This window comes from Vulpes lagopus, chromosome 9 (assembly GCF_018345385.1).
Source record: "Vulpes lagopus strain Blue_001 chromosome 9, ASM1834538v1, whole genome shotgun sequence".
In the NCBI taxonomy this organism is placed as follows: domain Eukaryota; kingdom Metazoa; phylum Chordata; class Mammalia; order Carnivora; family Canidae; genus Vulpes; species Vulpes lagopus.
Window position 1 is genome coordinate 34,169,357 of NC_054832.1, and position 71,716 is coordinate 34,241,072.

At 45.7% G+C, this 71,716-nt stretch overlaps 1 protein-coding gene and 1 long non-coding RNA gene across 2 annotated transcripts; both read left to right on the forward strand.

Moving 5' to 3' along the window:
- Positions 1 to 21,201: 21,201 nt before the first annotated feature.
- Positions 21,202 to 28,001, forward strand: KLF10 (Kruppel like factor 10). Its single transcript, XM_041769533.1, has 4 exons — positions 21,202 to 21,512; positions 24,633 to 24,866; positions 25,011 to 25,923; positions 26,404 to 28,001. Exons 1-4 carry the CDS (start codon positions 21,342 to 21,344, stop codon positions 26,661 to 26,663), a joined length of 1,578 nt encoding a protein of 525 aa, XP_041625467.1. The 5' UTR covers positions 21,202 to 21,341; the 3' UTR covers positions 26,664 to 28,001.
- Positions 28,002 to 65,743: 37,742 nt separating this feature from the next.
- Positions 65,744 to 68,441, forward strand: LOC121499085. Its single transcript, XR_005990004.1, has 3 exons — positions 65,744 to 65,844; positions 67,208 to 67,394; positions 68,187 to 68,441. It is a non-coding gene; the product is annotated as an uncharacterized LOC121499085 (long non-coding RNA).
- Positions 68,442 to 71,716: the final 3,275 nt, after the last annotated feature.

Consider the following 71,716-nt stretch of genomic DNA (forward strand, 5'->3'; position numbering starts at 1 on the left):
AAAACAGAAGGAAGGGAAAGGTAACTTTTACTAATTCTGCCCAAAGAGGTCACCTTTTTCTGACTTGCTCAAGGTACTATATTTGCCAGCAGAGAACCTAGGGGTATTATATTTTTCAATTGCCCCAAAATCGTGGACAGGACTGATTGGATTACCTTTTAGCTGCTTTCATGGTGTCTATGCATCTTAATATCCTTTGGATCTAAATGGACATTTACACACTTCTTTGGATCTACATGGAAGGCTAATTCCCAAGTGTTTCTTGCCTGGTCAGTCAGGGTTTATTCAAAGAAGCAGAAGCTGTGGGTTCTGGTATAAAGGATTGATTACAGGAATTTGCCTAACTCAACTGAAGGAGAAGCTGGAGAAGTGAAGGCTCAGGAGGGCCTGAGGGTCAGAAAAGGAGCTAGAGCTACCAAGCAACCAATCAGACAAACTGAGTAGATGCACCACTATGGAGGGACCACAAAGAGAAGCCTGTGGGAGGTCTTTTGGGGACTGTGCCCTGCATGGGTCCCTCCTCTGTGGATCTGTCACTGAGCATCGGAGGAAGTGCCTGAGGCCACTCTCAGTTCTACAGCCAGCAATAAGAGAAGCTGGATGTGGAGTGGAGGAGAGTAAGGACAAGCAGGAACCTGGCACCTTGGTATCTGGCTGTCACCACATCTATCACTGACAACCTTCCAAGAGTAATGGCTACTGCTTTGGTTTCACCTTCCAGATCCTGTACAAATGCCTCCATCAGCCAACTCCAACTCAGAACCATATGGGAAAGGTGGTTCCATTTTAGCCAAGTTGCCAGAGTGTAAATCATTACACTTGAAGAAAAGGCAGCAGGTGAGGGCAGCTCCCACCCTGCTTTCGTAAAGAAACAATTTAATACATGTAGTGAAGATGCTGGCTTTCGTAAAGAAACCAACACTGCAGAAGTTCCTACTTTACAGCATGAGAGGTTCTGAGATCCATGTGTGTAGCTGAGTTGCTTGGGGAGTTGCTAAGGAGACCAATCCCCAAGCCTTATCACTCCCAATACCAGGTGCAGCTGGATGCCTGTCCCAACAAGCTCTATCGGTGATCCTGATGGGCATGAAAGCTTGAAAACCACTTTCTTCAACCTTACAAGCAAATTGGTTATTAATCAATTCAACTCAGAGGGCCTGCTGTGGGAAGCCCTCGATCAATAACCTGATATTTACGGATCTTGGGATGGTGACTCAGATGTCAACACTACCCCCAAATTCCCTCCTGAACTGGACTTGATGGGTCCTCCATTTCCCTGCCTGAACCCTTTCAAAATCAGAGTCAAGATTCACTCCTGAACTCTTCTCTGAGGAAGCTGGGTGTGGACAGACAGCGAGAGGAATCTTATGCTGATACTGCCAAGGGGCTATTGGATTGGGAAAGCCATAGGTACGCCCTGCCCTACAAACTGGGTTTACTGGTAATCACACAATTGTTTATGTCATTCAGGTGATGGCCATTAAACAGCATGCATCTGACACCTTGAAGTGCTCCGGCATCCATGCAGGGTACTACATGAAGCAAGTAAAAGTGATAGGTATCTGCCTTGGAAGTCAGGGATGATCAGACTTATGGACCCTCTCACTTGCCTTGTGAGCCCTGGGGCTCTCAGATCCTCACCTAGGCACACACCTCCCCAACTTGTTCCTACCCAGCACCAAGAAACTTTTGACCCAGCTTCCAAAGCTATTGGCAGTTCCTCCTTGGGGAAGTAAGGGAGGCAACTCGAGAATCTCAAAGGAGGATGGGGCAGAGCCTGGACTGGGGCAGCTAAGGTGCAAGACAGGAGCTGAGAGATCTTCCTGCAGGGTTCCACAAGGTCAGAGTCAAAGCCAGCACGCAGCTCTCCAATGGCCTCCTTCTCATGCCTGCCTTCCTGCCTTTGCAAACAGAATCCCAGAGGAACTGAAGCCCATGAGAATTCCCTTCTCCACCATCTTCTCTTACTATTGGTCAGTTTTAGCACTGCTGACTGAACCAATTGGTGAGGGGGCACAGATCCTCACCTAGGAAAGTGCCTTGTCAGTGATGCAGATTCCTGAGTTCCACCCTCCAAGAGCCTGACTCAGTAGGTGAGACTGGGAAGCTGCGTTTGAAATTGGTGTCACAGGGAGTCCTGCTCAGGTGGTCAGGGACAAGATTCTGGAGAACATTGTCCTGGGCAGAGTGCCTGGGGAGGTGGGGTGAGCAGAGGAGGACAGGGCTGACTACAACTTCAGTCCAGGTGGGAAGGCAGGTGGCACACAATTGAAAATGACTTAAGGATGGGCAACACGTATGGTGTCACTAAGAGCCTGGGAAGTGAGAGTTCGCCTGGATCCATTTATCTCGGTCTGCTTTGCTCATGGCTAGTCTCCAGCATCTAGGAAGATCCGGATAAGGGGGAGGCAAGCGAGGCACCCAGGGCACAAGATTTAAGGAGGCTTTCACTCCCAGTTTCCAGCCCTACACTTGGGCAGCCCTAGAGAGGGTACCTGCTATGTGTGGCACCCATCATAGCCCGTCATAGCCCTGGCACCTGCAACCATGCCTGGCACCCAGTAGACACTCTGTAAATATTTGTTGAATGAGTGAACGAATCTATTTAACAAACATTTACTGAGAGTAAGCCTTTACACAGGGGTGGGCAATTGGGTGTGGGTGTGGGGCCAAGAAAAAAATAACAGCCTCAAAATGAACTGGACACAGATCTAGCTCTGAAAGAGGTGTATGATCTGGTAAGTTCGGCAGGCTTGGAAATAAAAGATGCAAGGGAACAAAAGCTGGTGGAAATGGAAGGCTGGGGGCTGCAGAGAGGGGATCTCATATGTCTCTGCCAGCCAACATGCTCCACGGGAGCAGGGGCCGTGCCTCTTCTGACGTTCCCTGTTCCTGGCACAGCACAGGCACGTAATGGACACAATAGACATTTGTCAGGTGGCTGAATGGTAAGTATCAGCCTCAGAGTTTGGAGATACAAATTGGTGTGCTATGCAGCTTTATAACTGAATCTAAGACCAGAAAAGCAGGTGCCTGGAATTAGGTGAGGCTAATAACAAAGGCCCCACTGACAATCCAGCCTAGTGGTTGCCACACTTGATTGATTATCCAAAACACCTGAGGAGTGTTTGGAAAATAATGATTCCCAGGCCCCACCCCAGAACTACCAAATCAGGATCTTTAGGGACAGAATTCAGGAATCTATATTTGAACTCCTTAGGTGCAGTTAGTTCATGAGCACCCAGGTTTGGGAACTACACCTGTAATCAGGACTAGAAACTCCAGCTTTTAGAGAACGCTGGCCCCCCAGCCTCCAGGAGGGGCCACAGCCCTCACATGGCCCCAGGCCAGGTGGGGAACCAGAGGCAGGCAGGGCACGGAAAGCAGCCTGCCTGGGCTCAAACCCCCTGACTGGCTGGATAACTCATTTTGGTCTTAAAATTATTTATTTAATAGAAATTAGATCATAGTATTAGTGTTAGATTATTAATAATTATTTAGCATTAACATAGTAACTATTAATATATAACAGTAGATGATTAATACTATTAGATTAGATTAGTATGGATCATATTAGTTATTAATCTATACTTATTGGTTATTAATGTATTAATTGTTATTGATGTGTAAATATTAGATAATGTAATTAGATTTTTTTTTTTTAAGATTTTGTTTATTTCTTCATGAAAGACCCAGAGAGAGGGGCAGAGACATAGGCAGAGGGAGAAGCAGGCTCCCTGGGGGGGCGGGGGGGCTGAGGCGGGACTCAATCCCAGGACCCCAGAATCCTGAGCTGAGCCAAAGTTATTAGATTATTAATATGCTGGAATGTATTTAATGGTATGCTTTTTTCCCTTTTTTTTAACCCAATCTTTTACTGTGATAAAATACACATAAAAATAGCCATCTTAATCATTTATAAGCATACAGTCAGTGGCATTAAGGACATTCACATTTTTGTGCAGCCATCACCACCGTCCATCTCCAGAACTCTTTTTATCTTGCAAAACTGAAACTCTCCAACCATTAAACAATGATTCCTCATGCCTCCCTTTCCCCAGCCCCTGGCAACCACCATTCTACTTTCTATCTCTGAGTTTGACTCCTCTAGGTACCTCATTGTCTCAGTCTGTTTGGGTTGCTATAACAAAATACCATAGATTGAGTGGCTTAAATAACAAATATTTAATTTTTCACAATTCTGGAGACTGGAAAGTCCAAAACCAAGAAGCTGATACATTAGGCGTCTGGTGTACACCTGCTTTTGGTTCATAGATGGCCATCTTCTCACTCTGTCCTCACTGGGTAGAAGGGGTAAGATAGCCCTTTCTCTTGTAAGGGCACTAATCCCATTCATGAAGCCTCCACCCTCATGACCTAATCACCTCCTAAAGATTCTACCTCCAAATACCATCACCTTGGGGGGTAGGTTTCCAAATATATGGACTTTGGAGGGGCATATTCAGTCCATACCATCCATATATTTGAATACAGTATTTGTCTTCAAGTTTCATCCATGATGTAGCATGTATCAGAATTTTTCTTTTTAAGACTGAATAATATTCCTTTGTGTGTATAAACATTTTGCTTATCAATTCACCTGTTGATGGATACTTGGATTGCTACAAGTGGACATTTTAGCTACTATGAATATGCTGCTATGAACACAGGTGTATAAATATCTCTTAGAGATCCCACTTTTGATTCTTTTGGGTATATCCTCAGAAGTGGAATTGCTAGATCATTCGGTGAATCTTTTTAGTTTTTTGAGGACCCACCATACTGTTTTCCATAGGAGCTGGGCAATTGGGTGTGGGTGTGGTGTGCATTTCACTTTCCCACCAATGGTGTGCAAGTGTTCCCATTTCTCCACCTCTCCACTTACTTTCTGTTTTTGTTTTGTTTTAATTATAGCCATCATAATGGATATGAGGTGGTATCTCATTGTGATTTTGATTTGTATTTCCCTAGTGATTAGTGCTATAGAGCATCTTTTCATGTGCTAACTGGCCTTTTATAGATCCTCATTAGAGAAATGTTTGGTTGAGTACTTTGTCTATTTTTTAATCAGGGTTTTTTGTTGTTGCTGAGATTTAGGATCTCGCTATATATTCTGGGCATCAATCCCTTATCAGATATATAACTTGCAAATATTTTCTTCCATTCTGTGGGTTGCCTTTTCACTCTGTTAAGAGTGTCCTTTGATGCACAAAAGTTTTCAATTATCCATGAAGCCCAATTTGTTTATTTTTGTTGTTTATTTTCCTTGCCTTTGGCTTCATATCCAAGAGATCATTGCAAATTCAGTGTGCATGAATTGCTTTTAAACTTCTTTCCATGTGTCTCAGTCCCTCTGTACAAAGAGAGGACACAGGTAGCTTGAATGGAGCTAAGGGAGATAATCTTCATAAAGATTTAGCCTAGGGTCCAGTGCAAGTAGCACATGGTCATTGTCACATGTACCTTTCTAGCAACACACCCAGCCTCTCAGTTTCCTTCTCTTTTCTCTACCAAAGCCAGAAGTAGCATCAAAGATGCCTATGGTAGAACTTCAATAATGCTCAGTAGCCTTTGTGGGAGTTCCATCTGGGATCCAACAAGTGGGGTCAGGAACCTGGTTTTAGAGCAGTACCTGTCTTACTGAAGTCTTTTTTCAAATGCAGCTGCACCCGTGCACAAAGTTCTCCCCTCTGGCTCCTTTCTGAGTCCTCTTCCAGCATCCCTGCTCTTCCTGCCCTGCACCCACAGCTGGGGCACCTGGGTATAGATGGGACAGACATGTGCCTTTAGGAATATCCAAAGCTGTGGGCCCATGGGGCAACCTCAGCCAGCCTTGGTTCCCCTCACAAGGAGAGGAAGGAGTCATCCTTCATGTTGCTTTCTGGGGCCAGTTTCTTCCCCCAGGCAAATGATAAGGCAACAGTAGGGCATGGAAAGGCCCTGCACTCCCAAACCTGGAAGCATCCTTCAACTTCAAAAACATAGGAAAACCAAAAAGGTGGCCTTCTCTTCTACATGCTGTCCACCAGCCTCTCCCATCTTTGTCCAGGGAAATAGAATTGCCAAGAGGCTACTTCTTCCACTGTATCAAGCTCCTCCTATTTCTACAAGGGCAGAGTCAGCCAGATGGTAGCTACTGAAACCCAAGTGCCGTCTCTTAGAGAACCTATGCTTTAAAAAGAGGTCAGTTGTCAAAACAAACTAATTCAGAAGCACAGCCCTTGGGAGGATCTCAAGCTGTAGGCAGTGTAGGAAGGATGCCTGGGTCAGGCCCTGGAAGTGGATCAGGCCCTGTGACCTTTCTTTGCTTCACTCCTATTAATAGTTTTAGACCTTTTACATAGTTGTCTGAGGTGTGGGGTGGGGGACATCCTTTGTTTTGGAGGATTATGGGAATACTTTTACAAGTGATTTATTGCCCTGTGTTTAACCTTTACTTAATTGGTCCTAATTCACCTCACTAATTGATGCCCAATGCCAGGAAAAGCTCTGTGCTAAGTTTACAGCCTACTGAAAAAGTGATGAAGATGTATAAACACAGCAGGAAGATTCTTACCACAGTTCAGATGATAAGGAACGTCAAATATATGGAGGGCATCCCCATCAAAGAGGGATTTTGTTTGGGGGAGGAAGCCCACAATGGCAGAACTGGGATTAGTGGGGATGGGAGCTACAGGAAGGAAGATATCCACTTGGTACAAGGAAAAAATTTTGAACAATTATAATTATTTTAAAATAAAACTAAGAACAAAGTGCTGTGGGAGGTGGTGAGCATCTGAGCCCTGAAGTATTGAATCAGGGGGTGGAAAGATCATCTGGCAGGATGCTGGGAGGGTTTTGAGCTGAAGTTGGAGGAGGTCCAGCCCAGGTCTAGGATTCTGTGAGGAAGGTGTTGGCTAGAAAGCTATATATCTGGACAGAGTTATCTTCTGTCTAGAGCCAGGGAAATGCTTTTCAGACCAGACTAAGGAGAAAGGATTTCTACCTCTGATGACCTGTTACAGAACATTCCCAGTTATTTCAGCAGGTAGTCACCAAAACCGAGCATGCATGTGAACTTCTTTACAAACTGGACATGGTATGCAGCTCAGTGCATGAGAAAATGAGAAAATACAGGGTTGTGCTTGGAAGGGAGCCTTGGCTCAGTAAGTGTTAGAGATTATTCTTAGGGTTATTACAATGCATAAAAACTAGCTGGTCAGTTTCTTTCTCAGGCCACAGTTATTAGACAGCTAGAGAAATTACTGGAAAGAGGGAATGCCTGGCTGGTTCACTTGGTAGAGCATGAAACTTTTGATCTTAGTGGAGGGGTGTAAATTCAAGCCCCATATTGGGTGTAGAGCCTATTTAGGAAAAAACAAAATAAATTCTAGTAATCTATGAAAATGGCCAGTGGTAGAGTCAGGGGAGGTAGATTTTTGAGTTTAGAAACTAAAACAAGAACTTGTTACATAGCCTATACTTTACAGTGTTCATTTACCTCTCTTGTGTATATATGGGGACATATGGGATAAGTATTTGTATGTATATTCATAATTACTCAAGTATTCTTTAATTCCTTGAAGTTAGGAAGTTCAGTAGTGAAAATATTTTTTAATAAACAAATCACTTATAAAATTGGTCCCTAGTACAACATTTCTCAGCTAACACTCCTATCCTACCAAGAAGGTGTATATGTGAGTCAATCTCTGCTATTTAAAACATTTAGCAAATACAGTACAACTGTCAAACTTGCAAAAGATTCAGGATTTAATGAAGTTGACAAAAATAAAATTGGAGAATTGCTTGCATCTCAGCAAAGACATTGGTAAATAAGGATTGGCATGTTTAAGCTAGTCTACAACTGAAAAACAGAACTCTGAGAAAGGCATGTCATATAAGCCCTTTAGAAAAAAATGATTTAAATATCAAGAGATAGGGCAGCCCAGGTGGCTCAGCGGTTTAGCGCAGCCTTCAGCCCAGGGCGTGATCCTGGGCTCCCGGGATCGAGTCCCATGTCAGGCTCCATGCATGGAGCCTGCTTCTCCCTCTGCCTGTGTCTCTCTCTCTCTCTCTCTTTGTGTCTCTTATGAATAAATAAAATCTTAAAATACTAAGATTAAAAAATAAATATCAAGAGATAAAGAGAAGCTTTAGGAAAAATTGATAAATTTTTAAATATTTTGCAAAAGCAACAAACAAAACCCCCACACCCGACCTCTTCTATGAAAGGGCTTTAAAAGTCAAAGTGAAAGTTGCTATATTATATGATTTTTTCAGAAAATACATGCTGAGAAAAGTAACTAATACTTCATTCTTTAGAATCAGTGCAACAAACTGAGGGGGAGAGGAGTGGGGGGATGGGGTAATTGGGTGATATATATTAAGGAGAGCACGTGATGTAATGAGCACTGGGTATTATATAAGATTGATGTAGCACTGAACTCTACCTCTGAAACTAATAATACACTATATGTTAATTGAATAAAAATTAAAAATTTAAAAAAAATTTAAAGATGCATAAAAAAGAATCAGTGCACATTTTGAATTATAACCTAGATTTGTTAAGCTTAAGAAAACATGTTTTAATGTCATTTAGTATCATTTTTTTTATTTTAAAATATTTTATTTATTTACTTATGAGAGACACAGAGAGAGAGACAGGCAGAGGGAGAAGCAGGCTCCACGCAGGGAGCCCGACATGGGACTCGATCCCAGGACTCCAGGATCACGCCCTGGGCCAAAGGCAGGCGCCAAACCACTGAGCTACCCAGGGATCCCTAGTATTATTTTTCAGTATGAATTTTCAATCAAGCTTCCCCCAGCCCGTTACCAAACTGTAATTCTCTTTTTAAGTGGATTCAAATTAAATGTCCTTGGCTGGCAGCAATTATCCCCAGATGTGGGAAGAGAAAGGGAGGGAGTGTGAGCAAGCACCAGCGACCTTTCTCAATGGTTGCCTATTTCTTCAGCTAAGTAGCAATGTGAGACAAACAGACCCACTGCCCTTCCTTTAAAGTCTTGTGAAATGGAGGGAGAAAAACATTTCCTCTTACTAAAGAAAGCCCTAGAAAGTTACCTGGGTTCTTTCACCAGACTTTTGCTGAAAGAGTTTGTAGGGTGAGTCTGAAGTTGATAGCAACATTCAAATCAGATACTTCAAGGCACTTCAGAGTTTGAACCTCAACTTGACTATCAATTGCTATTTGGTTGTATTCTTCAAATCTAGAAAACTATTTTACAAAATGGTCCCTGAGGGTCAAAATTGTGTTGCTTTTGGTCAAATACATTTGGAAGCAATTCGTTCATTTCATCCATAAGAAAACTAAAGAGAAAGCAAATATTGACAGACCACACTGGCTATTAATGGCTTGATTAGAACCAAGCCTCCTGAATCTAGAGCTATGGTTCTCAACATTGGTTGCACACTGGAATCACCTGACAGCTTTTAAAACTACTGATCTCCAGATCTCATCCCCAGAGATGCTGATTTAATTGGTCTTGAGTACAGCTGAACTGGGGATTTTTTAAGAACTCCCAGGTGACTCTAACATGGAACCAAAGTTGAGATCCTGATCTTAACTTTTGCTACTGCAAAAAGACCTATATCACCTTCTACTACAATCCTTCATATCCTTCCACTTTCCCTCCTAATCCTATTCCTTCTCTGGTGTCGTCATAACCTAATAATTCTAAAGCCCAATGCTCGAAAAGGAGAGCTGTGGGACTACAGAGCAGCAGGCACCCAGTCGCCTCAACTGCTTACACTGGACAGATGGCGAATCTCAAAGCCTAATGTAGCACAGAACCAATGCCACTCTAGCGGCAGCCGTATACCCAAATTTAAGTTAAAATATTCTGTATATGCTCAGGTTTTGGATTCTCTCCTGGAGCTGCAGGCGGCAGAAGCTAACCACCCAAGTCCTAGCAAATAGCAATGACTTGGAGCTGAAAACTGCAGCCTGCTGTGGCAATGGGGTCATGAAGCCAGGCCCTGGACCAATAGCTTTCACCACTTAATTGCTCTTCCCTCAGCTGCAAGATGGTCTTTTCATTCCGCTTAGTTGGGGGGTGTGTAAAAATGAGCGTTGGATCCCTGCACAAGAAGAGCGGTGGTGGAAAAGCAAACTTAAAAATTAATCTCTCTTTTTGAGAAAAGTAATCAGTACAAGGAGACAAGCCCATCGCAGAAGTCCAGGCCCTTGCTGTGCTGGGCTTTGAGGCCACGTTGTTCATAAGGGGAACCTGCCCGGCCGCCCAGCTCGGGAGGCTCTGACCCGCCTCCGGGAGGATGAGCCGGTCAGGTCGGGTGGGCGGCCGCCGCCAGGCGCTAGGCTGGCAGGTGCCCCTGCTGCCCTATCAGTGACCTGGTCTTCCCGGGATGGGTTCCCCGGGCTGCTTCCAGTTCCCGCCACTCCGAAAGCAGAAGTGCAGGCTTTCCAGTGACCAGACAAACATTTGATCTGCTGGCCCTGTGCACCCCAGATCTGACTGTACAGAAGGCAGCCTCCATTTTTCTGAAAGACACGAGGGCCCACCGGTGAATACCCAGGCCCTCCCTGGGGCTTTCACCTGCTGTTTGAAGGGATTCAGATTTCCCTCCCAAACCATGAGACTCCAAGAGTTCACCTTAACGGTATTCAAACTCTCTTTTTAGTTTTTTTCAGTCATTTCTGGAGCATTCATTCCACAGTTTCTTGAAGGATGTGGAAATGGAGATGGTACCTTAATGTCTCAGGACATAAGAACTTGAGCAACACTCTCCTTATCATATATTAATTTGGGGGTGTATTTTAGGACCATAATACAAAGCATAATACAAACTACTACCAATTATAGTTTTGAATTAGATATGTAGGCTAATTAGAGGCCAGATTGTTCCACTTTTTGATTTAGGGGTCCAGGGAAGCCATTTATCAAAGCTTATTAGAGAGGTGCCCCTTATGTGATTAATTCCGGGCAGTGGACACAGACAAAGTTCTGACCCTCCCTGATGGAAACCAGCCTTGAATTATGGATAACTGTGCTGTGTGGTATGTACTGAAGAAGAAAGATGCACAATTAAATGACTTCCAAAGTTTCTCTGTCAAATCAGTGGTGTCACCCAGAGCTCAGGAAAGCAAACCCCTTGACTTGACCTATCCTAACACATCTTTGGCTAAAGTTGGCCATATTGCGTTGGGGCCCAGCCCCTGTCTGTTACGAACCAATTGAATGTGAGTGTTGCAAGAAGCCACGATGAAAGGAAGTTGACTGCAGCCAAAATAATGCCAAAGAGGGGCTGTTATGATATTGTGATCTGTTGTGAGGTAACTGTGAAGAACATAGCACCTAAAATGGGGAGTTAATTTTGGGTTAGGTCATGTAGGGCTGGTTTATACATGTGGTAGAAGAGAGTTTTAGGGGGTTTGTTTACTTTCATCTTTTTGTTTTTTACCCCAAGTGAAGAAATTTTAGTTAACAAACTCGGTTTTTGAGCAGTTCTTCATTAACGTATGCAAGATTCTTCTCTTACTTTTTCTTTTTACTTCCAAACCCTGATTTTATTTTCCTTTGCCCCCCTAGTACCTACTCTAATGTCTATATAATAATAATGCTTATATAATGTACATATAATTTTTATATGTACATTCTTGCAAAAGGTATATTATTTTTATGCCAATGTAACTTTACAGAAATTATATTGTGCTCTAAATCCCATTGTTTCCTATATTTTTTCCCTTAATGCTAGGTTTTTAAGATCCATCAATGTTGCTGTGTACATCTGATTGACACTTTTGTTACTTAGTTTTCAACAGTTCGTATCCACCATATTTTACTCCTCCTTTTCTCCAGTGATAAGCATCTCAACTGCTTCCAACATTCAGCTACCCTAAGAAATCCCACAATAAACATCCTTACGGGCCTATGGGAGAATTTCCTATGAATATATTTTGCAGAGTTTTCCCACAGATCCTAAGGCTTGTGCATGCTTAATCTCAACAACTGCCAGATTACCTTCCTGAGTGGTGGTACCAGTTGGCACTCCCTCCAGCAGTGCCCCAGAGTTCCATCATCTACATTCTCAGTTGCACAATAATCTCCGACAGTGACCATTCTTAAACATTCAAAGGCACAGCTCAGAGTAGAAGCAACAGCTCATAGGGAACTATCTATAGCTCTTCACCTGTGAGTGCCACTAGAAAGGGGATACTTTAGAAAAATTGTGTGGGAATGATCTGACTTGTAAAACCAAGAGATGCAACATACATGTATTCTCTGGGAAGTCGGGAGATATTTAGCATTACAAATAAAAAATATTTTCTGCATATGCTTCTTTTTTGGTACAAATATCCTATTCAGTCTTTGCTCCTACTTCCCATGTATGGTTAATTTGGGCGACTTGGTTTGAAACGTGATTTGACGTGGCCCTGGCCAGTCTTCACAGTGGATAGTAGTGGGAGGCAGGGAAGGGGAGGCGGAGCTAGGAGGCCAGAGTGTCCAGCTGATCAGAGACTGGCCTCACTTGATGAGCTGTACCTCCCTATCTTTAGTTGTCATTCCCTTGTGTCAGAGGGTTGGGTGGAATAATACACTGACAATAGTAACAATGAGCATTTGTAGAGGACTTGCTACTCAAAATGTGGTCTTCAGACTGGCACCTTAGGCATCACCTGGGACATGATTAGAAATGCAGAATCTGGGCATCCCCGGTGGCGCAGCGGTTTAGCGCCGCCTGCAGCCCGGGGTCTGATCCTGGAGAGCCAGGATCGAGTCCCGCGTCAGGCTCCCTGCATGGAGCCCGCTTCTCCCTCTGCCTGTGTCTCTGCCTCTCAGTCTCTCTCTCTCTCTCTCTGAATAAATAGATTAAAAAAAAAAAAAAAAAGAAATGCAGAACCTTGGGGTCTACCCCAGGCCCACTGAATCAGAATCTGCCTTTTGCAAGACCCCCAAGGGATTCTATACACATTAGTACTGCTTCAGTCTTTACCAAAACTTTTCACATAGATTGCCTTCTTTAAGGTCTTCCCAACACCCCTGATTTCCTTGGTATAGTTATTATGTATTTCCCATGTTATAGTTGAAGAAACTGAGGCTTGGCAGGTTAAAGTGACTAGTCCAAGAGTACCAGAAGAGCCCAGGGCAAACAGATTTTCAAACTCTGCAACTGCACTCAAGGTCATACTTGGTTTATATTCCCCTTTCCCAAGTCCATTTTCCCTAGTTCCAAAAGGAAAACACCCAGGAAGCACTCATTTCAGAGCTAAGCAAACGTGGAGTGGCAGTGAAACCTCCCAGTCTCCTCAGGGATGTAACCTGCCACTGAGACAAGAAGCAATTACTGTTATTTGCCTTAATCCTTCTCCTGCTGCATTGCAACTTTGGGTTAAGAGGGGCAGCCAGATCTTCATGGAGTGTGAAGTAGGTGGAGATATGAGTGGGTCCCTCCCTTGAGTGAAACGTACCAGGTTCCATTTTTCCTTCTTAAAAGCAAGCTAAGCAGAGGTACTTACTCTGGGGTTCCCCAGATTCCCAAGGCGTTTGTGGGTAGACTGAGGAATCTGGGAACTTAGCCTTTTCTGCACCATAACTAAAAGAAACAAACCCATAGCAGCATCAGCAGGACCTGTGACTCTGTAACTAATAGAAATCACAGATATTTCCATATTGAGCTGCAACTGTCACGTATCTCTAAATCTCCTTTATGCTCATAGTGACGTCAGTACTCTGGGTATTAGACCCATACTAGATCCTATTATTGAATGTATTCAGGAAAGGGCACTATATTGCTAAATGACAACTCTATTTTGGTTCTTTGATGATAGTGTATCAATATAATGGTTTTCTCTGTAATCTTATGAATTTCATCTGTGAGCTTAAAAACATTATTTGAGAAGGAGCTCATCAGCTTCATTAAACTGTAAAAGGACCATGTCAGATTTTGGAAACTATCACATCCCCCAGTCTGTTTTTGGTTGGTTTGGGTTATCCACCTATTTTATGTCTTTTTTTTGGTAGCACCATAGCACCTAAAGCCAAAAGGGCCTATATACTTGTTGGTGGGAGTGAGGGCTGAAGAACTCCAAGGGAGAACATTTACAACTATTCTTTTATTCTAGATGATCTTCTCAACATTCAGCAGATTTCAATAAAAAATGCATACCACTTGCTGGACAGAGGGACCATTAACCATAGCTTTCTTTGGTCACTTACCCTTCGGCAGGTATGTATTATGATCTTGATTAGAATTCAGAAAGAAGCTGGAAGATGTTTGAAAAGGAACACCCCTCCCTTCATACCCATGACATTAACCAAGATTACCAGGATTCTGATGTCTGAAAAAGTAAGTTAGTAACTGGCACTATCCAGAGTTTGGCAAGCTCAGACTTTTAACTAAGCTAAAAGAATTCTACCCTGATAATTATCAATCTGCAGAGAGATGTCCATGATAGAGTAGCCTTTTTTTTTTTTTTTAAAGCAGGTTACAAAATAGCACATTTTATTCTATAGAGAGAGGGGGAAGTGAGAGGGCAGGAGAGAGAAAAAGAGTCTGAAAAAACAAATAATCAAAATATTATTAATTCTGGATAGTGGAATTATAGGAGATTTTCATCTTTTATTCCTTTTTGTATTTCTTTTTTATGATCAGCGTGTATTACTTTTGTTAAAAAAAAAAAGGCAGTGAGGCTATTTTCACTTTGTAAAAGTCAAAATGTTTAACAACTATATTTTAATGCTACTTGGAACCTTGCAGAGCCACTTAACCACTTAACTAGCTTCACACCTCTTGGGGAGATAAAAAAGAGCAGAATGGGAAGTGGAAAAACTTTAATTCTGTACAAAAAAAAATTCTAACATGAAGTGCTGTAATATACCCTAAACTTTGTAGAGCAGGTCAGATTAGGTCCCCCATATTGTTAATGTGCCAGGCAGCCACTGGTACATAGCAGGCCCTCCATCAAAGTAAGCGCCCTTCCTTTTTCCTATTATACATTTACTTCCATTGCAAAGGGCTCAGTAGAGTGCTTGGAGGTGGGGGGAGTGGTGGTATATATTTCTTCCAGATCTACATATTTCCCATTTTTCCAAGTTATTTCTTATTCCAATTGCTCTTCCTACTTCACCAGTTTTTCTAGTCTTCCTTCCTGGGGCTTTCTCCCAGCTGTTTCAGATTTTTTAAAAGTATTTTTATAAGATGAATATTTTGAAAACTGTGGCTGCCACTCCAGAGCTGATACAATCACGTACCCACTGTTTCAGTTATTTCTTGTGGCACAGCAAACCACCCCAAAACCCAGGAACACTCCTACAGCCAGAAGCTGGGGGCGGGGGCAGGGAGTAGTGCCTCCCCGCTAGAGGGGAGGCAGGCAATGCTGCGTGGGGTTGCTGTTCCATATATCATTCACAATTCTGGGGGTCAGGAATTCAAGTAGAGCTCATTTCTGCTTCAGGCTGTGTCAGCTGGGCCTGCTTGGCTGGTGCTGGAGGGTCCCAGGTGGGCCTGCTCATGCACTTGGAGTCCTGGGCCTGGCTGTCAGTTGGGGTGCCCTCGTCTCCAAGTGGCCATTCTCCATTCAAATGTTCTTATTCAGTAGTTCAGCTTCTGCCTCTGTCCAAGAGGGTTAAAATGGAAACTCCAAAGGCTTCCAAATAAGACCTAGGCACAAAGTCCCACACACAGCACCACCCCCGGTTCTGTTAGCCAAAGCAAGACACGGGGCCAGCCCCCATTCAGGGGTTGGCGAAACAGACTTCACCTCTTCATGCAGGAATGGCAAAGTCACCTCGGAGAAGGTTATGCAGAATGAAAGGGGTTGTTGTGGCCATCTTTAGAAACAACAATCTACTGGACACAGAGTTCAAGATTTTACCATTTTTTATCTATTTTTTATTTCTTTAAATTAAGCTGTATGCCCAATGTGGGGCTTGAACTCACAGCCCTGAGATCAAGAGTTGCATGCTCTATCTACTGAGCCTACCAGGCACCCCTAAGAGTTCAAGATCTTAAAAAAATAAATTTTAATGAGCTTAAAAACCACAGTAATTAGTATAATGAAAATAACAAATAATGTTCACTAGTCACAGAGCATATTTTTCCTAATCGGTGTGACACTTTCACTTTCTGAATCAACCCTTGCTTGCCTCTCATCTCTATGTAATAGTAGGCTAAGCAATCCTAAATCCTGAGCATGTAAGAGAAGTTCTCGGCTGTCACCCTTTGCCAACATTTCGCCACATGGCTACTCCCTCTCAGCCTTCATTCTGAGCCTGGTAGTTCTCCAGAGACCCACCCTCAGTTCACTTATCTCTTGTTTACTCTTCCTAGGGGATTCCAGCTACTCATCTGCCTTCAGTGGCTACCTATACCCTGATTACTCCCAGATTTTAATCTCTGGCCCAGATCTTTCTCTCCTGGGCTCCAGAACTGAAATTCCAACTGCCTCCTGGGCATCTCTATTTGGAAGTCCCACAAGTAATTTTATCGTTATATGTCCCAAATCAAATTAGGCATTTTATGCCTCTCCACCAAAACCTTCTACTTCCCTATGGCCTGTTTGTTGGGCAATACGGTCCTGTTTCATCCAGTGAATCAAGCCAGAACCAGGCAATCCTCCTCCACATCTCCCTCTCTCTCATGCCCCCTTCCAGTGAATTGCCAAATTCTATTGTTTCTTGCTATTTCTATTCTGTTCTTTCCATGCCTGCCACTGTTGCCTTCGTTTAAGCTAGCATCATCTTTGTTGCCTACATTACTGAAAAAGCCTTCTCACTGGTGTTAGACCTCCACCCCTCTGGTCTATGCTCCACAACTGAGCCAAACTGGGCTTTCTATACCATCGCTCCTTGCTAAATCTGTCGGTAGGTCCCCATTGTCCTTAGGATAAAGTTCTACTTCCACATTCCTTAGTATGTCATGCAAAGGCCCTTTGTGTTTGAGGCTGCTTCCCTTAACACCCTAAGCTCCTCATCCTACCTCTCAAATCTGTTATCTAGACACTTCGGAGCATCCTGAATCCCCAACAGTCTCTTTACTCTCCACCTCCACCCCTCTTCTCCTCTCTCTTAGGGATCAGCTGAGGGAAGCCTTCCCTTATCCCTTCCTTGCCCTCCTAGGACACTCTGTGCACACCCCTCTCCTAGTATTTACCACACTCTATAGTCACAGCGGCCTCACTTACCTACTTCTCCTGCTATAATGGAAGTTCCTTCCACCTTTTATGGTTATTCCTGTGTTCAGCTAGTGCCTGGTATTATGGTGGGGCAATGGATGAATGGTGATGATACCCACTGACTTGAAGGAGCAATAAGAATATGGCTGTCAGTTACAGTATGCTTTCATTCCAGTTCACTAAACTGAACTGAGGGATCTTTACATGTTGGTCCCACTGCCACTTCCTTCATTGTTCTGATGGAAGGAGAAGCCAGCACCATCAGCAGGAAGGGCCAGCATCTATCTGAGCTCCTGCTTCCTACTGCCCAGGACTTTTTTAGTCATACACAAGATGACAGTTTCCCATGTGTGGTCCTACAATGATGCAAGTTAGGGGTAAGGTAGAGAAGGATCTAGAACTCCTGCCCCTAGCTGTTTGTCCACATTCTTTCTGTAACTCCTTGGAGTGTTCAGAAACGGCCCACAATTTTATTTCTTCCATTAAAAAAAATCTTGAGTGCCTAATATAGAACAGACTGGACTAGAAAGATTATGACATGGCCACCACCTTGAAGGAGCTCAGATCTGGGTGTAGTATGGGCAGGAATCAATATTGTAAAATACTTCCTGCCATAAGATGTGATACGTGCTCTGCACTCAGCAAGGAGTGTGGACAAAGTGCTGTGGAAACAGAGAACAGTGGATTAATCTTGAAGTTATCAAGGAAGGCCTTCAGCAAGATGGCAATAGAGCAAAGGGAGCCAAAGGAGCCCTTCAAAGATGAAAATATATATTTCTTAAAAGACACTTTGGCTCCTGTTATACTTTAAAGAAAATCTGTATTTCACACAGTGGCCTATAAATTCCTTAGTAGTCTGGCTCCTCCTGCCTCACTCTCGAACCCTGCCCTCCCCCTACTTCCCCCAGCACTCTCTAAACCTCCAGCCACACTGCACCACCAAGCAAGCTCCTTCCTGGTAGGAAGCTTTCATAGCTGTTCCCTCCACTCAAGCACATTATCCCTGAATCTGCCTATCCTTTCATTAGATTTTCAACTTAAAAGTCTCTTTCTCAAAGCAAGATTCTTATCTCTCTCTTTTTTTTTAAGGTTCTCTTATCTCTTAAACCAAACCACAATTATAGGCACAATCATATTATCATATCACCCCATTGCAGTTCTATGCATTGCAGTTAACTTCACTTTCATAAGTAATTTTATTATATATATATATTATATATAGAGAGAGACACGGAGAGACTTGTCTTAATCTTCCCATCTAAGCTTTTTGAGAGCAGGGACTGGACTGTTTTGTTCCTTGCAGTTGTCCGGATACCTAGAACACATAGTAGGTGTTCAGCAAATACTGGATAAATGAGCAGCAACACAATGTTTATTGAATGAGGACATGGCTTAGAGATATGGAATTGTACCATATGTTTGAGAAACAGCAAGTCATTTGTTATGGCTGTGGGCAAGGGTACATCTAGGTGGGAGAGGAGCTTAGAAAGATGGGGAGAGTATTTGGGGCCAGACTATACAACTCTGAATGGAATAGCCTCTTATCTCCTAGGCAACAGAAGCCAAGGATCCTCTTTAACTAGGGAGTGTCATGATTGGATGGTGATTTTTTTTTTTTTAAGATTTTGCTTATTTTTCATGAGAGAGAGACAGAGACAGAGACAGAGACACAGGCAGAGGGAGAAGCAGGCTCTGTGCCAGGAGCCTGATGTGGGACTCGAACACAGGAATCCGGGATCACGCCCTGAGCCAGGGGCAGATGCTCAATCACTGAGCCACTCAGGCATCCCAGATTGTGACTTTCAAAACACCACTCTAATGGCAGTATGGAGACTTTGGACACTATGAATCAACTGGGGTGGGGTTGGAGTTTGGATTGCAGATTATTTCATCCAAGGGACAGTTGCTACAGACTGACCTGATATAACAATTGAAGGACAGAAATGAAAAGTGAGAAAAGAGATATTTTCAAGGCAAAACTGTTGGGATCTGAGGACCACTGGATCCAGGACTCGAGGGAGAAGGTGAAGGCTAGATGGGAGATGATGGACCCATACAGGAAGGAGCAGGAATGATTTTAGTTTTGGTAATGTTGAGTCTGAGGTGCCTGAGGAACATCTTTCTCTGAATCTCTAGGAATTGTGCCACCGCCACACTGTTCCTCCTACCCCTTTTTTCTTTTCTTTCCTGTTTTGAATCACTCCCACAAGCCATGAATGCTCCCTGCTTCTCAGCGTGCTGAGGCATCATGCCAGCAGGCCCCACATTCCTGAAGAAGGGACTGGGTCCAGACCTGGAGGACTGGCTGGCTGTAGCCACCCGAGGGGGCGGCTCCCTAACAGGAAGGAAGGCTGGCCTGTGGAGGGGGCGGCTCCCTGACAGGAAGGAAGGCTTGCCGGCTGGTTGGGACAGAGGGGAGCTTCCACTGCTGCAGCAGGTGCCCAGGGCCAGCTGCTCCAACCCCTCAGGCTCAGATCAACAGGATGAGACAGCCCAGGCGGAAGGAAGCCTACAGGAAGGGACACCCTTGCAGACAGAGGGGGGAAGCATGGGGTGGAGGGGAGATAGGAAGAGCTGCCTGGGCTGCTGAGCTGGCACCCCTCCAGCTGATTCAGGAGAGGCAGTGACTGGAGGCCATTCAATCCACAGCCCTGGTCAGCTGTATTATTACTACTGTTGTTGGCTACCCTGGGCTTTAGATATAGCAGAAGGAATCACTGGAAGATGTTCACGGACTTGCCAATTTCTAAAATAATTAATTCCCTTTCTCTGCTCATTCTGTGGTGATTGGGGGGAAAAAAAGGTCACTTGCCTTAGCCTTTCAGTTACACTGGGAGGTAAGACAGCTTGAGGGAGGGGCAATGATTTCTGCCACGTGTTCAGTCTGTCCAAAGGAGATAAAATCTCTAGTTTGCGCTAAGCTGGGTTATCACTGCCCAACTCTCCCAACAGCTGTTGTGAACGGGCACCAAAAGGCACAAAGAGGGAAAATTGGTAACAAAAGCAGAGTCACGGGCTCCCAATCTGGAGGCCCCAGCTCTCCAAGGAGCCGCCCAGGGGTCGGAGGTGGGACTGTGGGGGAGCGGAGGGCGGGCGGCCCTTTAGAGGGCGCCGTGTGTCTTTGAGCAGGCGGGCCTCCCCGCAGCAACCCCACCACCGTGGGGGGCCCGCGCGGGCTCCGGGCGACCCTAGGAGACCCCTCCCCACAAGCAGTTTCCAGGCAGGGTGTTTCTGGAGGCCTTGGCCGGGCGGGGGTGGGGGGTCTACCTTTGAAACAGCTTGCAGACTGCAATTTAAACTTTACATCGAGCTCAAAACTCGATTCCGCAACCAAGCGTCGTCAGAGAAGGATAAATACCCGGGTCTGCAGCCCCTCATCACTCCATTGGTCCGGTTCTCAGGGTTTCCCGCAGTCCTCGCGCCGTCCTCCCGGCAGCCTGGAGGAAGGATGGGCGGGGAGGGCAGAGGCGGGCACTGCTGCCCGCGCTGCTGCAGGGTAGGGCGACCCGCGCCGGAGGTCGGGGCGTGGGCGGGGGGCGCAGGAGCAGGTGTCGGCTCAGTGACAGGGTTCCCTGCCCTGCCCTCCCCGCCCCGGGGCTCCCCACAGCTCAGCGAGGCAAAACCCAGCAAACGCTCGAGAAATGCAGCTCAGTCGGTCAGCGACTCTGCTTTCTTGCCTGACGCCTAAGAGGACGGCGCTTCCAAATGCAAATCTCTTGGCTCGGGCCCCCGGGCTAGCAGCCACCGCCTCCCCCGCCCGGCTGCCCGGTGTCCCGCCCACCCCGCGGCGGGCCGAGAGGGGCCCGGAGCAGAGCGGACGGGGCGGAGCGGGCATCCCTCCCCACCTCCCACGTGGGGCCGGCCCTCCGCAGTGCCTGGGCGCGCTGCCGCCGGGCCTCCGGCTGGGCCCCCGCCCGCGGCACCGCCCCCTCGGCCCGGGCGGAGGACAGCAGGGGGGGTGGGCGAGGGCCGAGGGGTGTCACTGAGTCAGGTGGCGGCGGGGTTCCCTCCGGCAGGGCCGAGGGAACACGCTGCCGGGGATTGTGTACACGCTCCACTGACACAGCTTCACGCTGCCGGGCAGCCGCTGATCACGCGTGGCCCCGGGAGCCCATTGGCCAGCGCCTCACACACCTTTGTCGCTGATTGGCCGGCCGCAGGCTCCGCCCCCTCCCCCGCCCGCGGCGCGGGGCAGGCGGAGAGGCTACCTGAATGAGGAGGGGGCAGACGGCGCGGCGCGCGGCGGCGGCGGGAGCGGCGTCGAGTGTCTCCGAGCGTCCGTCCGTGTCCCGGCAGCCAAGCAGCGTAGCAGCAGTCAGCTCGCCGCCGGCGGCCAGGCAGCCAGCCATGCTCAACTTCGGCGCTTCCCTCCAGCACGCTGCGGTAGGTCACCTGGGGATGCCCTGTCCTTCCCTTCCTCCGCGCCCGAGGGGCGAGCCGGGCAGCAGCCCCGAGCCCCGAGCCCCGAGCCCCGGACAGCAGCGGCGCCGACGACCGGGGCTGCCGCGGAGTCGTGGGGGAGGACCGGGCTTTCTGCCTGCAGACTGGGCACTGGGGAGGGCGTGTGTGCCGCGGAGCGGGTCAGCACGGGCGGATCGGGACCTAGGGACCAAGGGGCAGGGGTCTTGCTCAGGGTGTGACGAGGAGGGCAAGGGGCAGCTCCGCAGGGGGACCTGAGGCAGGTGAGGGGGAGGGGGAGGATGCCTGCAGGGGAGCGCAGCGGGGACCGGGGAAGGTGTAAAAGGGCAGTGCGGGGACGACGAGGAGGCCACCGTGCACCTGGCACCGGGAGCGACGCCGCCGTCTGGCCCGGGACTGCGACCCTGGGCGGGAGCGCTGCCCACGGGCGCTCGAGGGGCGGCGTGTCCACAGGAGCGGAGAGGGGCTGCCCCTCTCGGGGGTCTCGGCGGAGGCTGGCGCTGGGGCTGCGCGGCCGACCGCCGCGGCCGGGCCGGGCCAGGGGAGGGGGCGCCCGGCGTGGGCGCGGAGGAGCGGCACGTGGGCCCGGGGCCGCCGGGGGGGACGAGGAGGTGCGCCCCCACACGTCGGCGGGCGCCCCCGGGTCCCCGGCGGGAGCCGGCGACCGCCTTGGAGGACCCCCCGGGAGGGGGGGCGGGGACGTGGGCGGGGGGAGCCGGGGCCGCGAGACGCGGGGGCCGCGGGCCGCGGGGCCGCGCGTCTGGAGCGGGAGTCTGTGGGGGCTGCACGTCTGGGAACCTGTGGAGACTCCGCGGGCGGAGATGGAGCTGCCGGAAGCCGCGGGGAGGGGGCGCGGCGTCTGCGGGGAGGACGGGGTGGTCTGAGGTCCCGCGCGCGGCGTGGGCGGGAAGCGCCGAGGGCTCGGCCGGTCCCCCGGGGCTGCGGCCGGGAGAGGGCGGGGGCCGGGCTTCCGCGGGGACCCGGCTCCTCCTCCGGCCGCCGAGGCGGAGGCCGGGGTGGGCCGGGAGCGGCTGCGCCCAGGGAGCTCCTCGTCCCCGGGTGACCCAGCCCCGGCCTCCGCCAGGGGCGGCAGCGAGGCCCGGCCCCGCTGTCGGTTCCTAAGGGAACGGCGGCTCGGCGGGCGCGGGGAGGGGCGGGCGCTCCCGCAGCCGGGGCCGGGGCGGGGGCCGGCGCCCGCGGCCCCTCCCCTCCCCTCCCCTCCCCTCCCCTCCCCTCCCCTCCCCGCGGGCTCGGGCGCGCACTGCCGGGCGGTTGGCGGCGGCGCCCGCGGCCCCTCCCCCGGGCCGGCGCAGGGCGGGGGCCGCGGGCTCAGGAAGTAGGTGAAAGGTGACGGCGCGGCAATTCCCAGTTCACGTTTCCTGCGCGGCCGGAGCAGCGGCTGATCACGCTTTGTTCACATGCCTCGCCCCCTCCTCCCCCGCGCCCCCCGCCCTTCGCGGGGCAGCCAATCCGGGCCCGCGCCGCCGGGCAGGCTGGCCAATGGCGGGGGCAGGGGCGCGGGGACGTGCGAGCGGCGAGGAATGTTCCCAGTGACTCACCCGCGAGCCTCATTGAGGTTAGGGCGGCCCCATCCGTCTGTCCTCGCCAGCGAGGATCTCCCCCGCCGCCCGCCGCCCGCCCCCGCCCCTCGTCTGCCTCCCCGCCCGCGCCTCCGCCCGCCCTTCCCTTTCCTGCCTCCCGCCCCGCTCCCTTCCTCCCCTCCCCGCCTCTCTTCCTGCCCTTCCCCGCTCACACTCCCCTGCTTGCCTGCCTTTTCTCCTTGTCTTTGCATTGGCGTCCTGAGGCTTCTTACACCCACCCGCGCCGTCCACTGCAGCTCGAGGGGGCGCGCGGTTACGCAATAGCGTTACTAGTGAGATTGCAAGAGCAGTGGCTCCTTTTCTAAGGGTTTCAACACGAAGAGTGTATGCATTTCTTTAGAACAAGCCCTGAGAATAATACTTTGCAACGTAAAGAATGCTTTTCGGTATTTTTACACAATCTCTACTCAGACCAAAAGAATGAGATCACTGTAATGGAAAATGGAGGTGATACGTAGTACCATTTTTTAAAGTGCAGTTTAAGGAACTTTAATAGGAAGCACTAAACAGTTGGTAGAATCTGGAGTTGTACAAATAAATGCCAAGCATGTGTTGTCATTCTTCTAACAGTTATTTTAAAAATTAAAATATGTTCGATTGGACTATTGTAGACTCAGTACGGTCAGTTTTTGCCAATTGTGGGTAGAAGATCACATTTTATGATTTGGCCTTTTTTTTCTTTTTTTCTTTTTTTTAGTAGTATTGCATTAACTGGTCATAGTTGTGCATAACAAACCATTGTGTTAAATAGATGTAGTGAAAAGGAACACAAATACGAAGAACCTGAAGTTTAGATAAAGCTTTGGGATTTTTCCCCCATATTTATCTTTACCAGAAAGCTGTGAAGACATTTTCAAGCTATGAAAGATTTCAAATAACCTAATGCAGTAATTTTAAAGAGCCACTGAAGATTTCTCTCCTGTTGATTTTATCATAAAGTGCAAAAGTACTTTTCCAAAGGTCAGACCCCTATCAACAGGCCAGAGCTCTGTCCACTACACTGCCTTTTTAAGAAAGTTGTAGGGCTTTTTTCCCCTATCAGGAACTGGTGTCTCAAAGTTCTCATGCCACACCTGTATTATTGAAAAAAGAACTTTTGCAGAGCCCTTCTCTTGTTTTGTCTGACCCCAGTTGCAAGTGGGTACTCTGGGAAAAAATATAAAATTTCTGAATCAGGTTTGCTTTCTTGGATCTTGTGTGCATTGTTATTTTTAGCCTTGGTTTCCTTAATGGTAATAAAGTGCTCCTCTCTTCCTTGCAAGGATATCAGTGTTCAACCCTATGTGTGAAAGAAAGAATGAGGAAGATTTTATTTTTACTATTAGTATGAGTGAGAGAAAAATTATTTCAGAAACTTTGAAAGTTGTGTGAATTATAAAGAAAAAAGTTTTAAAGAAAATAGTTGTGTGTTGCTCTGTTATTTAGATGACAAAAATATGCTTATAATCATTTGACCTTTGGGTTTTTTTTTTTTTTTTTTAAGGAGGAAAGGATGGAAATAATTTCTGAAAGATCAAAAGAGAGTGTGTATTCATGGAACAAAACTGCAGAAAAGAGTGATTTTGAAGCTGTAGAAGCACTAATGTCAATGAGCTGCAGTTGGAAGTCTGATTTTAAGAAATATATTGAAAATAGACCTGTTACTCCAGTATCCGATATGTCTGAGGAAGAAAATCTACTCCCGGGTACACCTGATTTTCATACGATTCCAGCATTTGTAAGTATTACTGTTTTTAAGATGAGAATGTAGATGATAGAATTGTTGGTTTTGTTTTTGGGTTTTTTGTTTTTTTTTTTTTTTGTAATTTACGTAATGGACTTAATTTCTCATGCCCATTGCCTGTATATTTCTCTTTTCTAGTGTTTGACTCCACCTTACAGTCCTTCTGACTTTGAACCCTCTCAAGTGTCAAATTTGATGGCATCAGCGCCATCTACTGGACACTTCAAATCATTCTCAGATACTGCCAAGCCTCACATTGCTGCACCTTTCAAAGAGGAAGAAAAGAGCCCAATACCTCCTCCCAAACTCCCCAAGGCTCAGGCCACAAGTGTGATTCGTCATACAGCCGATGCCCAGCTGTGTAACCACCGATCCTGCCCAGTGAAAGCAGCCAGCATTCTCAATTATCAGGACAATTCTTTTCGAAGAAGAACCCACCTAAATGTTGAGGCTGCCAGAAAAAACATACCCTGTGCAGCTGTGTCACCAAACAGATCCAAGTGTGAGAGAAACACAGCAGCAGATGTTGATGAGAAAGCAAGTCCCGCACTTTATGATTTTTCTGTGCCTTCCTCAGAGACTGTCATCTGTAGACCTCAGCCAGCCCCTGGGTCCCCACAACAGAAGTCGGTGTTGGTCTCTCCACCTGCAGTATCAACAGGGGGAGTGCCACCTATGCCAGTCATCTGTCAGATGGTTCCCCTCCCTGCAAACAACCCTGTTGTGACAACAGTCGTCCCTAGCACTCCACCCAGTCAGCCACCAGCTGTCTGCCCACCTGTTGTGTTCATGGGCACTCAGGTGCCCAAAGGCGCTGTCATGTTTGTCGTACCCCAGCCTGTCGTTCAGAACCCAAAGCCTCCAGTGGTGAGCCCAAATGGCACCAGACTCTCTCCTATTGCCCCTGCTCCGGGGTTTTCCCCTTCCACAGCAAAAGTCACTCCTCAGATTGACTCCTCCAGGATAAGAAGTCACATCTGTAGCCACCCAGGATGCGGCAAGACATACTTTAAAAGCTCTCATCTGAAGGCGCACATGAGAACACACACAGGTACCAACCATTTCTTATTTGTGTCTTAGAAATTCAGATGAATATTTTTAGGCCATGATCACATATATATAAACCAGGCATGTTAAAGAAGAACTTGCTTTATTAGCCAGTTCAGTGGATAATACTTACGAGTTCTTCTAAAATATTTCATCAAGGTGTTTTTTAATTTCTTTAATGATGATCTTTGAGTGTCTGAGTAATTAATAAAGTATTTCTAAAACCTTTGTATCATAGTTGAAATCAGAAAACCTTTTTTGTTTTTGGATTTTTGTAAAGGGAAGATTCCTATAAATGTGACAGAATGAAAGTTGAAAATAGAGCAGCATACATATTCACTTAACAGTTGATTCATTTAGTAGCTTTTATATTGAAAAGATTCTCTTAGGATATTTTAAAATGTATATCTTTAGATATAACTAGATATGTAATTTCTAGTGATTTGATAAATGCATAGTAACGATCTGAATTTCTTTGTCTCAGGAGAAAAGCCTTTTAGCTGTAGCTGGAAAGGCTGTGAAAGGAGGTTTGCCCGTTCTGATGAACTGTCCAGACATCGGCGAACCCATACAGGTGAAAAGAAATTTGCTTGTCCCATGTGTGACCGACGGTTCATGAGGAGTGACCATTTGACCAAGCATGCCCGGCGCCATCTGTCAGCCAAGAAGCTACCAAATTGGCAGATGGAAGTGAGCAAGTTAAACGACATTGCCTTACCTCCAACCCCTGCCCCCAAACAGTGACCGCTCAGAAGGTGAGAATGAGAAGTAACTTTGGTTACAGCCAGGAGCCAGTGGTGTTATAAAAATGCTTCCACTGCAAGTCTGTGGCCCTCTAGTGTGGGCTGAAAACAGAAGCCCTACAGCTGAGGAGAATGCTCCGCCTGGGTTAGAGGACAAGAAGTGCTGCAGCCACAGGCAGGTCACGGCGTGGCAGGATTCATTTCTTATCACATAAGAGAGATGAGAAAGCTTTTATTCCTTTAAATATTTTTTGAAGGTTTCAGATGAGGTCAACACAGGTAGCACAGATTTTGAATTTGTGTGCACAATTTATTACTTCATTTTCACCATTTATACTTGAGACCAACTTTTCAATGTGATTCTTCTAAAGCACTGGTTTCAAGAGTAGAGAGACTGGAGATAAACATTACGGTACAGAGATGGAGATGGAAAATTGATTTGTATTATTACGAATATTGGCATCTTTTCCTAGTTACCTTGTTTACTATTCATAGTCTTTCCAGTCAACTTTGTGGATGTAGTTGTTAAATATATCTAGAACTAGCATTTTTATACTTGATAACATTTGGAATTAAGCAACTGTATATTGCTGAAGAGGGCCCAAAGAATTGGAATCCTCAATAATTTAATTGCTTTGAAGTATAGCTATAATTTTTCACGTTTTTGTTTTGAAAGTTTAACAGATGAATATATCTAGGCATTTTATTATGCTTTGAACTTTAGTCTGCCTGCAGTTTCTTGTGTAGAGTTGAAAATTGTATACCAATGTGTTTTCTGTAGACTCTAAGATACATTGCACTTTGTTTAGAAAAAAAAATTGAAGATAAAAATATATATTGTAAAGAAGGGATACCAAGAATTTCAGATAACTCCTTGAAAATGATGGCTTATGTCATTAGTAAAATACCCTTATATTATGAGGATGTAATATGTGCTCAATTGAATTAGAAAGTTAGTGACCATCATTCACATGGACAGATGTCATCCTGTTAATTTATAAGAGTTTTGGTAGGTGGGGAGGGAGGTGGAACTAGTTGAGTAGAAGTTGTTAAAAATTCACTATTGTTAACAGTATTTCTATTACATTCTGTTGTATAGTGGATGATATACACAGTGGTAAAACAAAAGTCAATTGTTTAAAATATATAGTGAAAAATGGCACTATATCTTCCCATTTAACATTTTTCTCTATTGGGTATTGATTTCTGACATCAAAACTTGGACCCTTGGAAAACAAGAATTCTTTTAATAAAAAAAAGTCTTTGTGATTTACAATTTGCACAATATTTGTTTTGTTGTACTTTATATCTTGTTTACAATAAAGAATTTCCTTTGGTATATTTACTTGGTTGATTGCATTTGTTAAGAACCATTCTCAGTCTAATGTGATTTGGTCACTGACACGTGACATTGGTCACTTATGGTACTATCCAAAGATAAAGATTTAGTGTCTGAAATTCTCTTAAGAGCTTCATTCAAATTTAGAACTGTTAGGAGTGTGTCCTTAACATGAATCAATTTAGAGCATATACAAAGTGAGGCCTGGTATCCATATATTCATTGAGATAATTTGCAAGCCTGCCCAGTCTAAGAAACCAGTGCATTTCAATCTTTGAACATTCTTGTACATTTTGATGATTTGGGGTTGAAATATAGCTCTGGCTCTCCACAAAACTTTAAGTAGCATTAAGTTAAAGGGCATACCACAGTGAATAATTACAAGCAGTGAGACTGCTGCAGCAAATGAAAAGGAGCCTGACCTGTTAAATAGAGTGTAAATTACCTCTAGAAGTTAGATTAGCTCAAACTATTAAGTGAAACCTTAAATGCAACAAACATGCTGGTACTTAAACTGTGTGAATGGTAATACACCTGGGAAGAGCAATGTTTGCTAGTCACTTGTCAGGGACCTAGGAGCTATAAATGCTACTTGGTGTATTGAGTATACTTCTGGAGATTGCTATTTTAGTTGCTCTGAAACCCCCTTGTCATGGGAGAACATCTTTTGCAGTGTCCAGCTTAACCATTGACCTGAAGTCTGGCTTACTTACTGTTGAACACCCATGGTAGGGGGCGATGTAATGTACTCAGTTGGCACCAGTTATAAGACCAGCATCTTGGGTAATCTGTGCATCTGTTGCTACTTAATTCTTGGAAACTTAACACCACCTAACAACATAGCTGCTGGGGAGGGTCCTTGTTCTGCAGCTTCTGTGGTGGGAACCTGGACCATCCTTACTCAGTTCCTCATGGTGGTGGTAGGTCCTCAGAAGTGGGAGAACAGGAAAGTAGCTGACCTAGTACTCATCCCCTTGTACTGACATGGCCAGTGGAAATGTGCCACCCATTGCTGTGTTCTTCCCAGTCCTAGTTGCATCCGAGACTTTTCCTTAGAAATTTTGTAAATCAAATCATTTTAACAGTAATATATTTGAGTTGAATGTTCATGCTGGCTCTGATCTTGATGCAAAAGTTGCCCCCAAGCCAGAATATTTGTAGCATGTAATGACAATGTGGTATTAGTGTAGCTTTAGCACTACTTTTGGTGGTTTCCTGTCTGACATCTATTAAGGTCAGACTGTAAGAAATTGCTGATATTCAAGCTGTTTTAATAGTTCATTCTTTTTTGATAATTTTTTTTTTTTTTTTTAAGATTTTACGAGAGACACAGAGAGAGGCAGAGACATAGGCAGAGGGAGAAGCAGGCTCCCTGTGGGAAGCCTGATGCAGGACTTCATCCCAGGACCCCAAGATCATGACCTGAGCCAAAGGCAAGCCTCTCAACCACTCAGCCACCCAGGCGTCCCTCTTTGTAGATGATTAGACTTAGAGTTGCAAAAATAGAGTTCCCATTTATCTTTCATCCAGCTTTCCCTTGTGTAACATGTTACATAGCCATAGAACGTTTATCAAAGTTAAGAAATTAATCTTGATACAAAACTATTAACTAAAGCATAGAACTTAGTTTGAGTTTCACTAGTTTTTCTATCCATCTTTTTTTTCTGTTAGAGTATCTAATCCAGGATCTCAAACATTTAAATTGTCCTACCCAGTTTTCTCCAATCGATGGTCATCCTGTCTTGTCTCTCTTGGATTGTACTTGTCGGTTATTTTGTAGAATGACCCTCAATTTGCGTTTGATGTTTTTTGATGACTAGATTGAGATTATGCGTTAATCGGGAAGATACCACAGAGTGATGTCTTCAGTGCATCATATCAAGAAATACATGATACCTGTGTTTCTGGTGATGCTAACCTTGATCACTTAGCTAAGTGATATCTGCCAAAATTTTCCACTATAACCTATTTCTTTCTATAATTATTAACTATTTGGAGAGAGATTTTTTAAAAGATTTTTTATTTATTCATTCATGAGAGACACAGAGAGAGAGAGAGGCAGAGACATAGGCAGAGGGAGAAGCAGGTTCCATGCAGGGAGCCTGACGTGGGACTCAATCCTGGGTCTCCAGAATCATGCCCTAGGCTGAAGGTGGTGCTAAGCCGCTGAGCCACCAGGGCTGCCCGGAGAGAGATTCTTTAAGACAAATAACCCGTTTCCGCTTACACCTTTAAGCATACCACTCAAGTATGCTTAAATAGATCTTGCTTATGGCAGTTATTACTGTGATATTCTAATAGTGATTTCCTATTGCCTTCATTGTGTATTAATTGAAATTCTGGAGGAAAGAGTTGTTGCTTCTCCTCCATGTACTTATGTATTCAGTTATTTATGTCGCTATGAAGTTAGGGATATTTATGTCATTCTTTGAGTTATTATACAGTATTTATTTTTATGACTCAGTTGTTCCAACTTTGACTATTCAAGCATTTTTGATTGACAAAGATGGAAATTTCACAGAGGTTCAAGCTATCATTTCTCACCAAAATGAGCGATTTATTTGGTGTTAGTGATTTGACTTTTTCAAAGTTTTCTCTATCCATGTGGTTACTGCTCATCTAATCCACTCTCTCTCACTTAAACAACCAACTGCAACTATCCCAAACTAGTCTCATCCTGTCTCCCACCATCCAGGCTCCTTGCCAGTCAGTCTTCTGAAAATGCAAACCTGACCATGTCACTTCCTCATTTAAGACATTTCAAAACTTTCACGATGCTCTTAGGAACAAGTCTAAGTCTCTTAACAGGATCTAGAACAATGCTGTCTAATAGCAATATAATGTAAGCCATATATGTAATTTGAAATTTTCTAGTAGCCACATCAAAAAATTTTTAAATTAATTTTAATATTTTTATTTGACCCAGTATATCCAAAGTATTACATTTCAACAATCAGTATAAAATTATTAATGAGATATATTATTTTTTTGCATGAATCTTTGAAATCCAATATATATTACTTGCTCACTGTGTCTCAGTTGGAACTAACTCCATTTCAAGTGCTCAGTAGCTATAGGCGGCTAGTGGCTGCTTAAGGCACTGTGCAGAGCTAGAAGTCCCCGCACTGTTCTGCTTCTAGCAACCTTGCATGGCTTTCCACCTTATTCTCCACACCATGTCCAAGCTCTGAGTATGCAATTTCTTCTGCTAGAAATGTTGCCTTGCCCTTCCTTTTACTTTGACATTTCTGCTCTAATAATTACAGTTTGCTGAAATTGCTTAATGTCTTTTCCCTTGACCTTTGTAAAATTCCACAAAGACAAAGGACCCTGTGAATCTTGCTCACTGCTCTATCACCAGCACCTAATACAGTGCCTGACACATAGCAGGGGCTCATGAAATTTTGTCAAACTGAAAACTGAACTGAGAAGAGGTTCTGTGCATCGTTAGGGAGTGAGAACAATTAAGGAGTTGTTAGATGACCTGCAGGGTACAAAGGCAATGAAAAGCTGAAGACTGCCTTTTTCTTATTCCTATCCATCTCTGCTAGTATTAGAAGGACCACTCACTACAACCTTCTAAGCTCTCAGAGATTTGCATGGGATTTAGGTTCTCTTCATTGCATTTTTAATTGGGCAGGGAAATCTGATCAAGATGGCCATACATAAGGCTCACCAAAGCCCTCTCAGTGAGTAATTCCTCAGCCTGGAATAGTTCAGCTCTCACCCCACCCTTTCTCTTTGGGGACACTCAGAATGAGGCAAGACATAAATGAGGACCTTCATCGAGGGCACTGGACAGTCAGCAAAACCTTGGAGTTAAGAGAAATCTTTTGGGAAATGAAATCAAGGGACACCTTAAGGGAAGCTTTTTTTTTTTTTCTAGAGATGTCCCACTGATTTTGTGTGTGCATGCACATTTTGCATGTGTGTGTGTGTGTGTGTGTGTGTGAGAGAGAGAGAGAGAGAGTGGTAATCCAGTTCTGGCATTTTTCTGATCAACTTAACAGTTTGGGAAAAGGCTTAGAGTTGGTTCTCAAATAGAAATGCCTCGAATTTTCTGCGCAGGTAGCTGTGCCCTAGAGAAGGTGTAAGCGAAGAGCACTGGTCAAATGATAAGACCCGGTGTATTAGGGTTCTCCAGAGAAAGAGAGCAAATAGAATTTATATAAAGAGATTAATTTTAAGGAATTGTTTTATGTGGTGTTGGAGGCTGGCAAGTCCCAAGATCTGTAGTGGGCAAGCTGGAGACTCAGAAGAGCTAATGTTATAGTTCCAGTGCAAATGGGGGCGGTCTCAAGACTCAGAAAGAGCTGATGTTTCAGTCTCAGTCTGAAGGCAGGAAAAAAGCTAATGCCCCAGCTTAAAGATAGTCAGATAGCAGGTATTCCTCCTTAGTCTTCTGCTGTAGTCAGGCCTTCAACTCATTGGAGGAGGCCAACCCACATTAGGGAGGGCAGTCTGCTCTACTCAGTCTGTTGGTTCAAATGTTAATCTCCCACAGAAACACCCTCACAGACGCAACTAGAATAATGTTTGATCAAATATCTGGACACTCTCTAGCCCCATCAAGGTGACACACAGAACTAACCATCATGCCTACATTCTAGTTCTGGGTCTACTGATAACTAGTTTATTCCTTGGGAAAGTTGCTTTCTCACTCCTGGGTCTCAGCATCCACTTTTAAGAACAGGGCTGAACACACCTGTCTTATTCAGCTCATAGAGCTACTGGCAAGCTCAAACAAAGCTATGTATACAAAAGCTCTTGGAAAGTATAATACATTTTACACTCGCTGGCACTGTACAGCACCCATGTCTGGGAACATATGTATGGCAGTAAATGGATTAGCATGCCCCTGTAGGGTGGCCACCTATTTTGGAAAAGAGAGGCCACTCAGAGCTGGGAAGATTAGCAAATTTTAATATCCAGGGTTTCCATATGTATCTAATTATTTGGGTGACCCATTTACAGTAATTGTCATTACAATGAGGCCAGTCTAATGGGAAGGAACGCACAAAGTATAAAGTCATGGCTATTTGCTGAGCATAGCTAAAGCATGGACACTTGTCACTTTATTATAAAGTACGAATTTGGACAGAGTTACCAGAGAAGCATCCAGTATATGAACTAACTGCCTTTATGGAGTCAATTTATGGAGTTTATTTTGTTCTTCTTTGTGAATTCTCCAAGTCTGAGCTTTGCTAATTCATGTTAAAGTGCTCAATATCAGATGCTCTATCCAGCATCGGCTAAAAATGCTTTACAGACCTCTAGGAGTCAGAATCCCAGAGTCAGCATGAGTGATAAAAACATCTTTCCTCCCAGAAAATGATCAGACCCCACCTTTACCAGGTCTGCCCAGGTAATGGGATCTCCCCCTATTTAACAGACACATTCCAAAGAAGCATAATTCTGTCATCTTTGGCTTTTTGTTCCAATGGAAGGAATAAAACCAAATGGGGCCACATAAATGAGGTTGTTTTAAGCTTCCCCCCACCAGCTGGCATCCGAATCTTGACAGGGACTTAGAAATGCATGACTGTCTTCCCCGGTGGATGCCAATTATTCCAGTTTGACCTTGACTGACCAGTGTGGCAGTGGGATGCTAAAAGGGTGGAAGTACCCTCCAAATATGAGAAAGTGATTCCTGATCTTTCTTTAACTTTTTTTAGGATAATTTAATTTTAAGTTTAGCCAATGGTCAGTGGAGGCACAGCCTAGGTTTGGAAAGCTCTGTATGAGATTCTGGGAAGAAAGAGAGAAGTTAAGAATAACCCAAAGTGATGAAGGGATGGTCACTGGTAAGCTTTGGTAGATTAGATTCTCTGATAAGATTACCTGAACCTTGATTATCAGTTTTATTTTATTTTATTTTTTTAAAGACTTTATTTATTTATTCATGAGAGACAGACAGAGAGAGACAGAGACACAGGCAGAGGGAGAAGCAGGCTCCATGCAGGGAGCCTGACGTCGGACTAGATCCCAGGTCTCCAGGATCAGGCCCTGGGCTGAAGGCGGCGCTAAACCGCTGAGCCATCCGGGCTGCCCTGAATGTCAATTTTAAAAGGTACCCTTCTACTTTGCACAGTCTGACTGAAAAAGATGAATACAAGCATTGAGTGTTTATTGCCCCTGGACAAAGTAAAACAGTGTAGCCCTGTAACCGGTAACTGCTCCTGGGGCCACGGAACGCCTGTAGGCTGCTATCCACTCTGAACTGTCTATAATTATGAGCTCAGCAATTTAATTTCATGGTTCTGTTTCGTTAGCTATGATGGGGATTCTAATGCTTATCTGACCTGCTTCCCAAGAGAGAATTAGATTTGAAAACTGAAAAAATACGCAAACAAATGCTAAGAGAGCTATCCCAATACAAGGGGTGGGTACTGCATTGTCAAAACTCAGATCAATCATGAAGACAGAAAAGGCTTCAAAGTTTCAAATGTCAGTTAGAAATTGTGATGGTGTGGTCCCTCTTAGGAGGGAAGGTCAAATTTCAAATGTTCAGAAAAATTTTCACAGTAGGAGGCCAGAAATCTGACATCAAGGTCTTAGCAGCGCTGGTTTCTTCTGAGGACTCTCTCTTTGGCTTTTTTTTTTTTTTTTTTTTCTTTTTCTCTCTGGCTTTTAGATGGCCGTCATCTGGTATCTTCTGGTCTTCCTTCTATAGCTACCTGTGTCCTAATCTCGTCTTCTTTTAAAAACACCAGTCATATTGGATTAGGGACCACTCCAATGACCTCATTTTACCTTATTAACTCTTTAAAGACACTCCTTACGAGTACAATCACATTCTGAGGTACTGGGGAACAGGACTTCAACATATGAATTTTGAGGAGACGCAAAGCAGCCCATTATATTGGTCAACCTATGTCAATCTGTACTGTTCCATCTTAATACACAGAGAGCAATATTTTCTAAACTGATCTCAAGTTCCTATCACCAGTATCTGGTAAATTTCCAATGAGAGCTGAGCATCTTCAAACCCCTACCTCATATCACACAGTGACATCATGCCCGATGCAGTGTGTCATTCGTAGCCACCAGGGAGACATATTTTTCTGTGGCACGCTCAAGTATTTCTTAGTCATGGAATAATCTTTATCCTCAACAAAGTTTTCCTTCATTACATACTTATACACATTATTTATAATGTAATTTGACAATCCCTTCTTTTCTCTTAATTATCTCAAAAGACAATTTTGTTCTGCCACAGACATAAATCAGATTCAGAATCCTCTGCCCATTCCCAACAATACTGTGAATGGAATAGGCATCATAATGGTCTTTTGATATCCATGTTTGGATTTGTTCAATTTTATCTTTTTCTAAGAGATAAAATATTCTTATTCCAAATTTAAATTTCATTCAAAAGGAAAATTCAGTCAAGGCTAGAGTCAGCCTTGCAAGGTTGGAGATCTAACCTATCCATGTCACCTTCCAATACCGTTTGTCACATTCATTCTATTCTTTGTCAGTGTGGTTCTAATAACAGTAATCTTCAAACAGAAAGGGACCCTGGGGTGGTGCCAGGGTGTCACAGTCAGTTGAGTGTCTGACTGTTAGTTTTGGCACAGGTTGTGATCTTAGGGTCCTGAGATCAAGCCCCATGTCAGGCTTGGCACTCGGCACGGAATCTACTCCCTCTCCCTCTGCTTCCCCTCGTTCTTCCCCTTCTCTTTGGAATGGATAAATAAATTCTTTTAAAAATAATAAAAATAAAAAGGAAAGGGAGCCTGGGTCCCCATCCCTGTAGAGATCATGATAGTGAGCTCATAAAATATTTCAGGCTCTCTGCTTTTCACTTCTCCCTTGTGGCTGGATGGGGTCATGCATTCAGGTCTGGTCAATTCAAGTCTGTGAACGGAAACGCTATGTGTCACTTCTTGAGCAGAGCATGTAACTGCCCTTGTTAGACTTTCCAGAGCTGTCTTTCCTTCTGTTATGGTGACCAGTAAAATTCCAGCTAGTCAGCCTTTGCTTTGGAATGTGTAGACAAGGGAGTGAAAATGATAGCTCGGTAATTTTAAGACACCTTGACTGGGGGGATTATTGGTTGTCAAGGCAGTACCCTGACTGACTTATAAATGTATACTGATTGATTCAAGCCCTTTTGTCTCGTGGGGCTGCTTTGTTCTCAGCGAATTTATTTACCTCCCTCCAGGGATCATTTCAACATATCATGAGGTATTGAGGATATGACTTTAAAGGGAAAAAAAGACCTGTTACACTTACCCCACAACATTGGGTGTCTTATATTTGCATAACTAAAGGGGGTCATGTCCCAGTTCATGGATCCTGAACAAGGAAGCGCTTCTGCAAGGTGTTTGGTCACGTCTACCTGGAGAGAAAAGCAAGCTGCCTTTGCCCTCTGCCTTCACACCACCAGTACCCTCCTTGAGCTGGTGGAGACAAAGCAAAGCTTATAAACCACTGTTTGAATAGTACAATGGTACCATTCTAGATAATGCACAAGACATTATCTTAATGCCTTAGTTTTGAGATTCAAAGTATTTAATGCCTACTCCTTCCACCTGTGTCAGAAGTCAGGCTGGAAGGTGGAATCCTCTGGGGAGTGGGGGGGGAATGTAACAGCGAAGGGGGATCAGGTCTCTCCCAGCGTTTTATTCGTAGCAGCTCTAAGGGGAGAGAAAGAGTGTAGGGTGGATGACTGCTGCCTTGTGCCTGGTTTTGAGGTGAGGATATTACAAATGCTAAATGGGTAAAATTCTTATCTCCTGACCCAAATATTTTAAGAAGGCAGAGAATCGTGATGGCCCAAAGCATGAGGTCTGGACTGTTTGTTGCCTTGCAAATCCAAGCTCTACCATTTAATGCTTACGTGATGCAGGGCAAGTTAGGATTAAGTTCGAAGATGAAATGAATTAGCATCTATAAAGCACGAGGAATGCCTGGTACATAGTGACCACAACCTTTAAGTGTTAATGAGAACGATGGCATTCTACATTTCAAAGCCCCAGCCACAAGGATCCTGTCCCAGTCAAGATTGACCTATTTGAGATCTCTGCCTTGGGGGGGGGGGGGGGGGGGGCGGGGAGGGGTTCTAATGGAGCACTTTATAGGCATTTGGACTAAGGGAGAACTTAATAAACATAGAGTTTCTGCAGTGACACGTGTGCTCTTTAATCATAAAGATTCAGGTTCGGTGAGACAGTTGAATCCTGTTTGTCCCCTATTTTGAGCTAAGGCTGGAGCTACAGGCCAGCTTCTTCTCCCCAGGCTTGCTGCTTGGGTGAAGAGGTGTTTAACCTTTTTTTCTGAATCCGAATGTTTTAGGGATTGTTCAGTTTTGTGTTCAGGCTTTCTTTGGCAGCTGTGAAGTAAATCCTTTAAAGCCAGAGTAAGTGTGGCTGCACTTAAACCACCCTGCGTCTCTTGGCCAGTGTGCGAGCAGCCTGGGTGGCCTCGGCGGTCGCCACTAGTCACCATGGGAGAGACATGGAGCAAGAACTTGGCCCCAGTGCTGGCTCCTCTGTTCTGCTTTGGCTGGCTCAACACTGAATCTGCCCAGTGGCCATGTCTGGGATGGGGATAATAGGGAGGAACTACTTCAGGTTGGGCTGGTCCTAGAAGGTTCAGCCCAGCCCCAGGCTAAACGCCCAAATGATCCCAGGCCAACTGGAAGGGAGGAGCAAGCTTTAAGGCACCAGTTCTACCCTCCTCTGAAAAGTTGAAAACATCGTGATCCTGGGTTCAAACCATGGTTTTCTCACCCAATCTCAGGCATATTGTGCCGAGACTCAGACTGCTGGCTCAGGCACTTCTCCGAGCCACATTTTTCTCCTGTGTGAAGTGGGCTGATATTGATATTTACCTCGAACACATTTGTCTTAAGGCCAGGCAGGCATACCCGTCTGCCACAGGAGGCTCTGGAGAAACGTCAGTTAGCTTTGTTCTCTGCAGTCCGCCTCTCCCTATTGCAGAAGCATCCTGTTGGTGCTCATTTCCGCTCACTTCTCTTGTCTCTTGTCTAGAAATATTTCTTTCTACTTTACCTACACAAGTCTCATCCACTATTAATGTCCATTTCAGAGCAGGAAAGGGGAAGGGCCCACGCTGGAATGCTTGGATCAAATCTGTAGGAGTTTAGCAGAGCTGCTGTAACAGAGTACCACACACTGGGTGGCTTAAGCAGCAGAAACTGATTGCCTCACAGTTCTGGAGGCCAGATGTCTGAGGTTCAGGTCTCGGCAGGGTGGTTCCTTCTGGGGGCTTCGAGGGACAGTCTGTCCCGTGCCTCTCCCCAGCTTCTGGTGGTCCACTGGCAGTCTTCGGCCGTCCTTAGCTTGTAGAAGCAGCACCCCGTCTCTGCCTTCATCTTCACACGGCCTTCTCCCTGTGTGCATGCTTCTGGGTCCAAATTTCTCCCTGATATAAAGGCATCAGTTATGTTGGATTAGGGCCCACCCTCATGACTTCTTAACTACATCTGCAATAACCCTATTTCCAAATAAGATCATGTTCACAGGTACTGGGGATTTAGATCTATGGATTGGGCAGGTGATGGGGGGCACAATTGAACCCACACAAGATTCAGTTCTAAACCCTGGGAGTCCTCCTTAGGCCTCCCAAAGGCAGCCTCTGGGAACCAGAGACCCTGCCTGCTTTCCTCTCCTGGGTCTCCCCACCCCTCTGTCCCTGCTCATTATGGTTTGGCTGCAGACCCTGGGGCTCCACTTCCCTCCTTCTGCACTGTCCCGTAAGACAGACTCACAGGACAGGCTTTCCATGCAACTGACTATTGAAAAACAGATGTTAACAGTCATCTAACAAATCAGGAATAGATCTGAGCCCCTGGTACAGCTGGAGATCCCCACAGAAGCACACAGGACCCCTGGATGCCTGATGTCTAGGCTCTCTTCCCTGGGGAGGAAGTAGGGCAAGTGGAATAACATATAGGTTGAGTAGTATAGGTAGGAGTTGTCCACTCAGAAAACCACTTTCCTCCAATTCTGAAATTCTTTTGGAAAAAGAGAGTCCAGGGTCTCAAACCCAAATGTCTATAAGAAGGGTTGGGTGGATCCTATAAAGAAACCAAGTTTCCCATGTAGAAAACGAGCAGAGATAGCCAAGGTACCAGGGTTGCTAGAGGAAAAGCAATTTTCAGAATAGTCTGATTTTTCAAAAAAGCCAGAAATCTGGATTTTTTTTAAATTGTGGTAAAATATACGTGCATAAAACATTACAATTTTAACCATTTTGTGTATGCAATTCAGTGGCATTGATACGTTCGTGATGTTTACGCAGTCATCATCACCATCCATGGAAATCTAGATTTTTTTTTTAAAGATTTTTATTTATTTATTCTTGAGGAACACAGAGAAAGAGACAGAGACACCAGCAGAGGGAGAAGCAGGCTCCCTGTGGGGAGCCGGATGTGGGTCTCAATCCCAGGACCCTGAGATCACAACCTGAGCCAAAGGCAGACGCTCAACCACTAAACCACCCAGGTGCCTGGATCTAAAAATCTAGGAAACCTAGATTTTTATATCAAATTTTTAACTTTGACATCTAATTCATATAAAAATAAACCTTTTATGTTGGCAGGTTACCAGTTGAGAACATCTAGGTCCATGAAGTGATTATTTGCTATTTGGGCCCTGGGACGGTGACAGGTGTATGAATCATGGGCAAAGGCAAGCCCGAAACACCAGAGCCCTGGGGCAGAGCCTGGAGGGGGTGGCCTCCAGAGGACCTGCCCCTCCAGGAGCAGCTGCCAAGTTCATGGGCCAGCATTCAGCACAGATGTTATTTTTTATTTATTTATTTTTTTAATTTAGGATAGTCACAGAGAGAGAGAGGCAGAGACAAAGGCAGAGGGAGAAGCAGGCTCCATGCACCAGGAGCCCGACGTGGGATTCGATCCCGGGTCTCCAGGATCGCGCTCTGGGCCAAAGGCAGGCGCCAAACCGCTGCGCCACCCAGGGATCCCTAGCACAGATGTTATATGGGAGAGCACAGAGGTTTCTTCTGCAGAGCAGAGGAAGGGGGCCCCTGAAAGGATTGACTTCAGGTTTTTCCCCCACTTTGGCAAGTGGAAGCTAGAATGGATTGAGTTTGATTGATAAAATGTGACCTTTCTTGCATTCCTAGAGTCCTGGGGCAGTTTGCAGCAGTTAGAGGTGTGATGTTTGCAGGTGTTCACACTGTTTCTCATCTATGGCTCCTGAACCACACCCCATCCCCCAGCCCCCGCTTGCTCCTAAGGTGGTCCCTAGTGGTCATTGAACCTCTGTCTCTGTGCTTTATTCCCTATCCTTATAGGGCTTATCAGAAACCCCCCTCCCTTTGTGTCCTGCCTGGAGAAAAGCCTCGGAGGACTTATCCCCTGATGTAGCCATGAGGCAGGGGAAGCCGAGGTGAGGGGTGTTGTCAGCAGACACTTGGTCCAAAGGCACAGTCCGGACAGTGGCAGAGTGTCCGTCCCAGAGGGTCTCAGGGGATGCAGGGTGGGGTAGGAATCCAGTATTACAACTGAGCCAGACCAGATTTAGGAAAAAGGACTACAGCTGAGGGACACCTGGGTGGCTCAGTGGTTGAGTGTCTGCCTTTGGCTCAGGCTATGATCCGGGGGTTCTGGGAAAGAGACCGCATTGGGCTCCCTGCAGGGAGCCTGCTTCTCCCTCTGCCTCTGTCTCTGCCTCTGTCTCAGTCTTTCATAAATAAATCTTAAAAAAGGGGCAGGGGTACTGCCGCTGAAGGTCAGAGTAAAGGAGGACAGATGCTCTGGGAGAAGGATGAGGGTCCAAAGCCCAAGCCTCATGAGCCGGGAAAGGATGGAATATAAGCAGTTCCAGGTTTCTCTCCAGGGGCTCTTGTCCCCATTTGGCCCATTCTGACCCTTCCTGCCACACCTGCTTGCCAGCTTGTACCAAGCTCCATCCTTCCCATAAAGTTTTCTCAGAGGTTTCTGTCCTCCCACCACTTTCTCTCTTTGCTGAATGCCCACTGACTGTCCTAAGTGCCTCAACTCCTGGCTAAACCCTGTCCTGACCTGTTGTTATCTAGGTCCATGACCTGTCACCTTCTCTGGGCAGCTCTAGTTTCTGGTGCAATGTTTATCTCACTCCCTAGACAGAGCTCTGGACTGGACATATTTGGTATCAACTCAACCCCAGTGAATTGCCCGGGACTCTCCCTCAACTTACCTACTCGAGGTGAGGGATTTATCACTGGCATGAATGGCCCACCAGAACATCTTTGGACCACAGGCTTCCAAGAACATTCTCAGGCCAGACAAGAAAAGGAAGAGAAAAAAGAGAGGGGAAAACAAATAACAAAAACCTGGATTCTAAGGAAATTTCACTGGCCTGAAGTTTCCTCCACATTAGCTGGGAGGCAGAACTGCCTGCCGACTTGGCCACCAGCTGGCATCCTTCACCAAAGGTGTCCTACATTCATGGAGCACAAACAGAGGGTGATGTGATGTTATCTGTATGGCCGAAGTAGCCTTTTTTCTGACATCAGACCTGGCACCTCTGATCCTTACCCTCAGTGACCTTTGTCTCCAGGGGCTCACTCTCGGGCAGCAGAGCTTTGCATCCATCTGCTCTCTGGGGAGCCCATTGGAAATGAGCCATCCACATGACATCTTGCTGTTAGCAACTGGTGGGATGTGTGCATGTGTGTGTTAGGAGAGAGATGGAAACACATTACATGGTGAGCAATAATACTGAATTTTGGGGATCCCTGGGTGGCGCAGCGGTTTGGCGCCTGCCTTTGGCCCAGGGCGTGATCCTGGAGACCCGGGATCAAATCCCACGTCGAGCTCCCGGTGCATGGAGCCTGCTTCTCCCTCTGCCTGTGTCTCTGCCTCTCTCTCTCTCTCTCTCTCTCTCTCTGTGACTATCATAAATAAACAAAAATTTAAAAAAAAAATACTGAATTTTGCTTTCATTCAGCTACACAAATGTTTATTGTGGTCTTACTTCGCAGGCACTGCTTCCAGAGTTGGTGTTCTGAAATACCTTACAAACCATTACTGAGAGTAACCCCACTGTCCGCAGAGTGGGGTTCAAACTCCCAGCATTTGGGGATCTTCACAATCTGACCTTAGCCTCCTGTTCCAGCACCATCCGCTACTACTGCTCCATCATCTACAGGCGCCAGGCACAGAGGCTCAACAGACCATATTCCTCCCATCGAGGAGCTCAGAGCTGGGGCTGGCGCAGGCCATGTCACACCTTCATGGATCAGGTTTATGCGGCCAAGCTCCCCCGGAAAGGGCCACTTATGCTGCACTCCACGACAGGCCTGGAGGTGGACAGGGCACGGGCGGAGGCACCTGGCCAGCAACCCCCGGTCCTCCAGCCCCTGCCCACCTTCCCTGGCTCCATCCTTCTTCTCTTGCTTTTCTCAAAAAGAGCCTCCCTTCCTCCCTGCCCTCCTGGCCCGCCCCGCCCGCTGCTGCCTTTTCCCCGCAGCAGGCACCATGTCTCCAGTGGCAGGGGGAGAAGGACACCTCTCAGAACACGCTACTTCCACTCAGGAGAGGCAGGGATGGGGCCTCACCGTGGCCCACACGTCCTGCCCAGACTGGCGGCCACTCACTCCTGCCCCGTCCGGGAACACCCTGGAGGTTAGGGTGGAGTGGGAGAGACCCCGAGAATGGGGGGACCTGCTGAGTGCAGACTTGGCCCCCGGTCCCAATTTTGGTTTTTGTGTTTTGGAGGACTGGGGCTTGCTTCTCAGCTTCCCAGTTCTGACAGCAGGACGTCCGTCGTGTTAACAGGTGGTCTGTCAGTGACAGACGAGAATTATCAACTCCACAAGCTGCTGTGCAAACCAGAGTGTCACTTTATTGCTTTATGGGGCAGCAGGGGTGGGGGTGGGGAGTTAAGATAACTCTGGCCCCTGTAAGAGATCAATCCAGAAGAGAGGTTTTGCTAACAGGGCTTCTGCCCCCCCTCCCCCACCCCCGCCCTCCCCAAGCCAGGCTCCTTCCGACAGTGCCCCCCACAGCCTCAGCAAGGGCAGGAGGGATCGACGGTGCCCCCCACAGCCTCAGCAAGGGCAGGAGGGATCGTCTTCATGCCAGGCAGCCAGAGGGGGCCGAGCAGGGATGACTGTGCCTGGAAGGGCTTAGGGCCTGAATCAGCACCCAGGGCTGCCGTCACAAATCACCATCTGATCTGTCTTAAAACAACAGAGACTCATTCTCTCACAGTTCCGGAGACCAGAAGTCCAAAATCAAGGTGTCAGCAGAGTTGATTCCTTCTGGAGGTTCTCAGGAAGAAGGTTTTTCAAGCCTCTCTCCCAGCTCCTGCTGGCTGCCTGCAATCCCTGGCAATCCTTGCTTGCTATGCTTCACTTCACCCTCTGCTCACGTGGCCTTCTCCCCTGTGTGTCTCTCTGGGGCTTCTCCTTTGCTGACTTATATGGACACTTGTCACTAGATTTAAGGTCCCCTGTAATCCAGGATGATTTCATGGATCCTCCTTCCACATAAGGTCACTGGGACATAAAAAGAAATATATATTTGGTCTCCACCCCTAGTTCATGACAGAGAGCTCCCCAAACACTCATAATCTCCTGAGTGATAAAGATATGAGGACGTCTTTTGTTCTAATATTCCATCTTTAACCCCCAGTTCCTGACAGAGCTAAGTCCCCAGGGGTTTCCTGGGTGACGGGAGTGTCTTTTGTTCTAATGACTGTTGGTGTGCTCCTGGGTAGCTTCAGGAATGGAGCTGGTGACCAGAAAGACCAAGCCATGATTAGATGCTTGGAATGGTCAGCCCCACCTCTATCCTCCAGGGAGGGGAGAGGGGCTGGAGATGGGTTAATGCCTATGTGACGAGCCTCCCTAAAAATCCCTCAGCTACAGGGTTGGGAGAGTTTCCAGGTTGGTGGAGTTTCCATGTGCTGGGAGAGTACTGTATTCCAACGCCATGTGGGCAGAAGGTCCTGCAGTCAGGACCCTCCTGGACTTCACCCTCTGGACCTCTGCATCCAGCTATTTGTCTGTATCCTTTATTATATCCTTTATAATAAACCAGTAAATATAAGTGAGTGTTTCCCTGAGTTCTGTGAACAGTTCCAACAAATTCTCAAATCTGAGGAGGGGATTATGAGCTTCCCCCAATTTATAGCTGATTGGTCAAAAGTACAGGTGACAACCTAGGGCTTGGGATTGGCATCTGAAGTGGGATCAGTCTTGTGTGATTAAGCCTTTAACCCATGGAGTCTGTGCTAACTCCGAGTAGTTAGTGTTAGAATTAAGTTAACGTAGAGGATACCCAATTGGTGCCCACAGAGAAGTGGAGAATTATTTGGTATGGGGACGCTCCCCTGCTCAATGTTCGGGGTCAGGAATATTCTGTAGGCATAGAATAGTCTTTCTTTTGGTCACATCTGAGGTTCTGGGTAGACATGAATTTTGGGGAGACACTGCATCCCACCACAGGGCATTCATGGATATATTGCACCACTTGGGCTCACTTTCCATTGGCCAGAAATTAGTCACATGGATGAATTTTTTTTTTTTTTAGATTTTATTTACTAATTTGTGAGAGACAGAGGGGGGGGGCAGAGACACAGGCTGAGGGAGAAGCAGGCTCTCTGCAGGGAACCCTAGGTGGGACTCGATCCTGGGACCCCGGGATCACGACCTGAGCCAAAGGCAGATACTCAACCACTGAGCCACCCAGGTGTCCCTCACATAGATGAATCTAATTATGAGAGAGACAAGAAACCATCATCCAGCTGTGCCCAAGATGATTAGGAAACTGGTTTGGGGAACAGCTACCAGTTTCTGCCATATGGGGGAGGGTCCTTGTCCAGGACCAGAAAGCTCTGATTTCCTGGGAGAGGAATGACGCTTCGTGAGGCAGAACCAGTCATATGCTGACAGCATCTCATATCCAGTCCCCTTGTCTGTGGCAAACACTGGTTGATCTGCCATCAGACATTTTCTCTTTAATTCACAAGTTTCAAGGTCTGTACAGGCTTGTACAAGCTAATAGAGCTGCTTGCACCACTTGTCCTGCAGGTGAAATCTTTCAAGGTCCTGGTGTCCCAGAACACTTGGGGCCATTGCACAGTCTTCCCCACCCTCCTAGGCAATCTCTCCCTCCTCTAGTTTATATCTCTTGTCAGGGGAAAATATTTATTCCTCGTTGCAGTTGCTTCCTCCTATGGGACAGTGTTCCCTTGGACCCTGTGCTCCTGGTGACCCCTTTCTACCACCTCCTCCCTAGAAGGAGATGAGCGCCATCAGGTTGGTGATCGTGGAAGGTGGAAGCCAGGCTCTCCTTCTTCCTTGGGTGCTAGTTTCTTTTTCTTTTTCTTTCTTTCTTTCTTTCTTTCTTTCTTTCTTTCTTTCTTTTCTTTCTTTTCTTTCTTTTCTTTCTTTCTTTCTTTCTTTCTTCTTTCTTTCTTTTCTTTCTTTCTTCTTTCTTTCTTCTTCTTTTTTAAAATTTTATTCATTCATTCATTCGAGACACAGAGAGAGAGAGAGAGAGAGGCAGAGACACAGGCAGAGGGAGAAGGAGGCTGCATGCAGGAAGCCTGACGTGGGACTCGATCCCAGGTCCCCAGGATCACGCCCCGGGCCAAAGGCAAGCGCTAAACCTCTGAGCCACCTGGCTGCCCAGGGTGCTAGTTTCTAATAAGGAATGCAAGGAGAGGTATATTCTGTTCCTGCAGCTGAGTGAGCAAACCTGCCTGATTTGGGCTTCAGAATTAGGAAGCCAGCTTGCCTGCAGATATATCAGATTTTTCAATATTAACACAGGTGATATTTTTGACCCTAAACACCTTACTCTTTTGTCCTATTTCTCCTTTGGTTTAGCATCGGCTGGAAAGAAGGGCGCTGTTGATTGAGACTTGATATCCCCAACCCCTCTGCTATAGTCTTTTTAACTTCATGCTGCTTAGCTGGGTACATATTTATTTTAAGTGCCTTTCCCAGTGCCTGGCACAGTCAGTGTTTGTATTTGTTGAATGAATGAGTGAAAACTGGGAAAATTATATACATCACAAAAAAAGTCACCTCTTAAAAAAAACCCCAGGGAACTGCAAAAATGGGACATTAAAAATTCTTAGCTTTCTAGAGCATAATTTGGCAACATTTATCAAGAGCCTGGGAAAGGTTCATACTTTTTTTTTTAATTTCTAAAAAATATTTTATTTAAATACAATTACATTCACACTTTTAATTCAGGAATTCCACTTCTAGGAATTTAGCCTATGGAAATGGATATGTACAGAATTGTCTGGGGATGTCAGCCCCAACATTATTTAAAATGGCAAATGTTGAAACAACCTAAATACATATATATATGTGTGTATCCCGGAAAACCAGGGAATCAGGCATGGAGGAGGACAAAAATAACCCTCAGAATAAGCTACAGCATATCTAATGAAGACGCCCCTCCTGACACCCCTGGGCAAAGATACTGCAGTGAATGCTCAGCACCACAGCTGACAGGGTTCCAGGGTTCTGGAACCTTTTGGAACCTGAGAGAGCTGTCACACCTGTTCCACCTTTACCCGACTAGAGGTCTGAGATTCCTCCTTCTTCATATTCCAGTTTCTGGGGCAAATTAATCTCACTGACATTGCCTAGGATATGTGACCACATTCTCAAAGCAAGGTAGCCTGGAAAAGTATTATTTCCAGCTTCCCTTGTGGGAGGCAGGTTCTGTCTCATTGGGTGGAGGGTCTCTAAGACATAGGAAAAGGGTTCACATACAAAGTGTACTAAGTGGTCCACAAAAATGATGAATATCCATTACAGTGTCCCCTAAGGATTAGTAAGTACATCTTGATACATCCAAATAATTCCATTCTATGGGAGTCTTTTAAAATTCATGCTTTAGGGGATCCCTGGGTGGCTCAGCGGTTTATCACCTGCCTTCGGCCCAGCGAGTGATCCTGGAGTCCTGGGATTGAATCCCACGTCGGGCTCCCGGTGCATGCTTCTCCCTCTGCCTGTGTCTCTGCCTCTCTCTCAGTCCATGTCTCTCATGAATAAATAAATAAAATCTTTAAAATCAATCAATCAATCAATCAATCATGCTTTAGAAGAAGATGTAATGACCTAAGGAGAGTAGCATGGTATGCAAGTGAAAAACATTTCAGTTATAAAATCGTGTGATCCCAAATATATTTTTCAAAATCTGATGGATGTGAAAATGGGACTATGTACAGCAGAATGTTAATAGAAGGGCTCTAGGTGGTGGAAACTTTGTGAGGTTTTTTTATTATTTTTTTTCTATTTTATACTTTTCTGGGATTTCCAAGTTTTCTAAATGAGTACACATCTTTATAATTAGAAAACAAGTAATGCAAAGATTTTCAAGAGACTAGAAATGAGCAAAACAGAAACAGTAAGAGAAACGTCTTAGTAATAAGCCCCTAGGAGCACACTAGCCCTTCACTGGGAACCACTGACAGCAGGCTTCTCTCAAAACCTCAGATGCACCATTGTCTCGAAGTCTGTGAGACCGTAGGAGACAGGCCTTCATTTTCACTAATTCTCATCTTGTCAATTTTACCCAGAGGAGGCTCTTACCTAGAATAGGCCTGCGGGGCTGTGTGGAGGCACCATTCTGCACCTTCCCCAGGGAACACAGTAAATATGTATATAAGTGCCATGGGTAGCCTTTGTGAGGTGGATGGCAGGGCCGGCTCTGGGCCCAAGGTTTGGCTGCAGGAAGGGTGTCAATGTATGAGCAGGGCACAGGTGGAAATAAATTGATTGCTCCACTGTGAGCCCCAAGACCTTTTTCAACTAGGGAGGCTTTGGTGTGTGAAAGAAAAGGTCAAGCTTTCAGGAGTTTGAAAGACGGGAGAAAAAATATGACAACTGAAGGTGATTAAAAAAACAACAACAGCAGCAACTAAAAGCAAAAATGGGACAAAATTCAAAATTAGCCTAAGAATATGCAGCCAAAGGTTACTGGCATTAAAGAGAAGGAAGAAAGAAACCAACACTTGGGGAGCCTTACCAAAGTACCCAAGAGTACTTAAGGGCTTTAGGGTATATTGATCTTCTATTAGCGGGTCAATCACTCGGAAGGGGCCCCCAATGTAGCGTAAGCCAAGAGCTTAAGGGTTTCAGACACCATTTTTCTTTCAAAGGACTTCCAAATTCTCACCAATAAAATCATTCATTTTTGTCAAACTGCATAAACCAGTGAGATCTCCAAAAGTATGTTAAAATGTCTCTTGCTCTGCTCACTTGAGTTGGAGGTATGTATTAAAATGCAGATTCCAACAGGCACTGAACCCATTTAATGTTCTGAGGAGGGTCTGGAGATCTACAAATACACTCCCCAGTGAGGGTTAATGGGGATCATACTTAGAGAAGCATGTGGCCAGCTGCCTCCCAGAGTCTGCTGGCTGGGCTCTGAGCAAAGGGGCAGACTTTAGTGACAGGCTGGCTCTGCCTCTCAGTAGGTCTGTGAACTTGAGCCCTTGCTCCACCTCTTTGTCCTGTCAGATACCCCTGTACTTCCTGGAGGACAAAATGAGATCATAGAGATAACAGCAATGAAAGTGTGTTGAAAGCTAAGCACTTTCTGCAAAATGAGGCAGTGTGACCACATCAGATCATTTAATCAACTTAGAAGGTTCAGAACTCAGTGTTCTGGTGGCGGGGGGGCGCAGGATTGGGGAGCTGCCGTACTGTGTGAACAAACTAGGGCTGGCCCAGGAAGGGCAAACCTTGCTCCTGGGAAGGCTGGATGGCACTCTGTGTGGTTTAATGGGGTTAAACCACCAAGAGTTCCTGTGGCCTCTCTTTGGGCTGACCCCAGCACCAATTCCTTGGCTCAGGGTGGCGTGGCTGTCTGCAAATCTGAGGTTGGTTCCTGTTCTGTCAAATTCCAATCCTGAGAGCCTGACTTGGTTGGTCTGGCAGTTTATTGGAGAGAGAAGTGTCTGACTGCAGGGTGGCCTTGCTGGGCGCTGGGCCAGGGCTGGGGCTGCTCAGATGTCGCTGAGCCATAGGGCAGGGCCAAGGAAGGCAAAAGGGGCAGAGATGCCAGGCCCCTGGCAAGAGTCCAGGAGGCCCTGCCCTGGTCTAGGCAGGCCTGAGCCCTCCAGGAGACCCTTCTTCTGTGAGCTAATTCCCAACCCAAATGATGGGGTGAATGAATATTCACCCATTTGCTAAATAATTGACGATCATTTACCAGTCCCAGACCCTATGCCATGTTCCAAGAAAACCACAGCAGATAGCACACCATTCATGTTTTCAAATTACTTATAGTTTCATGATTCTTACCCTTGAGTTTGGATCTAAATCCCTAGAGAGCTTGTTAAAAAGGCTCATTTCTGAGCCCCAGCCCCAAGATTCTGACTTGGCAGGGCTGGGAGGGAGACCAAGCATCTCATGTGATTATGCTGGGGTAGGGAAGAGGTGGGGGGTGGTCTTCCCACCAGGTTTAGAGAAACACTGCTCCAGCCCAAAACATTGGGGGAGAATGAGGTGAGATGTAGCCTTGAGAATGTTGCCTGTTCCATGGGGATCACCCACAGGGTCAGCTTTGGAAGGAAAAGAAAAGGGTGTACCCTGGTGAACAAGGCTGATTAATGGAAGTTGGGGAAGCACTTTCTCTGGATCAGGTTACCCACCTTCCTCCAGGCAAGCTCCATTGCCAGCCAGACTCCTCCTTCCTCACATTTTCAGCTCCCTATGCGGCTGAGATGTTTTGCCTGGCTGGAGACTCACTTGGGCTGGATTCCCTTATGCTTTGTAATTGTCTGCAGCCGGCCTGGCTGGTGCCTTTTGGGTTATTTTCTGGACACCTTGCCCCTTGATTTCCATCCTGATTTTCTGGCAAGCTGTGAGTCTGGGTAACTTTGTACTTCTCATGCATTCTAGAATCTTAAACACGTCTGGATTCAGACTCAGAAAGCTACTGTAATTAAGGAGGGGGGTACTGACTCACCCTCAAGTCCATTTTAATGCAGAATCTGGATTAGGAGGCCTATTAAATGCACACAGTGAATACTCTATTCCCCGACCACCACCCGTCCCTAGCCACAAGTTTTAAAATTTTTTGTTATCAAAAGCAGAGCACTTCTTTAAAAGGAAAATAACCAGGATTAAGAAAAATTTTAGTCTGGGGCAGCTGGGTGGCTCAGTCGGTTAAGCATCCAACCTTTGATCCCAGTTCAGGTCATGATCTCAGGTCCGTGAGATGGAGCAGTGGGGAGTCTGTTTCTCTCCTTCACTTTGCCCTTCACCGCATTGGGGCACACATGCACTTTCTCTCTCTCTTTTAAATAAATAAATAAATAAAATTTAAAGATTTATTTATTTATTTTTGACAGAAGAGAGGGCACAGACACAGAGAGTGGGGAGGGGCAGAAGGAGAGGGAGAAGCAGACTCCCCACTGAGCAGGGAGCCCAGTGCAAGGTTTAATCCCAGGACCTGAGATCATGATCTGAGATGAAGGCAGATGCTTAACCAACTGAGCCACCCAGGTACCCCTAAATAAATAAATTTTTTTTTAAAAAAAAAGAAAAATCTTAGTCTGGAAGAAAACAGATTCAGGTTTTGAGTCTTGTGTCCAGAATATATTTGTATAAGATTTTTGCTGTGTCTGGGACAAGGGTCTCCAAAGATCTCAATTCTAATTATTTTTCAGAGTTTTTCTAATACTTAATAAAGGGAAGGGAGCAGTCTCTGAAAAGTTTCTAGATAAGAAAATGAAAAGAATGAAAAAACAAAAAGTGAAGCTTCCATATTCTAGAAATGTTTAGATGCTTTGTTATATCATTAGAAAAATAGCACCACTGTTAACTGCAGTGATTTGGAAAGGATGGAAAACCATGCAGAATGGTTCTATGCCTGGGCTTCCCTCAGGCTCCACCACTTACTACAAGGCAAGCTTCCTAAATTTCTGAAAAACTCAACTTTCTGACTGGTAAAATAAGGATGTGAAGATCAGCTTATAAGTTAATTAAATGCAATCATTTGTGTAAAGAGTTTAGTGCAGTGCCTGACACAGAGTCCACAAATAGATCCCTATCATCCTCATCATCATCCTCATCACCATTACCATCTGCATCACCATCACCACCCTCATCACCACGACCATCATCATCACCATCATTGTCACCATCCTTGTCACCATCATCATTACCATCCTTGTCACCATCACCACCCTCATCACCATCCTTATCATCATTACCATCCTCATTACCATCACCATCATCACCCTCAACACCATATCATCCTCATCACCATCACTATCATCTCTCAATGTTAGAGTCCACCAGTTTGCTTCTATAGTAAAATGTGGCTGCTTTAAGGAATATGGTTTTCTCTCATTCTTAAGGCAGCAGCTCCTTTATTTCTGCCATTGAACTAAGCTTTTGGGGATTTTTTTCCCCAAAGTGACATTTATTGAATAGTATAATGCTAGGTTCTGAAATAGGCACTTTACGTGGCATATCTCTTTTCATTCTCTCAACACTCCTAAACGGTTAGGTTCTTCTGTTGTTAATATTTAGTATGAATCAGGGCAGAGAGAGGATAACAATTTGTCAAGGTCACTCAGCTATCAAGCGACAAATCTAGCTCTTTAATTCGAGTCTACTTTTATTATTTTGCTTGAGGAAATACTTCACTGTGAACTCTGATCTTCAATTTTTTAAAAAGATTTTATTTATTTATTCATGAGAGACACAGAAAGAGAGGCTGAGACAGAGGCAGAGGAAGAAGCAGGCTCCCTGTGGGGAACCTGATGCGGAACTCAATCCCAGGACCCCAGGATCACAACCTGAGCTGAAGGCAGACGCTCAACCACTGAGCGACCCAGGCATCCCTGATCTTCATCTATATAGAAAAATATAGGATCATTGTTAAGAACAACTTATGGTCAATAAATCATTCAAAAATTGAAATTATCCATTTCATCTTGAAAATGCAGTTTTGTTACAAGACTGAAATGAGAAAGCATATTTTTATAAAGCATCTAGCATATTATAGTCATTTAAGAAATGCCAAATTCCTCTTATTTATACCTTGGTATAGCACCCCATCATCTGTCACCCCAAAGGACCTCCCACGGGGCATGCAGAATAAGCACTCAAGATTTATTTCTTCACTGGATGAACTTGAGCTTCTTGAGAGGCCTTGTAGCTGAGAAAGAGTCCTCTGATTCTTGAATCCATGCCCTGTCCCACAGCATACCCTTGGGATGTCAGGGCCCTAGACACTGCTGGTCCCCCTCCTTCTATTCTGTGGGGTCTCTTGCCAGAAGACTGCAGGAGAAAATAAAAAGTAACAAAAGATATTTGGAGGGTTGAGCAGGGGTTAGAGGAGGGGAAAGGTTAGAGGGAGCAGAGGGAGAAAACCAAGGAGACTTAGAAGGAGGGTGAGGGCCGTGACCTGAGAAGCAGGGCACCCTCCTCCCCTCTTTCTGCTAATGCATCGACATGATCTGGGTCCTGCTGGGACACCTTCGTGCTGTGAGTCAGGACCCTGTCCATTGTAGGCTCTCCTGTCCAAGTGGCCTCACTCTTCGGGTCCCAGTTACCAGCTAGCACTTGAGTAGCCTGCCTGCTGCCTTATTTAGGACACAGGCTAGGCTGCTGCCACAGGGGCTGGAGTTTTGTTTCCCCACAGAACCATCCTGGTCAGCACTCCAGGGTTGGTGTGGGGCTTGATCATGTCAGAGGCCTGGGCTCCCCCTGCCTGATGTCCTCCCAAGTGCTGCCTTCCCTGGACAAACGTGGTTCAGCACCAGTCCACAGCCCATGAGAAGGAGAGAGGAAGGGAAGCATGAGCTCCTTGCTTTGAAAGCACTTGATCTGGAAGTTGCACACGCTATGCCCTCTGCTGCCTGTTGACCACAGGGACTTTGTATTAGTTGGCTAGGGCTGTCATAACAAAGTACTATAGACTGAGGGGTTTACACCATGGACATTTATTTTCTCCCACCTCTGGAGGCTGGAAGTTCAAGATCTAGGTGTTGGCATGTTCGGTTTCTCCTGAGGCCTCTGTCCCAGGAGTGCAGATGGTGGCCCTCTTGCTGTGTCTTCACATGGTCTTTCCTCTCTACATGTCACTGGCACCCGTGTCCAAATTTCCTCTTGTTATGACAACACCAATCAGACTGGAAGAGGACCTAACCTAAGGGCCTCCTTTTAATTTAATCACCTCTTTAAAGGCCCTCTCTCTGTCACTTTCTGAGGGACTGGGAGTTAGGACTTCAACATAGGAATTTGGCGGAGCACACAATTCATATTGGGGGCCCCCATCAGGGGCCACATGTCCAGCTGAACTAGAGAAAGGTTGCATTCACTGAGGAACAATCACAGTCCCTACCACACCCCTGTTTTCTTACCTTCCTTCCAAAGCCTAGCTCTTAGGGACTTTCTAGATCACAACTCTAATGAGCTGGCCCCCTCCTTCCTGACTGAGCCCTGGGTTTTCTGCCTCCACCCCTTTGCTTAGGCAGGGTCTTTCCTGAGGATGTCTTCCTCCCGCCTAAGCTTTGCAATGCTCCCCACCTCCTCCCATGGATTCTTCAGGGTCCTACGTGCCATGTTCTTGATAAAAGTGGTCCCATTTAAGTCCCCACAAAAATGTCATTCCATTCCCTCAAGCACACATCCAACCTCTTGCTGGTGCCCCACCGTGTGCAGGGCTGGAGGAAATGCTGGGTGCCCAAGGGAAATGAGAGTCCCTGCCCTTCGGTGCTCACAGTCTGGCAGCAGAGTCTTCATCCCTCTGCTTTCCTCCTCATAACTTACTGACCTCTCTTAGATTCCTGCGTCTCCTCCACTCTCAGTGCTCTCCTGCAATACCCCTCGCTTCTGACACACATCTAGCAACACCGGCTGGGTGTCCTACAATTTAACTCCATTCTGATAATACTGTCTTCCTGGTCCTTCCAGTGAAGGGCTCAGCCCACGAGTCCACCCCGCCCCTCATGTCAGACACTTGTCAGAAGTCCAGATTGTCACCTGTGCTTCTGCCCCATTGGCTGGTAAGTCCCAGGTTCTCACGACCCCCTCTTCAGGTTCAATTAATTTGCTGGAGGGGCTCACAGAACTCAGAACAGGTTCACTTACTACACTACTGGTTTGTTATTAAAAGATATAACTTAGGAACAGACAGAAGAGATGTATGGGTTGAGGTACATGAGAAGTAGCGTGGAGCTCCCACGTTCTCCAAGTGGCCACCCTCCCAGCAGCACTGAGTGTTCAACAACCCTGTCCTTTTGGGGTTTTTAGGAGGCTTCATTCCATACCAGTTGATTAAGACATTGGCCATCAGTGACTAATTCAACCTTCAACCCCCTCTCCTCCTGGAGGTGGGGAGTAGGGTGGGGGTGGGATTGAAATTTCCAACCCTCCAATCAAGGTTGGTGGCCCTGGCCATCAGGGCATCCTTAGGTCACTAAGGGCTTTACAAAACTCACCTTCTTGACATAAGGTGTGGTTGTTAAAAGGGGCTTGTTATGAATAACGAAATAACAAAAGATATCCATTTTACCCTTATGGCTCTGGAGCTACTTCAAGAACTAGCAAAAAAGAGAATGCCTCCTTAGTTCATATCACTTAGCTATAAAAAGGCTTTAGAAGCTCGCTCCAGGACAGAAGACCAAATATATGTTTCTTATTCTAAATCACAATATCACAGATGCCTATGCCACACTTTGCTGTGTGAGGCTGCTATTTATATATTGGCTTTATTTCTTCTTCTGGAGTGGAAGTGCAAGGTCCAGGGATAAGCATACACTACAAGCTGTCTAGGTCGATAATACTTAATTTTGAAAAGTAAACCCGATCTACTTCTGGGTATATACCCAAAAGAATTTAAAGCAGAACTTGAACAGATTTCGTACATCCACATTCACAGCAGCATTATTCACAATAGCCAGAAGGTAGAAACAACCCAAATGTCTGCGGATGGATGAATGGATAGGTAAAAACTGGTATATTCATAAAATGGAATAGTAGCCTTAAAATGAGAGGGAATTCTGACACATTCTGCTACACAGATAAACCTTCAATCCATTATGCTAAATGAAGTAAGCTAGTCACAAAAGAGTAAGTACTGAATGATTCCACTTCTATGAGGCACCTAGGGTAGCTGAATTCGTAGATACAGAAAGCAACACAGAGGTTCCCAAGGGTGGGGATAGGGGTGGGTGGGGAGGGGCGAGGGCAGGGAGTTCAGAGAGCTATTTAATGGGAACTTGAAACAGTTCAGGAAAAGGAGAAAGTTCTGGAGATGGATGGTGGTGACAGAGGCACAACAATGTGCATGTATGCGGTCACTGAATTGTACACTCAAAAGTGGTTAAAATGGTGAATTTTGTGATGTATATTTTAACCTCCCCCCTCCCAAGAAAAAGTAAACCCGGTAACATGGGCAGCTTGGGAAGCTCCCTTCTCTGGTCAGCCCAAGCCAGCTTCTTGTCAGAGCACAGCACGCTTCAGGTGGCTGTCAGGCCTTGGAGAATCGGGGGTCGTTATGGAGGAGAGGACAATGAACAGGTACTTCTTGTTAGCCTGGAGACATGAGTGACCCGCTACAACCTCCATTCACAGAAAGCAGAAAAAGAATTGTTAAATTGTTGCAGGGAAATTTACAACTTTTTCCTAGCAGTGCATTTTTTTTTTCTCTAAGGACTAGAACAATCAGTAATCATCAAAGATACAGAGTTTCTATCGGTAAGAAGAATAGGGTTGCAATCCTGTCTCAGAAGGTCCTGGTCCTGGTATCAGACAGGATGCAGAGCCTTCCTGGAGTCCTGGAGTCCTGGGGCCCCTCTGTCAATCAATCACCTTGTGGCTCAGCCTGCCCACTCCTTCCGGAAAGATCAGTAAGCGACACCAATCCTCCTCTGTTCTTCCACCCACACCTCCCCTGTCCCAGGAAGGACCAAACTTTGAACCCAACTAGGTAGGTGGTGGGCAGGGAGGGCACTTACTTGAATAAGTTTTAAAGAAACACAGGCACCATTTCTTGACCCCTTGCTCACCCCTCAGGGAGAGCTTTAGCCACCCCCGAGTTGTTTCCTGAGCTCCAGGACAGAAGACCTTGGATGCAGCCTTGTGGTCCAGAGCTGGGCCTGGCCCAGCTATTTTTAGAAGCAGAACTTCTGACCCTGATCTAGATAGGAAAGGGTGTCTGACAGCCCCCAAGTGGCTAGGCCTGGAGATAATTAATGCTGCTGTCACCTTTTCATCCCTTGTTGCCCTGCCTGGGATGCTTCTTATTGCCAGAAACCCAGGGTGAGCTCGTCCTGTCACAGCTTGTCCTGGATGTTAGGGCACACTCCTGTGCTCACTGAGCTGGCTGAGGAATTCGGTTTGGCTTGATCCCTCACTGTTCTCAACCTTCCAACTTCCTGGAAGCCAAAGTATGTGGAAATTAGGGATTTCCTGTGTTTATTGGAAGTAGCCATTATGGAACCATCCCGATCTTATTGTAAATGAATGTATTATTAATAAAAACTCATATGCCATGTATGTCCTCATACATGGTGAGGTTTAGAATGGAAAACAGTGAAAAGTCAGTGTTCCTGGGTTTAAATCCCAGTATTGACAGTCACTGTGTGTCCTTGGGCAAGTTATTTGACCTCTTTAGCCTTATTCTCTGTATCTGTAAAATTGGAATACTGGGTGGGTACCTCACTGAGATATTATAAGGATTAAATGAGATATTACGTACAAAGTGCTTAGCAGTGTCTGGAAGAGAGTATATTAGTTATTGCAATTTCAATTTTGCCATTCAAGCAGAAGAATGTATTTATACATAACTTTCATTTGTGATATTTTCTAAGACATTTTCATGCCCAATCTATATCTTTTTTCAGTAATCAATATGCAGTAAAAAGCAGAGAAAAACACTGGAATGTGAGAATGTAGAATATTGTGAAATGCTTTGCAGTATCACACCTTTCCTAGCACCTGGCTGCCCAGCCCACTCAAGTGTTGTTTTGACACCTGGAAGCCTTTGAGCATTTCCAGGGAGATTATATATCCCTAATTTTCAGGAAACATAGACAGAAAAAGAATGTCAAAGATTCACTTGATTTTTCACTGTCCAAATAAGCAGTAACTAAGTGCATGTGCTTGGCACTGAATTGCATGTCCAGAGGCAGAGAACTCGAAGTTCTGAACCTTGCCCTCCAAAGAACACAGATCTAACTCAGCCAGCACTCCCACCACCACACCACTATAGGAGACTGGGCCAGATTGCTCCATACTCCTTAACCCGTTTTACATGGGTCATCTTTATTATTTTATTTCTTTTTTAAAAAAAATTATGTATTTATTCATGAGAGACACAGAGAGAGAGGAAGAGCCATAGACTGAGAGAGAAGCAGGCACCCTTCGGGGAGCTTGATGTGGACCTCGATCCCAGGACCCCGGGATCATGATCTGAGCTGAAGGCAGACGCTCAACTGCTGAGCCACCCAGGCGTCCCACATGGGCCCTCTTTAAAGGCAAGACAGAATTTTGTTGGGGATCTAACCCCAGAAGGAATCCAACGAGAGCCTTCTTGGTCAGTGCCTGTAGCTGACTTAACAAAATACAGGGATGTTTGTCAGACTCTGGTTGTATACAAAAGCCAAAGTTTGGAATCTTGGTGTGAGCTATTCACATAATATAGAACTATACAGGGAAAACTGTTTCCATTGACAGGACCAAATCATGTCACCAATTGGCTTTTACTCTGAAACCATGAATAACAGTGCTAGTTAAAGCTGTTGCTTGGTGACATGCCCACAGGTCCATGTGGCTACTACCAACTTTGTAAGGCTTCTTTTTCTTCTTCTTCCTCCTCTTCATCTGGTAAGGTTAATGCATATTTAGCAATGGGTTAATCTCCTTATGTAAGCATCACCTCGAAAATCCCCAAACATTCACACCTCACATCATTTTCCACAAATGAACTGTGTAGTTTGTATGACCAAACATAGTAGTTAAATAGAAGGGGACTTTGGACCTCGTTTTGGTGTTTCCGATGTTTGGAATGCCCTCTAACCATCAAACCAGACAAATATTACAAATCCTAATTGAATGTAATTTTTCCAGAATGGTGTCCTACAGCATCCTCAGTTCTCCCTTCCCCTTGGTGGGACTCAGTTATTACTATATATCTAGATGATGCTACTGACCCTTTCCCCCTTTAGAAGGCCTATCCTATACTCTAAATTGCCCTCCTCCCACCAAGAGTAGTGATGAATTTGCCCTGAACCAAGTACACCTATCTCATACTTGTATACAATGGCATTAATTTCATAAATTGGGAGTGTAGCAGGTATATGTCATATTTACTTGCTCTGATTCATTTAAAATTTTTAAAAAAGCATCTGATAGGTTTCCTTAAGAAACCACTTATTCTCCACTCTGAGTACATGTGGTTGGAGTGGCTGAATCCACAACCCCACTCCCAATCCCCCCTTCTCTCTGCTCCATGGGCCACCATGCAATCCAACCGTCAGCTGGTGGTATAATCTACTCCCAGGCGCAGAGATGGTGCAGCCATGATCACCTGCTTCAGATGGCCCGATTTGACTTAGTGTAGGGAGCTTTACTGGACACTTGTAAAAAGAATCTCTTTCCTGAGGTGAGGTTCCTGATCAACTGGACTGTGAATCTGGAATAGCTGGTGGCTATTTCACTTGGGAGTGGGAGGAGCCTGTTTAAATGAAATCAACACAGAGAAAGCAGAACCAAAAGACAGATGGAGAGAGTTCAAGTCCTAATGACAGTACTGGAGCCCCTGCAGATGCCCCATTTTCCTTTGGACTTTGGTTATATGTACTAAAAATTGAACCTTCTTTTTCTCCTCCTCCTCCTCCTCCTCCTCCTCCTCCTCCTCCTCCTCCTTCTTCCTTAAGTCAGTTTGGGTTGTGTTCATTGAATCAATGAATGGATGGGTGAATGAATGAATCTGGCCACACACCAACAAAAACCAAGAATACCTGCTACCATCCCAATCAGTACCTGTGCTGTGGCCTTGTAGAATGTTCTACTGTTGAATCACAGTGAGTGATTCCCATCTGTGGCAGCCATTGTTAGTTGCCTGCCCATCTGCTACTTCTCCTGTCTCCTCCTTCCTTGTGTCTTGTTAACAGGGCAACCAGGTTCAAACCTGCAGGGATAACTCCTAATTGATCTCTAGTGTGTCTCAACAGAAGGCACACGACTTTCAGGATAGCTGGTCCCCACTCATTAAGGGACAGTAGCCATTGTTGCCAACTAAAAATGCCCTCTCCACTTTCCACTGGTCTCCCCCACATTTTCTTTTTTTTTTTTTTTAAGATTTTATTTATCTATGCATGAGAGACACACACAGAGAGAGAGAGAGAGAGAGAGAGAGGCAGAGACACAGGCAGAGGGAGAAGCGGGCTCCATGCAGGGAGCCTGATGTGGGAATCGATCCCGGGACTCCAGGATCACCCCCTGGGCCAAAGGCAGGTGCCAAACCGCTGAGCCACCCAGGGATTCCCCCTCCCCCACATTTTCAAACTCCTGCTACTCCTTTTTGCCAAATATTCATTCTCCCAAATTTTCTTATTTATTACTTTTTAAAAAATATTTTATTTATTTATTCATGAGAGACACAGAGATAGAGAGGCAGAGACCTAGGGCAGAGAGAGAAGCAGGCTCCTCATGAGGAACCTATGTGGGACTCGATCCCAGGACCAGGATCATGCCCTGAGCTGAAGGCAGACGATGAAACGCTGAGCCACCCAGGTGTCCCAAAATTTTCTTATTTCTTAATAAACAATAAGAGGAGTAAAGTTCTGCTAATCAAAAATAAAATTCTTTCTTGCCCCCACTCTTTCTACTTTGAATACATAAGTGTGAGGAGGTGATATTTGGTGAGGCAGTCACCATATTTAGACCATAAGTGTATTTGTTTTCTAGAGGTGCTGCAGCAAGTTATCATAAACTTAAGATATCAGAAATTTATTTTCTTGTCATTTTGGAAGCCAGAAATCTGAAGCCAAGATGTCAGCAGGGTTTGTTTCTTCCAGAGCCTCTGAGTGAGAATCTGTGTCTTAACCTCAGCTAGCAGTCTCTGACACTCTTCAGGAATATCTCACTCTGACATCTGCCTCTGTCTTCGCAGTGCCTTTTTGGTGTAACTCTTCCCCTTCTCTTCTAAGGACATTTGTTTTTGAATTTAGGGTCCATCCTGATTCAGCATGATCTCATCTTGAGATTAATTATATCTGCAAAACCCTTGATCCAAATGAGGTCTCACTCACAGGTTCTGAGTGAACATATCTTTTGTGAGGCCACCATTTCACCACAGGAAGCTCCTATGTGGACATTTCACCCACGACAATGAGGTAACAAGTCCAGGATGGAGAGAAGAATGTTAGAAAGATCCAGAGTTTTCAATTATATTATCCACTCATGGATGGTTTTTTTGAACCACTCACTCAAGCCTGGAATTTGCCACCTCCTAGGCTTATGTCAATTAATCAAGAAATCTTAGAACAATTCTTCCTTAGGTCTCTGACTCAAGATTTTGCTGTCATTCATTTGCTGCTTTACCTAACAGTCAATTAGTGGAACCTGGAAAATTCAGCAATAAGACAGGGAAATTCAATTTAATTTAAATGACCGCTTTCAGTGGATTAGGAATGTTGTGAGAAACAGGAAAAATAAGGGCACTGTATCTCTCAGTGTTGATTTATTTTGACTGAGAATGTTTAATTTCAATTATTCACAGTAAAATTTTGTAGGAAAGCAGCTAATGTGTTCTAGGAAGCTGTGTTAAGGGAACACACGAAGCCAAACTGTAGCTTGAGAGCTCACAGTCCTCTGCACAAAACCCTTCCCTGGGGTAAGATCTGGATGAAAGGAGGGAAGAATTAAGTCTTTCTTGCAGTCAGGCAGCTGGGATTTTTTGTTTTGAATCATTTAAAATCACCCAAGTAGCATATATATTCTTTTTGTCATTTTAATCTTTAAATTTAATGTCTTTATAATGCCTTAACATATGCACAATTTTTTCCAGATGTATAAATGCAAGTGTATATGGTTCCTCTGTGTTTTCCTTTGATTATTGGTTCCCCTTTCCCTCTCTGGTCTTCTGGTCTTCCCTTAACCACATGGTCCCTGACGCCTACCTACTCACCCCTGTGCCCAACTATGTGTCCATCTCATTCTCCATCTACACACACCCCGTGTGAAGCTGTAGCCAGGCCTGCCCACAGGAAGCTCCTATGTGGACATGAACTGTAAAGTCCTGGATTTTGCAAATGCAGACACAGATAATGGGAAGCCACATGACCTGAGACTCACGCACCACAAGAGGGAGTCACTCAGTGTGGATGAGTCAACAAGTGTTGGCTCTCAGGCCCCGGAGGCTGGGCCTGGCCGGCAGGGTTTGCAGAGCACCAGGATTGCTGAGTGATGTGTGACCTAACCAGGTGCTGGCAGGACCTTTCTGGGGGAAGGGGGGCCAGTGGAAGACAAAAGCCCAGGAGGCATCTGTTGAGCGCAACCCCTTACCCTCCTGAGGGAGGCACAGAAGGCAACCCCTGGAATTGCCCTCTCTTAGATATACTCTGTGCTCTTCTCATATACTTTTTCAGACTCTGTGAAGCTTGTGAGTGGGACTGAGCCAGACTCAAGGGCTTCATCTCTGCTGTCTTTGAAGCCAGTTCAGGTCTTCTCAGGTTCAGGTCTAAGGCCTAAATACAGAGGACTGTTTTTAAGATGAATTCATGTATCAGGATGCCTGGGTGGCTCAGCGGTTAAGTGTCTGCCTTTGGCTCAGGGTGTGATCCCGGAGACCCAGGATCAAGTCCCATGTTGGGCTCCCTGCATGGAGCCTGCTTCTCCCTCTGCCAGTGTCTCTGCCTCTCTCTCTCTCTCTCTCTCTCTCTCTGTCTCACATGAATAAATAAATAATCTTTAAAAAAAAAAGAGTTCATGTATCGAAAATTGGATTTGAATATTTTTTGCATCCTTCTATATCTTCCTTTTTCTTACTCAAGGAATTCCCTTCAATTTAACTGTCACGGCGCTCCTGCATTCTTCTGCAGTTGTGTGGTATTCCATGTCTCTTCCAATTAACCAGCATCCATGGCACTTCCAGTTTTTTTTCTTTCTTTCTCTTCCCCCACCCTTTTTTCCTGTTGTGAAAATTTCTGCTGTAAACATTCTTATACACATGTCCCAAGGCATGGGTGCTTTTATTGCTATGGAATGGACCCCCAAGAAAGAGATTACTGCAACATGGATGAACCTTGAATACATGATACAATGTGAAAGAAGCCAGTAATAAATGATTCCATTTATGTGAAATGTTCAGAGTAGGCAAATCCAAAGAGACAGAAATGGGTTGTTGGTGGTTGCCTAGGGGTGGGTAGGAAGAGAGGAGGATTGAGAGTGATTGCTAATGGATGCAGGACAGGGTTGGGGTTCCTTTTGGAGTGATGAAATGTTTTAAAATTGGTTGTGGTCATGGTTGTGCAACTCTGAACATACTAAAAACCATAGGATTATATACCTTAAATGGGTAAATTATATTACACATGAATTTTAGCAAGACAGCTGTTATTAAAAAAAAAAAGGATGAGGTCACTGGATCAAAATGTATATGTATTTTTATTTTAATAGATGCCACCAGACTACTTCCCAAAGAAGCTGTAACTCTTCCCATTTCCACCAGCACTGAATGAGAACACCCTCTCCCCCTGTCCCACCAGCAGTAGGTCTTACACTTTTCCAGTTATGCGAATCAATGTAGATAAAGTGATTTCTCATTTTTTTACTTTATTTTTCCTAAGTAGATCCTCATTATAAAAGTTCCAATAATACTTAAGTGTACAAAGTAATAAGTACAAGTTCCCTTTTACCTCCTATGACACCCCTGAGGTAACCATTCTCAACAGTTGGGTCTCTAGGTACCTTTGAATACATTTATAAACTAATACACATATATCACTTTATAATTAATAAATAGAATCACACTCTAATGCTCTAGGACTTATTTTTTCATATTTACTGTATGTTTTAGAGATCTTTCCAAATTAGTACATATAGCTCTCGCTCATTCTTTTTAATGGCTAAATGAGATACCATGGTATGGATCGACCCTAATTTATTTAACATTGGTGGATATTAAATTGTACCCAGTGTTTTGCTCTTTCAAACCATGTCTCAGTGAACGACCTTTTGGATATATTTTCTTTACTGAGACAAAATTCACATGACATAAAATTAACCATTTTAAAGTGAACAATCCAGTGGCATTTAGTATAGCCACAATGTTCTACAACCACCTCCACTATCTAGGTCAAAAACATTTTTATCACCCCAAAAGGAAATCTCTTACCTTAAGTAGTCTCTCCTCATTCTGCCCTTCCCTGAGCCCCTGGCAACCACCAATCTACATTCTGTCTCTGTGGATTTACTTATTCTGAATATTTCATATAAATAGAACCATACACTATATGACCTTCTATGCCTGGCTTTTTTCACTTAGCACTATGTTTGAGATTTATCACCATTGTAGAATGTATTAGTACTTGATTCCCTTTTTTGGCTCAATAATATTTCATTGTATGAATAGACCACAATTTGCATATCCACTCATTCGCTGATGGGTTGTTCATACATCTCTGAGCTCACAAATAACTCACACTCTCGGAACTAATGCCCATTGACTATGTACCTGGAACTATTCTATTGCTTTAAATATATAAACTCATTTAATCCTACAGCAGTCCTATAAGGTAGGTCCCTTATTCTACCTTATATCCCCAGTCCCAGACATCACTGATCCACTAACTTCACCAACTCTCAACTTGCCTTCCTCCTGACTTCTTAGGCTGTGTAATATAGCACTCACTGCTTAAACTAGTTTGAATGAACTATTCTGGTACAGGAGCCAAAAGCACCCTAATTTGTCTGTAGTCACTGCCTGCCTCTAATCCAGCCCCACTAGACTCTAGGTTCCATGAGAGCAACGACTGTGTCAGTTGAGTTCATCAGCTCTTGACCTGGCACATAGGAGTTGCTCAACAAATATTTGTTGAATGGTGAATTATAAAGTGCTTTGAAATTGAAGCTAAGGAAACAACTGTTTTTGGTTTGAGTATTGAGAAAGTCATCATCATCATTGGAGATGGAATCTGAAAGATAAGTGGGAGTCCATTTGGTGAGAAATGACACTCGTGCAGAAGACAAAGTCTAAGCAAGCCCTAGAACTGTGAGCATGTGTGGTATGGTTCTAGCATCAGAGAGTGGGCTTATGTTAATTGAAGAAATGGGAAAGGCAGGAGATGAGGTTGGAAATGTTGGCTCAGATGCCAGAGTCTAAGGAATGTGATGCTAAAGAATTTGGATGTTCTCCTCAGTGGCTGGGAGTCATTGAAGAGTTCTAGGCAGGAAGACATATCTAGATCAGCAGTTTAGAAAGATCCATCTGGAAGCCCTTTAGAGGACGGATTGGAGGTTGGCAAGCTTGGAGGCAGGAAAACCAATTAGGAGATATATTTACCAGGTCCTTTTTTGTTGCAATTAGCAAAAATCTAATTCAAATGAATAAAAGTGGAATGTATTAGCTCACTGACCACAGGAAGGGCAGATGTATTGTTGGGCTGCAGGAACGCCTAGAACGTGGACCTGGATCAATGCCAGGCCTCTGCTTGGCTGTTCTGGTCTTAGTCAGAAACTGCAGGTTTCATCTGCAGCCTGGAGACAAGTTCCAAATGGTAAAGGCTTGAAGCTTCCCTTTAGCTGAAGATGAGGCTGTTGCTCTGGGCAGGAAGAGAAATCCAGTTTCACACGGCTGCTACCACCCAACAGCAGCCTCCCAAAGAAATACTATTTGGGACTTTCCACCTGGCCTTGATTTGGGTGGAAAGAAAGCTGGGGGAACACAGATGATTGTGTCCCTCCTGGTTGACAAGAGGGTGAAGTGGTTGTCCTCAGCTCACCCTGTTGTGGCTACTGGCTGAAGGCCTCTGGCAGGCTGGCTGGGACTGAGGGGTGAGAAGGGGCACTCGGCCAAGAGAACTCACAGGGACTAGTGTCTCTGCTCAGCATCTGCTCAGCAGAAGTGCATCTGGCTGTGAGCTCAGCAGTTCCACCCAAGGCCAAGGGAGGGATGGGACCCACTGCACTCCACCAGCCCCATAAGGAGGGGAGAAAGCCAGAAGTCTTCTCCAAACCTGGGCCAAGAGAAGCTCTCTATTGGGAGAGGAAAGGGCCCAGATAGTTTAGGTGAAAGTGAGGTGAAGCTGGCTGGCTGCAGGGGGTGAGAGGACTGGGATTAAATTCAATTTATTTTATTTTATTTTATTTTATTTTATTTTATTTTATTTTATTTTATTATTTTATTAATTTTAAAGATTTTATTTATTTATTCATGAGAGACACAGAGAGAGAGGCAGAGACACAGGCAGAGGGAGAAGCAGGCTCCCTACTGGGAGCCTGATGCAGGATTGGATCCCAGGACCCCAGGATCACACCCTGAGCCAAAGGCAGACACTCAACCACTGAGCCACCCAGGTGTCCCAGGCGGGGTTCATTTTAAAGCATGGACTTGAGCTGCCAGGAAAAGATTACCCTACCTGGAAGATCCAAGGATGCTCTTAGTGGGTCAGACCTTTGGATTATTTTTAACTCTGGATCGGGTTACAGAAAGCATTTAGTCCACAGTCTGCACAGCTCTGGAAAGCAGACCACTGTGCTGGCAGGAGCTGGCAAGAGAGCGCCCAGCAGCTGATTCTTAGGTCACCCTGACAGGGCCAGGCGCCAGCACAGGGGTGGGGTGCAAGACCAGAGTCCTGAACCTCAGCAACGGCTGTGCTCAGCTCGCTCCCCGGGCCCCTTTCTCCTCAGGAAGTTTTGCATTTTGGTAAGAAAGTTGTCATAGAGTTAGTCGGGCAGCAGGAGGAAGGCGCCAACACCACCCATCCTGCACGCAGGGCAGGGACAGGCCAAGGGACAAAGCTCAGGGCTGTCCCTCGAGGAGGAGTCATCTGGACAGATCTAGGCCACCTGGGTCAAGGACCAAACAAGAGTTTAGAAGCAAAGGGCTACAAAAGCAGAGATGTGTGAGTGTCCGGGGTGGGGGCTGGGATTCGCAGGAGGAGGTGGCACCGGTGCTGGACCTTGGAGGATGGGTAGGATTGCCAGGCACGCAGGGAAGGGGGCGGGGGGGGGGGGGGCGGGAAGCCACAGAAGAAGCCACCTGAGCCAGCAACAGGAGGGATCTGGGCCCACTGGGGAGGCATACACTCCCCATAGCTTAATACTCTGGGAGTCCAGGAGAAAATCCTGGAAGGGTCAATTGTAACCACCTGTTAAGGAGTTCCAACTTTCAGCCATAGGCGGAAGAGTCCAGGAAGGCTTTGAACAGGGAGTGACCGGTCTGAGTTATACTTTACAGATGCTTCTGGATGGCCCTGGGGAAGGCCGGCTAAGGGGAGAGCCCGGAGGAGGAGGGCGGCTGCTCCAGCAGCTCAGGTGGCCGGAAGAAAGGAACAGGAGATGGACAGGAGCCCTGTCCGGGGGCTCCGGGGCAGTGGGAGCCCAAGGCCCCGGGACACAGGGGTGGGAGTTGAAGGTCACACCAGATTTGGAGTGTGGGTGGCTCCTTCAGAGGATCAAGGAAGGCGGAGAGGGCGTGTAGGTGGATCTGGGTGTGGGGCAGCCCCAGAGGCTCAGCTAGAGCCCGGGGTCGCTTTGTGGAGAACAGAGCCAGAGCGCTGCAAGGAGATGGGGCGCGGGGCCCAGGGAGGGAAGACAGAAGCAGGGGACAGGGAGGCTGCAGGGACTGCTCTTCGCTGCCAGGAGCCCCGTCCCCAGGTGGGCTGCACGCTGCCGGCCACACGGCTGCAGATGCTGTGTCCCAGCTTCCCCCACAGCCTGCTGTGGCCGCGGGAAGTCCTGGCCAGCAGGATGCGCCCAAGTGGTGACGTGCGCAGCTCATGCCTTCTGAAAAGGGGCTGGTTTCCCTTCTGCCCTCGTCCTTCCCCTGCTCAACCTGGGGAGGCAACTCTGACGCGAGAACGGCCCCCCTCCTGGGACTGGCAGAGAAGAGCCCGGCAGAGGGAGCGGGGCCAGGTGTGCACCGGGCCTGCCTCGGTGGCTCCGGGCCAGCCAGGGGACACAGCTCTCGTGGGGCTGCTGTTGGGGCTTACTCTGGGGGCAAGGGCCGAGAGGGCGGCTTTTTGTTACAGCCCAATCCTGCATACCACTGAGTTTTTATTCCATAGGGAATGAAACTGAGAGATGCCAACACTTGTGAGACACAAGGGGGAAGTGACTACAAAACAGAGAAGTGTAAAACCAAAGAAGGAAACTTCTTAGAGAATCCAGAGGAAGGGAATAAAGAAGCAGAGAGAAAATAGGGTGAAATGCAGCAGGAAAGTCTACAAAAACAAGGACCAAGAGACAGATTTGGTGAGTAGTTCAGCAGATTGACAGGGGCTTGGGTTAGGCATAGGAGCTACGCCAGGAGGGAGGTACGAATAATATTTTGGCCATCTCCGTACAGACTTTTTGTAAATGTGTCACTCGTTTGGACATTTTTATTTTTATTTTTTTTAAAAGATTTTATTTATTCATTCATGAGAAACACAGACAGAGAGGCAGAGACATAGGCAGAGGGAGAAGCAGGCTCCCCACAGGAAGCCTGCCGCGGGACTCGATCCCAGGACCCCAGGATGGTGACCTGAGCCAAAGGCAGATGCTCAACCACTGAGCCACCCAGGTGCCCCTCATTTGGACATTTTTAGTTCTGCATTGGCTTTTTGATTAAAAAAAAAAAAATCAGGGCCATGCATGCTTGTGCTCCTGAAATTATACAAGTGTGTATGCTGGTACTGATCTGTATGAATCATGACTTCTGTGGTATAATATGCTGCCAAAACAAAACTTTATAATATTTAAGTGTTTATATTCACCAAAGAATGCTCATTTTTCTCATGAGCTGACTTTATAATAGTAAAAAAGCTAGGTAGGCTGAATTACAAAGTTGATGAACTGAGCAATACTTGCTGGGAATGTTTGTTTTTTGTTTTTTGGGTTTTTTTGCAAGTGAAAGGTAACTCAAACCAAACATTTTTAAACAGAAAAATAATTCCCTAGCTCACCAAACTGAAAAAGTCGTGAGTAGGGCTAGCTTCAGGCATGGTTTGATCAGGGGCTCCCATTTTGTTATTGAGATTCAGGTTCTCTCTTTCTTTCCCTTAGGCCTATGATGGCTCCATTCATAAAGACGCTTCCTCCCTGTGGTCACCAGATGGCTGTGCCGCTCCTCACCTCTACCCCACTTCAAGTGCAGGGAAGAACAAAAGTCTCTTCGGGAGAGGCCCCAGCAATTGCATCATATGGGCTCTTATTTGGTCATAATGCTGAACCAATCATACCAATCAGAGGAAAATAAAACGTATTAGCTGTGCACCTTAGACAAGTAACTTCCCAATTTCTTAGTTTTCTCATTAATAGAATGGGAATAACAGTACTTATCTGATATGGTTGTTATGAGGCTTAAATAAGTTAACACTTAAAAAGTACTTAGAAGGGGCACCTTCATGGCTCAGTCAGTAAACAAGTGTCTGCCTTTAGCTCAGGTCATAGTCCTGGAGTCCTGGGATCGAGTCCTGCATCAGGCTCGCTGCTTAGCAGGGAGTCTCCTTCTCCCACTGCCTCTCAACCCACTTATGCTCTGTCACTCACTCTCTCTTTCTCAAATAAATGGAGTCTTTTTTAAATTTTTAAAAAAATTTTTAAAAGATTATTTATTTATGATAGACATAGAGAGAGAGGCAGAGACACAGGAGGAGGGAGAAGCAGGCTCCATGCCAGGAGCCTGACGTGGGACTCGATCCCGGGACTCCAGGATCGTGCCCTGGGCCAAAGGCAGGCGCTAAACCACTGAGCCACCCAGGGATCCCTAGAGTCTTTTTTTAAAAAAGTACTTAGAAGATGCCTACTCAGCGTAAGCACCATGTAAGTACTTGTTGAACAGATCTGTTGACCAGGCCTGAGTCATTAGTCCCCATCACTACCCCCTTATGCCATAGTGATTGTGTGGGAGGAATGGCAGGGATGCGACAAAGGGGAAATGGATCCCAAGGACACAAGTGACTCACGTTCTCTAGCGGGCTGAAGTGGCAGGAGTGGAAGAATTCATGGTTGGATGAGGTGGCAGGATAGATTTGGGAGGGTAGGAGATTCTGATCATGGAGGGGAATTTCAGGCTTTAGAGGCTTTACCAATGCTACCATTCTGTGATGAAGAGGATCCACGAGCAGTTCTGCTCTGCGTACTGAAGTAGAGGTGGGGGGCAAAGACAACCATAAGGCCAAGTTATCTGAAGGTTTATCTGTGACAGTCCTTGCAGAACTTTATCAACTCAACTGGGCTGAATTTTGTTCTATAAATGATTTTTTTTAAAGAATGTTGGTTTTTAAAACTCTAGGTACTATACCTCAATATTTCAGGCTAGGTTTTAAATAGCCCAAGGCCAAAAGTATCTGTTTTTTGGGGGGGAGTAGGAGACATGCCTTTTTTCTAGTCTATCTTTTCTTCTTCAAATCAATTTCATAGGATTTTAGGCCCAAAGAGATCTATGAGGTCACCACTAGCCCCCCTCCTTCAGGCCTTTGAGGGAAAAGGATTTAACCTGAAATCAAAGGGTGACAGGAGGGGTTGCCTGGGAGGCTCAGTGGTTGAGCATCTGCCTTCGGCTCAGGTCATGATCCTGGGGTCCTGGGATCGAATCCTGCATCGGGTTCCTTGAAGGGAGCCTGCTTCTCCCTCTGCCTGTGTCTCTGCCTCTCTCTGTGTTTCTCATGAATAAATAAATAAAATCTTTTTTCTAAAAAAAAAAAAGAAAGAAAGAAAGAAATCCAATTTGGGGGGCCTCTACCCTCTTTCCTACATTGATTTCTACTGTTTTTTTCTTTCTTCATGTTAAAACGTGCCTAGTGGGGCAGCATGAGGGATGAGAAGTTAAAAGGACATCACAACAGACCCTGGACTGAGTCCCAGCCACCCCCTACCCATTTGACTCATGGGAGAGACAGCAGACCTCTCTTGGACATGAGCTTTCCTTTCTGTAAAATGGGGATCATAATGGCATTTACTTGGTGGAGCTGCACGGGGTGGGGTGGGGGGGGCGTTAGATGGAACGATGTGTGCAAAGTGCCCTGGGACATCGTAATACATCAGTAAATGTGGGTCTTATGTCTTCCTTCCTGGAAATCTGTGAGAGATTTGTATGGAAGGCTCAACCGGGTTATGGCCTCATACCCCATCTTCACTGGCAGGCTCTCCTCTGAAACACGAGTCTGTTTTTTTGTTTGTTTTTGAAGATTTTATTTGTTTCTTTGACACAGAGAGGAGAGAGAGAGCACAAGCAGGAGGCAGAGGGAGAGGGAGAATCAGGATCCCTGAGCAGCAGAGAGAGCCCGATGTGGGCCTCAATCCCAGGACCCTGAGATCATGACCTGAGCAGAAGGCAGATGCTTAATGTCTGAGCCACCCAGGAGCCCCCATGAGTCTTTGTTTTGAAGAATCTCAGCGGTGGCAGTGGCGTAGTCTCCTGCGGGCTCAAAATTGTTTTGTAAAAAAAAAAAAAAATCCTGTTTTTCAGCAGTTTCCTCTAGTGATTAAAAAAGAAAAAAATGATGCAAGGCAAGTTGGAAAATGTGCACCACGCTGAAAACTGTTGTGAGACGTAGTGTTGCCTTTTTATAATTATTTTTATTGTTTACTTCATAATAAGCAAGGATTTGATAGTTGGACAATATTAATATAATAAAATACATTTATAGGTTTGTGAAATGCAAGTATAATCCCCATAAGCTAGTATCTATGTAATTTCCACAACACAAATGCACTTAGAACATAAAACAGAAACATTTAGAGATCTTTTTTTTTTTTTAAGATTTTATTTATTTATTCATGAGAGACACAGCAAGAGTCAGAGACAGGTAGAGGGAGAAGCAGGCTCCCCACGGGGAACTCGATGCAGGACCTGATCCCAGGACCTTGGGATCATGCCCTGAGCTGAAGGCAGACACTCAACTGCTGAGCCATCCAGGCGTCCCTAGAGGTCTGTTTTTATAGATCTTTCATTCTTAGTCTGTCAAACTTGAATTTTATTTTAGCTTTTACCTGGTTCAAAATATATTTTTTAAAGATTTTAAGTAATTATTTATTTGACAGAGAGAGGACATAAGCAGAGGGAGCAACAGAGGGAGAGGGAGAAGCAGACCCCCCCACCCCCGCCAGCAGGGAGCCAGACTCAGGGTTTGATCCCAGGCCCCCAGGATCATGACCTGAGCTGAAGCCAGATGCTTAACTGCACAACTGACTGAGCCACCCAGGTGCCCCTAAAATATATATTTTTTACGATGCTGTAGATATTTAAAATTTATATTGTGAGGCTTAAGATGGAAGTCTCTTCTGTGAGCAGATTAGGGAGATAGCTTTATGTTACTTGGGTATTTTCTATGGCCACAAACTTAAATCCTATAGCTGGTCTCCATATTCTAAGAACCAGGTAGTCTTTCTAGTTACTGTATCTACTGTAACTCAAATAATTTAACTTTTATACCAATTGGAAAATATAGTTCAAAAAGCAGCTCCTCTCCCTTACACTGGGTAATGGCAATTAACATGCAATTTACAGCTGTAGGTAAAAAGAGACATCAATCCTCCCCTCAAATATGAAGAGCCAGGTCTCTTATGTTACAGGCAAAACTTAACACCAC

Coding starts and splice junctions, on each gene's coding strand:
- KLF10 (XM_041769533.1), top strand. CDS start 21,342: ATGAGGAGGGGGCAGACGGCGCGGCGCGCGGCGGCGGCGGGAGCGGCG. Junction 21,513..24,632: donor CTTCCCTCCAGCACGCTGCG/GTAGGTCACCTG, acceptor TTTTTTTTTAAG/GAGGAAAGGATGGAAATAAT. Junction 25,924..26,403: donor GCACATGAGAACACACACAG/GTACCAACCATT, acceptor TCTTTGTCTCAG/GAGAAAAGCCTTTTAGCTGT.